This window comes from Dipodomys spectabilis, unplaced genomic scaffold (genome assembly GCF_019054845.1).
Source record: "Dipodomys spectabilis isolate Male_0828 unplaced genomic scaffold, ASM1905484v1 ptg000001l, whole genome shotgun sequence".
NCBI lineage: Eukaryota > Metazoa > Chordata > Mammalia > Rodentia > Heteromyidae > Dipodomys > Dipodomys spectabilis.
The window spans coordinates 24668511-24729458 of NW_024870678.1; the positions used below are offsets into that span (position 1 = coordinate 24668511).

The window sequence follows — 60948 nt, forward strand, 5'->3', positions numbered from 1 at the left end:
CAGGGGAAATGATAGAGTTTGGGTGTTGCTTGCAAAAAGCAAAGTTCTACCCAAGGCTGGAGAGATAGAGATATGTCCCAAGACGTCTGATTATATGCAACAATGTCAAAATCAAGTCTATTGGTTTGAAACATAAATTCCATGCCTCACACAGTCTTAGCTAACTGTGAGAGCTAAACCTACACTGGATGAGTTTAAAGTCAAGCTAAGACCAAACAATCATTGCCAGGGATGTTTTGGAAGGAGTTCCCAAGCTTAATGGGAAAGGAGATTGCAAGTATCTTTTCCCAATATTAGATTATATGATTTTGAATAAAATAAACCTGAGTAGTCTGGTTGCTGCCTCCTTCCTCATTTTAGATGACAATTCATTGATATTTATGAATAAAGCATTATCTTAAAATGAGAGAATAAAGAGTGAGTCTAATTGTGAACTACCATTATGTTAGACTGTGGATTTCTTAGGTGACTCGATGAGTGCTTTTTGTTGTTGTGGTTGGTCATGGGGCTTGAACTCAGGGTCTGGGTGCTGTTGATGAGCTTTTTCACTCAAGGTTGACACTCTACCATTTTGAGCCACAGTACCACTACCTGGTTTTCTGGTGGTTAATTGGAGATTAGAGTCTCACAGACTTTCCTGCCTGAGTTGGCTTTGAACCATAATCCTCAGATCTCAGTCTCCTGAGTAGCTAGGTTTACAGGCATGAGACACTGGCACCCAGCTTTTAAAAACTGAGTCTAGGAGTGTAGCTTAGTTGTAGAGTACTAATCTTAATATACAAAGCCTTGGATTTGATCCCTAGTTCCACAAAGTGAAATATCACCCCGTTTTTGGCCTTGGATTCCTTTTACATATGTTTTTATGGCTTTCTTTACCTTTATGGTTTTTCTCTTGTTTCATTTATGTCAATTATGCCTGATTCCAGGTTACTTTCATGACAGACTGATTTCTATTGCAGATATGAGCAAAAATGCATATATCATTTCACCAACAACCTTGCAGTTGGAAGTCCTGTGCTCTGTGTATACTGAAAACGTTAGAAGGGCCAGAAAGGGTCTGCCATTGGTGTCTTGTGTGAAAGATATTTTGCATAAAAACATGATTTCTGTTAGATCATTATGAGATGTTTAAAAACTGATAGCAAAGTTTATTCTTTACGAAAACAGGGGAAGCTGCATGTACAATGGCCATTTCCCCTCTTACACCCTGCTGATGTACATGTAGGGCTAACAGCTGGCCAGTGGATATTAATAGCCAGCCATTGTCCTTGCACTTGGCTGGGATCACAGTCTGAGACCATAATCAGTGCAGCTGAAGAAGTTCCTGAGCCACATAAATGAGGATCATTTTAGACGTATGACAGATCTCAAATGTCCAGCAAAGATACATAAATAACGTAGGCAGGAAAATAGTTTGCACAGTCTCCAAACTATTTATTCCATATTACCTTAGCAATAAAAAAAGCAATGTTTAAAGAAAAACAGAGTATAAAGGGCATTTTAGGAAAAGAAACTATAGGGCTCAATATAGGTATGTGAAAATGTATAAATGTTGTATGGTTTAAGTTCTTCAAATTATTTCTGAGACATCCTGAAAAAGGATCTGGTTATGAGAACAGAAGGGAATGGAAACTCTTACATTGAAAGGAAATGAAATTAATCTTGTACTGAAGGCCTATGACATATCATAAAATGATACCACATGATCTTTCATTTCTTTTTCCTCTCTTTCCTTCTTTCCATTCCCTTCTAGCCTCTTCTAGTTCCTTTTTCCTTTCTTTTGTTTGGTGTCCACAAAAATTCACAGTGATGTGTAAGGTCTTGTCAAGTCTGTAAGCTAAGAAGCCAGCATCCTTCATGTAGCTATTGCTGAACTCAGAGAGGGGGAACAACTTCTTTACAAATAACTTAAAACATAAGCTTGACTGGGCCCAACAGAGCTAGTGAAGCTCTGAGAAGTGTGGGGGAGTGTTGGTGGTAGGAGAGATTTCATGCTTCTATAAGTCAGGGGAGGTCATATAGGTGAAATGGCAGTGGAAACGGAAAGAAGTGGGTACAGGAGGGGCGGGTCTTCTTATGACAGACTGTGGAGGCCGAATCCATAGGATGTGGAAATGCAGTGGATAAAGTGGGCAAGAGTCAGGTGAAGCAAAAAGGACAGCAGTCTTTCATTATTTTTTATTGTTTTGTGAGAGTTGGGAAAGCACAAGTGGTGAAGGCATCCTTGGCTCTCAAGGTGACCTACTTCCTTGCTCCATTCAAAACTGTGAAATGAGGCACTACTTCCTTTCTACTCCCTTACTCATAGAAATACATCTCACCCATCTTCTCCTCGTTCATTACGGAATACTGTCTCCAAGTATCTGCAGTATGAATTCATTTGCACTCAGCAAACAAAAGATCTTTAGCAGAAAGATCCACCCTCTCTATGGGGTGGCAGATGGATTCTTAAGTTCTCAGTTTTTATTTCTATGACACACCAAAATGTTGCAGCCTGCATATCGAAAGTACTGCTGGGTAAGGATTTTTTTTAAAACATGGTTTTGTAATCTTAGCAAATAATCCCCAAGCACTCAGATACAGAAGTCAACACAAATGTTTCTGAAGGTTCTCTGAAGATTAGCAAGTAAGAGCTGGGATTTCTCATCAGTGTCCACCATTCTTATTTTCTGCATTTTTGTCTGGGGAAATTTAACATTATTTTTAGTTGTTGGATGTTAGTTCAGCCCCACTATTGAGTTCACAGAGCTTATTCCATGTCTGTCGATGAGGAAGCTAGATATAGTATAAAGAAGCTGGAAAGCATACTTCCACAAATAATTTATTATGTTGTATTCTGTTAGAGCCTATGAGGATAAAAAATGTAGAATTTGCTATGTTATTTGCTTTTAAAGAATAGTGCATTGTTATAATACCTGACTAATGTACTACATATTAAGATGTGAAAGTTCAAGGTGAAATAGAAGATTTTGTCATTAAAAGGCATTACCGGTGAGATATGTTTTTGTATGGCTCTTAGTTAAGTCAACAATCTTTTAAAAAGTCCTTCTTTTGACTATTTTAGTCTTCTCTGACCCCTGTATCTTCTGGAGAGCTGAGGGAGCTGGCACTCTCTCTAAAATACAATACCACAAAGTAAAATACAATCAACTTATCAACAGCCAATTCTTCATATTTATGGGTTTGACATATGCCAACTCAATCTATCACAGAGAGAAAATATTTTGAGAAATATATTTGCATTGAACATTTATGTTTCTTGTCATTATTCCTTAAAACATATTGACAATATTATATGCAATAATAGAAGTATAGCAACTATTTACATAGCATTTGCATTTCACTAAATAGTGTAATCTAGTGATTATTAAATGTATGTTGGAGGATATATGTAGCCTTGTAGAAATACTACATATCGTTTTATATTAAAAAAAACTTGAACATATGGATTTTAGATTCATGGGAGAGTTCTGGAAACAATTCTCCTTGAATTCAAAGGGACAATTTTGTGTGTATATTTGGTGAATTCTCAGGTCATTAGTTGATTAATTTTTGTTTTATATATTTGTTGTGTTATCCCTCCATCTCCCATTAGATTTTAAGATCTGAATTTGTGTTTGTGTTGCATATGCATGGGACTTGCAAGCAAACTATTGTTATTATTTTATTTTATTTATTTAATGTTTTTTCTGGTCCTGGAGCTTGAACTTGAGCTTGGATACTGGCCCTGAAGTTGTTTTGCTCAGGCTAGCACTCTACCATTTGAGCCATAGCTCCATGTTAGGCTTTTTATGGGGGGGGAGTAGTTTATTGGAGATGAGTGTCACAGAATTTCCTGCCCCGGATGGCTAAGAATTGCAGTCCTCAGAGCTCAGCCTCCTGAGTAGATAGGATTACAGGCATGAGCTACTAGTGCTCAGTCCAAACTATTATTAATAGGAAAAAATACAAAAATGAAAAGATATGATCCAGAGTCACTGGAGAACTTAGCATATACTTGAAGATAACATGGTCTTCTTGAGCTGAGAAAGCAAGGGAAAGACAGCTCATGAAACCAAATACTTGGAGGCATGTTATAGCAAATGTCTTCCACATTTCTGTTTGAATTTGTTCCCCAAAATGAGAAATGGACTTTGCATTATGGCTCCATAAATCATCCAATAAGGCTTCATTTTGCTGTCCACATATTATGCCAATCACTGATATGATGTTTTACAAAAGACAAAGGGTTTATTCATGAAACACCAGTTATGGAAAAGCAGGAACCCCAAAAGTCAAACATACTTATTGAAGATAAGGTTGTGAGTATTATGGATAAAAAAACAGTATGGGGGCTGGGAAGGTGGCTCAGTGGTAGAGCGCTTGCCTTGCATGCATGAGGACCTGGGTTCAATTCCTCAGCAACACATAAGCAAAAAGAAAAAAGCCGGAAGTGGCGCTGTGGCTCAAGTGGTAGAGTGCTAGCCTTGAGCTGAAGAGCTGAGGGACAGCATCCAGGCCCAGAGTTCAGGTCCCATGACTGGACCCCCCCCCCAAAAAAAAAAACAAAACAGTATGGTAATGTACAGGCACACTCAATGGATCTTCATAGGATGTATGGTCAGAAAATGGCTGTGTTGTTATGATCTGAGTCAAATGCCTATGCAGGCCCAAATGAAGAATTGGTGGTTTTAATGAATTTGAGATAGACAAAAGATCAGTCTCCAAGTTCCTGAAAGATGACAAAAACAATTGTGATCATATTGACCACACATCAGAGGTGTTATTGACAGCAAAACTGATAAGGCTCTACAGCTTAGCTACATGACCCCTCAAACTGGTGATAAAAGGAAGTAGGGGAAGAGAGTTTATTTAGGTTCCTCCTTGGGTTCAAGTATACACAGTTACACATATATGTACATGTACATATGTATAAATGTATAAACCAAATTTTATAAAGTAACTAATATTTAAGAAAATCATACTTAATTTTTGTATGAAATGCATTACATATAGAACAGATAGAATAAATATTTTCCATTCTGTACTGGTTTTCAAAAAACTGCTGATAGAGCTGGGCATCCTAGCTTCTCAGGAGGCTAAGACCTAGAAGATCATGGTTCCAAGCTAGCCTAAGAAGGAAAATCTGTGAGACTCCATCTCCACTCAACCAGCAAAAAATTGGACTGGAGGCATGGTTCAAGTGGTAAGGTATCTGTGGTGAGCAAGAAAACTGAAGAGCAGTGTGAGACCCTGAGTTCAAGTCCCTGTACACACACATGCACACACATGCACTGATAGAGACATTCTGAATGGATTTTACAACCCACCAACAGAAGTTGACCTCTAGCTTGGAAAACAATGCTAATAGCTATCTGTATACACAGAATTGTGTACAGTGAAGGAGAGAGTACAGAATGGTAGAGTCTAGAGAAGTCTTGGGAAAGATAATTCTTGGTCTATCTTTTGAAAGCAGGGTCCTTCTGAGATTACAGAGGTCCAAGTTAGAGCAGATTCTGAAGCAGGAAGCCATATATACACCCCAAAAGGCACATAAGTTGGAATAAGCAGCAAGTTCAGGGACCACAGAATTGTGAACTGACATTATAAAATTATAAAATGAGTGTAAAAATTGTAGAGGACTGAGAAGAGATTTTGAGGGCAAATATTTGAGAAAAATATAAACATTGATAATTGACAACTGCCTGATTGGAGAGCAGATTTATGGCATTTAATAACTGATATTTCTATTACTGGTCATTGGTTTTAATATTTCATTTTAGGTAAGTTTTTTTATTGTGAAAATACTGTACAGATGGGTTACAGTTACACGAGCAAGGTAATGAGTATATAACAAAATAATGATTCCTCAAAGAAAACCTGTAGGTACAAGAGAGGACAGAGGTCATATCTAGAAGACATTGGTACATAGAGACAAGATATGCTTACTTAAAGTGACATTAGTAGTCAGGTTTCATCAATTTTTTAGGTTAGGCTTACATACAGAACAGATGGGTACATTGCTACAGTGTCCTCATTCCTTCGAGTATCTACAGGTTCACCCCAGCCTCCTATTTTGTTCTTGAACTCAATGCATGGGCATTGTCCTTTTAGCTTTTTCCCTCAAGGCTAGCACTACAATATACCACTTGAGGCACAGCTCCCTGCTAGCCTTTTGGTGGTTAATTGAAGATAAGAGTCTCACAGACTTTCCTGCCCAGGCAGGTTTGGAACCACCATCCTCAGATCTCAGCCTCCTGTGTAGCTAGGATTACAAGTATGAGCCACTTGTGCTTAACTTTACAATGTTTAAGGAGTAAAATCAAGAATTTCTGACAACTGGAAGGGATTATAATGGAGATATTAGGGATGGCACGGTGGAGTTGTGGAGGAAGACGAGGAATTAATATGATTAACTTTGAGACACTCTAAGCTCTCGTTCTATCTAAAAGTGTACTTAATAGCTGGGTGCCGGTGGCTCATGCATGTAATCCTAGCTACTCAGGAGGCTGAGATCTGAGGATCATGGTTCAAAGCCAGCCCAGGCAGGAAAGTCCATGAGACTTTTAATCTCAGTAAACCACTAGAAAACCGGAAGTGGCGCTGTGGCTCAAGTGGCACTCACCTTGAGCTGAAGAGCTAGGGACAGCGCCCAAGCCCAGAGTTCAAGCCCCATTACCGACAAAAAAAAAAAAAACCAAAACAAAAAACAAAAACATAAAAGTATACTTAACATATGACTGCATACTCTAACCCTAACTCAATGTAGCTAATACAAGAGTTCAGAAAGGCACAAAATGTCAAAGGAAGAAAACAAAACATTCAAAGAATCCCTTTATTCTAAGCCCTGAAGATTTGCCAACCCTTTCTTCAAAGGCTAACATTGTTTTTTTTTTTTTTTTTTTTGGGGGGGGGGCGGTCGTGAGGCCTGCACTCTGGGCCTGGGCGCTGTCCCTCAGCTCTTCAGCTTAAGGCTAGTGCTCTACCACTTGAGTCACAGTGCCACTTCCGGCTTTTTTCTTTTTGCTTATGTGGTGCTGGGGAATTGAACCCAGGACCTCATGCATGCAAGGCAAGCGCTCTACCACTGAGCCACCTTCCCAGCCCCATGGCTAACATTGTTTACCTTTGAAGATCTCAATCTGCTACTGTGTTTTAATATTGCAAAGAACTAGGAGATAGAGCTGATGAAGGTTAGGGGAAAGAAATCTGAGGTACAGTTATAAATTTTTTAAAAGTGTATTTCTGAGTACACGAGTTGATAAGGGAATTGGCCTCCTTAGTTTTTCTAGAGCTCTTTTCTGGAAGCATCTAAGGGGAGAGATTGGCCTCACCAATCTCCATCTTTTGTTATTTCAGTAGTTTTTTTTTTCTCTCTCACACCTTCAGAAATGGTGAGAAAAAGGGAAGGAAAAGAGCCAGGATAGCAGGATTTCTGTGAAATTCCACACAGTGTGACAAAGATGAGGAATGGTGTCCTTCAACTTCTGCTAAAGTTTGGTTATAACATCTTGATTTTAGTGTATTGTCTTTGTAGCAATAAAACAGAACTGTAGCCTCTGCATCAAATTTGGTTAGGATTAAAAATAACTTATGTGGTTGGGGATGGAAGAAGTGCCACCATCTCCTTCCTCCTTTTCATTTTGTTGCAGTTTGAATGGAAAAGAGGTGGCTCACATAATTAACCAGAACTGTAATTGGCTGGATGTCTGTTTTAAGCCAATTGTGATGTGTGTGTGTGTGTGTGTGTGTGAAAGTGTGAAAGTGTCCAATTCTTAAGTCTCAGTTATATGAAGGTGGGAAGCAGCTGGTGTGAATGTCTATCTGCAGGGTATATGCACACTAACTTTGATCAATATGGCATGACAGCAAGGTGTTTATTGAAAAAAAAAACAGTTATCTCAATCAGTTTTGCACTCCAGTCTATAAGTTCTTCATCTTCACCACTTTAACAAAACAAACAAAAGAGGAGAAAAGGAAAAGCCGAACTAGTGTTAACAAAAGATTTTGAGATTTTCTTCATCCATCTCTAGTAAAGGTGAATTGGTAATGAATTAAGTAGAGTCTGAATGGACCACACTAACACTTTATCTCCCTCCACAACTCAACTGTCCTCCTTCTAAAACCACTATTTTATTAGCTGTCATAATTTCTTTCAGTTTTCAGAATTTCTTAATCCATCCCATTTGGAGTGACCACCCAGTTCTGCTTTACCTACCTTAAAAGCATCTGTACTTCTGGCCATGCCTGGAATCTTAACTACTCAGAAGGCTGAGATCTGAGGATCCTTGTTGAAAGCCAGCAGAGCAGTACCCTCTGATCTCCAGCAAAAAGCCAGAAATGGGGCTGTGGCTCAACTGATAAAGCACTAGAGCCTTGAACAAAGAGGCTCTGGACAGTACCCAGGCCAGAATTCAAGCCCCTGAAGTGGCACACACCACGCACAAAAGCATGTGTACTTTTACTTATTCTTGTATTTGTTATACATATAATGCATGTCTACTATATGCCATGTACTCTGCTAGGCACAGAGGACACAATGACAAATAAGGCAGGCATACTTTCTACTATCCAGTGGGGACCCAGACAAGATATAGCTGAATAGGTGATTCTGGTGAGGAAGCTATAAAACCTTCAAGAAAAGAAGCCTGGGGGGGGGGGGGAGGGGGGAAAGGGGAGGGAAGAAGAAGGATTGGGATTGGGGGGGAGGGGGGAGGCTGGGAAGGGATGTGAAGGGTAAACCAAAGGAGGAGGATGCAATGCTTGGCAAGAAATGTACGCATTATCCTTCCCATGTAATTGTAACCCCTCTGTACAGTATGTTCACAAATAAAATAAAATTAAATTAAAAAAAAAAAAAGAAAAGAAGCCTAACTTTGGGTTGTCAGAGAAGACTTCACAGTGTATTCATAGTTTGAGACATTAAGGTCCACAAAAATGTAGCCAGAAGAATACTTTCAATATATGTCATTCAATAGATTTTTATTGGACACTGACTATAAGCAGGCCTTTATGCTGGACTGCAGAGGCAGAAAGAGACATACCATATGGGGTTTGGACAGACATGAGAATATAGGTACAAAGTATCTATCTGTAAAACTATCAATAGAGTCTTCTAAAGAACAACTTTCCTGTGTTGAGGGTATTGAAAGGTTTATGAGTTTCCTCCTAAAAAGTCCCGCCAGCAATTGCTCTGGCGTATCCAGTGTTCTTCCAGCTGCCCAGAACCTGAGCTCAAGTGATTGTGAGGATGGCCTTCTTCCATCATTTGCCTGTGGGTCTCTACAGGTTTCATAATGCAGCCACAGAACCTTGATGGAACAGCTGGGTTAATTAAAGGTTACACTAAAGGAAGAGGACACTAAAACCATCAGCTGAGATAGTCTTCTATACATTCATTTGATGTTAGTTGTTCCCAGAAGTGCCTGAGACAGATAAAAATCTACATATGGAGGTTTCACTTGAGTATTGGAGATAGACCAGAAAATACGTAACATATATACTGTCAATGTAATGAGAGGCAGAGGAAGGGGGAAAAAATGTTGAGATTTCTGACAACTTTTCTGGAAGGTTTCTCTGTAGGATCACTCTGAGGAAAGTGGTACATATTTGTGCTGAGACTTGAGGAATGGGAAAGCGCTGGTTTGGGAAAAAAAGGCAAAATAGAATTACAGCAAGAGACCAGTGTGGACTGTGTAGAGTGGCGCTTGTTTGTAATTCTAGCTACTGGGAGATCAGCCTGGGCAAAAAGTTACTGAGCCGACAGTTCAATCAATAGCTGGGAGGTGATGTGCACCTATCTCACGGGAAGTCCGGGCGAAAACTTGGGACACTGCTGGAAAATAAAAACAAAAGGCATTGGAGGTGTGGCTCCAGTGGTAGTGTCTCTGCTGGCCAGACCAGACCACCCCTTCCACCAATACCACACCAACTAAACAACAGCCACAAACCAAGGCAAAAGGGGCTAGGTGGCTCACATTTCAGAGTGTAGCCCGAAGCTAAGTTCAGATCCCACTGATGTAACTGCATAAACGAGACCCAGGGGTCCTCGGCCCTCCCTCCCCTGCCCGCTTCCTCGGCCTGGTCCTAGCCCAGGGACTGGCTGGAAGGCAACCCTTGGTAAATGAGCTCGGCTTCCCATGCAGACGCTCTGCTGGTCACCGCCACTGTCCAGGAATGCAATTCTGCGTCTTTAAAGAACGACGGGCCACCGGATGGATTATTAATCCAGAATCCTTTGTTTTCTTTTCCTGTCGAGTCACCTGCTTTATGTTTCCAGAACATACCGTTCTGATCCTCAATTACACCGAGGTCACGAGGCCGCCGGACGGTTTCAGAGTCACCGGTGCCGTCGCTTAGAATCTCAGAGTCGGCGGCCCGCGGACCCCGGGGCTCCAGCGGCCCAGGGTGCTGGCTCCAGGATGACGTCACTCGGAGGCAGGGGGCGCCGCGCGGGGCGTGACCTCACCGGGGCGGGCCGGCCCGCCTGACGTCAGACGGTGGGCGTGGCCGGGGCCGAATCCCCAGTGTCGTCACGGGAGGGGGCGGGCCTAGAGCGTGTCAGCGCAGCCGAATCAAAACAAGCCCGAGACCCGCCTTTTCCCCCTCGGCTGCCGAGCGCCTCGCTCGCGCCCCGGGCCCGCGGCGCCCGCGCGGCTGCGAGCTTCGGGTGGCCGCGCGCCGGCTCCAGGACGCCGGGGAGGGCGCGGCGGCCGGCATGGCGCGGCGCGACGCGGGCCGCGCGGTTAGACGGGGCTCCTGAGGAGCGGGCGGCGGCCCCCGCGGCGCCCTCCCGGAGCCGCCGAGGCGCGGGGCGGGCGGCGACCCGGCGGAGGGGCGCCGCCTTCGCTGACGCCGGGCACCTGGGCGCGGGCGCGCGGGCGACATGCCCAACCCCAAAACCAGCAAGGGCGGCCGCAAAAACAAGCGCGCCAACAGCAGCGGAGACGAGCAGGAAAATGGAGCCGGGGCCCTGGCGGCGGCGGGCGCGGCGGGCTCGGCGGCCGGCGGGGGGGCCCTGGCGGCGGCGGCGGCGGCGGCCGGCGGGGCGGCGGCCCCGGGCGCCCCGGGCCCCGGGGGCGCGGCGGGCACCGGCGGAGCGGGGACGGGCGGCGCGAACGCCGGGGCCGCCGCGGGGGCCGCAGCCGCGGGCGACGCCAAGAACGGTAAGCCGGGGGCCGGCGGGGCGGACGTCAACTTCCTCCCCGACGGGGACGGCGCGTCGGCGGGGCCCTGGGCGGCGCGGGCGGCGCGTGGACAATGCGAGTCAGGAAGTGCCCACCCTGCCCGGCCGCCGCGGCCCCCCGGGCGCTGTCCGCGCCGGGCGGCGGGGGGTCGGGGCTGCGGGGACACTGGGTGCTCAGACTCCGAGGGGCGCCCGGCGTGCCCGGTGCGGCTGCCCGCGCGGCTCCGGCCAACCCGCGTGCGTGCCCGGGGCGGCAGGGAGGGAGCGTGGGAAGGAAGGAAGGAAGGAAGGGAGGGAGGGAGGGCTGCCCAAGTTGGGAAGCGAGATCCGATTGAAAACTTGAGGCGCCGATTCATTATTTTTGCCCCCCTCCCCTCTCCCGTGAAGGAGAGCCCCCCAGGGCCCGCACCTCCAGGCTGGCTGCGTGGATTGCCACCGGTGTGTGCGGCGAAGGCGTGGGTGGGTGGGGAGGGGGTGCTTTCTAATTCTCTGGCTCGCTTGAGGAAGGAAGAGAATCTGAAGTTGACTTCCGTTCCCAGCCCGGAGTGGAGAAAAAAAAATGAAAAAAGTCATCTGCTCCACACGTTTAGAAAGAAGCCTAATAACCGTAGGCAGTGCCCGAAGGTCCCTTTTGGAGAGAGACGGCGGGAATGTGGCCGAGCCGTGGCCGGGTCTCCCGTCCTTGCTGCTGAAACGTGGTTGGACAGGGCGCCGAGCACTCAGGTGGACAGTTCTTGGAGGTCCTCTGGACCAGGCAGTTTTTCAGGGGGAGAGTATGTAGGTGGATTTTAATGAAGGCACACCAGGAGAGTTCTCTCTGGCTTGTTAGAAGCCATACTCCACGTGGACCAGTCACTTTATGTAAACAGGGCACCTGCTCTTCCAAGAACCCCACAGTGCTTCCACCCTAGAAGATTGGATGTCACCTATGGGGAATGATTGGCCGTGTCTCTGCAGTTTTGAAGTAGGATTAAGTTACTTTCGGGAATCACCTTAACTCTCTTTGTGAGATGTTTGCTAATACTTCTGGCCAGGTTGTATTCTCCGCTTTATTTTGCATTCTTAGCTCTAACCTTCCTTTAGATGTTGATAGGGCAAGAGAGTAGGTACTCTGACTTACTGGATAAGATAGACTTCTTCTGGTCCAGCCATTTTAAAGAGATTGGACACCTTGGGAAAGGCAGTGGTCCTGGGCCTCAATTTCCTGTATGTAAGAGAAGAAAAAAAAATGACAATTACCCTCTCAGAAGTTTATTAAGAGGCTTCCTTCTCTTGCCAATTGCCAGGTTTTGTTTTTCTGGTTTCACTGTTACATTTCACAAATGCATATGAATTACTTAGACCATATTCTCCTTCACTGTCTCCCTTGGCTCTCTTCCCTCCTACTGGTACCTGCCACTCCCCCTATCTGAGCCTGTGTTACTTTACTGTCATTCTTTTTTTTTGAAATTTAATTTTATTGTCAAGGTGATGTACAGAGGGGTTACAGTTACATATGTAAGGTAGTGAGTACATTTCTTGTTGAACATTGCTGTCAGTCATTTTTAAAAATGATTTTTTAGCTAGGTGCTGGTAGATCATGCCTGTAATCCCAGCTACTCAGGAGGCTGAGATCTGAGGATCTCTATTTGAAGCCAGTCTGGGCAGGAAAGCCCATGAGACCCCAAATTAATCACCAGAAAACCAGAAGTGGCACTGTGGCTCCAAGTGGTGGAACGCCAGCCTTGAGCACATGAGTTCAGGGACAGCATCGCCCAGTCCCTGAGGTCAAGCCCCATGACTGACAAAAAAACAAACAAACCATTTCTTAGTGTATAGTCATTGCACAAAGATTTCACCATGGCATTGTATACAAGCATATATTATACTTTGGTAAGATTGATCTCCTCCACTGCTCACTTCCTTGCTCCTCATTATCTTAAAAGCTATGGGTAATAAATTTAGTAAAGTTCTTCTCAAATAATAAATGATCAATAAATAGTAATTATTTATTCATTTAAATGTTAGTCACTTATAGCATGACAGGTCCTGAATATTGGGGGACCCAGTGGTACTCTGGGCTGGGTGTCCTGTTCTCATGGAGTAAGCGAATTCCTATCCTGTCCTGGTGACTGTTCAGGCTCCCCAGGCTGGATTTTTGCCCTAGTAAAAGCTTAAGTTAGCTGTTCTCTCTCTTCCTCCTCCCCGTCTTTCTCTTACTCTATCCTTCCCTCCCTTCTTTCCTTCCTTCCTTCCCTCCCTCCTTCCTTCCCTCCTTCCTTCTTTCCTTCCCTCTTTTCCCCCCTCCCTTCCTTCCCTCCCTTCCTCCTTTCTTTTTTGTGGCTCCAGAAACACTGATTTACTTTAAAGTAGTGTGGGAAAGATTTTTTTTTAAGGCAAGTGGTACCTCCTAGCTGGAAAACAATACTCCTTTTACTCCTCTTTGAACTAACAAATGCAGTAGATTTAGCAATATTGTAAATGACTTTTTAAAGCTGTGTATCTCTGCTTGGAAGCTTCCTTTTCTTTCCCCTCCCCTCCCCTCCCCTTCCCTTCCCTTCCCTTCCTTTCTTTCCCCCTCCTTTCCCCCTCCCCCCTCTTCCCCCTCCCCTCCCCCTTTCCTCTTCCCCCTTCCTTTTCCCCTTCCCCCCTTCTTCCTCCCCTCTCCTCTTTTTTCTTTCTTCTCCCTCCCTCTTTCTTCTCTCTTTCTCTCCTCTCTCTCCCTCTCTCGCTTTTTCTTGTTACTTTGAAATAGGGTGTTACGTGGCTCAGGCTGGTTTGAAACTCATATGTAGTCTTAAGTTGACATTGAATCTCATAAAATCCTCCTGCCTCAGCCTTCCAAGTGCTGAGATTTCAGTCTGTGCTCCTATTCCCAGCAGGAGTTTATTTTATTACGTAAATGGGAAAAAAGAAGAAATGGGTTCAAACATTGCCATAATTGGGGTCATAAAGGATGCAAACTTAGAGCAGGGAGGTGAGTTTCATGATACCCATTTCTTGTCTCTAACTGGTGTGATGACTCAGTGAGTGATTTGATCTTAATTTCAAGAACCTATCAGTGTAGTCTGCAGGTCTGCTGAGGTCTGCTTTGTGCAGAGTGAATATGTGCAAATGTTTAAAATATGGTGTGTGGGTGTGGGAGAGGTGGCATTAGTGAGTTTTTATTTGGAAGGACCAATCGCTTTGTAAACTCACAATAAAGGCCTGATTATTTTTGAGTTTTGAATATTAAATCTAGCTTTTATAAGCATATTTTTATTTTAATATTTTTATTATCTTTAAGTAATTGCACAAAAGAGTTGCTATTCCACAAAGCAGTTTATGAATGCAATGCATTTTGATCAGTGCCACTCCTTTCATCATTCCAAATTATCCCTTCCCTTGGTTTTCTTAAATTTGTAGGATATGCATTGAATTTTATGACTGCATGCCCCCTACTATTCATTTGTCTTCCCCCCTCCTTTTGATCCTACCCTCTACCTCTTCTAAAATTTTTATTTTATTTTTATTGTAAAGGTGATGTACAGAAGGGTTACAGTTATTTAGGTAAGGTAATGAGAACATTTCTTATTGAACATTATTACCCCTTCCCTCATTTATCCAGCACTCTCCCTCCCCCTACTCCCCTCTCCAAGTTGTAAAGTTCATTTCTAACATAGTGTCTTGTGATTATTGCTGATGCATTGGTTCACTCCTGTTCTTTGTCTTACCATTTTGTTATTCCCCTTCCCTTCCCCAAATCAGATAAATATATATACAGGACATAGGGTACCAAAATAAAAAACAGCAACAACAGGGGATAAAACAAAGGAAAAAAGAAATAACTTCACATAGTACATTAAAAAAACAAAAAACAAAAAAGCCCTCTTGTTTCCATATCTTGGAGTTCATTTTCATTAGCATCATTTTTTTTTTTTTTTTTGCCAGTCATGGGGCCTGAACTCTGGGCCTGGGCGCTGTCCCTCAGCTCTTCAGCTCAAGGCTCTACCACTGGAGCCACAGCGCCACTTCTGGCTTTTTCTGTTTATGTGGTGCTGAGGAATCGAACCCAGGGCCTCATGCTTGCAAGGCATGCACTCTACCGCTGAGCTACCTTCCCAGTCCTTCCATTAGCATCATTTTATCTGGCCATATGTATATAACTATTGATTTGTGATTCTCTGCTAGGACTATCCTAGACATATAGTAATTATTACAAAAATTACCCTCTACCTTTTGGGTACCAATTTTCTGGTGGTTTTTTTTTTTTGTTGGACTGTGAATATTTTTAAAAACTTAACTCTGACACTAGATATTGTGGTTTTGAATATTTACAAATCAAAAACTATTAACTCTCTCTCCTTCTATCCCCCCCCTCTTTTTAAAGTCTTGTTATAAAGCCCAGGCTAGTCTTTTAACTTGTTTTCTTGTTGAACTTTTAAATGATTTGTTCTCACTGATTAGTTTTTTATCTATATAGTTAAGAATTCATAGAGTGACTTTATGTCTTATAACTGTTGAGCACCAAAGCATAATATTATATTTACTCTTAGTAGTTCATTCCAAGTATCAATAAAACAAGATTGCTAGCTAGGAAAGTTTGGGGAAGATGTTATGGATGTAGTTGAAGAATTCAACTGCTTGCTGTTGTAAAGTATAATAATACTAAATGTAAAGATATTGAACCCTCTAGTAAATTTATTACGTGTGTGTGTGTGTGTGTGTGTGTGTGTGTGTGTGTGTGTGTGTGTGTGTGTGTGTGTGTGTGTGTGTGTGTGTGTGTGTGTGTGTGTGTGTGTACCAGTTCTGGGGCTTGAACTCATTTCCTGGGTGCTGTCCCTGAGCTTTTTTTGATACCAGTCTTGGTGCTTGGAACTCAGGGCCTGGGCACTGTCCCTGAGCTGTTTTCAAGGCTACTTCTCTACCATTTGTGCCACAGCTCCACTTTTGGATTTTTTGGTGGTTCATTGGAGGTAAGAGTCTCGTGGACTTTCCTGCCAGGGCTTGCTTTAAACAGCAATCTTCAAAGCTCAGCCTCTGGAGTAGCTTTGTCCCTGAGCTTTTTTTTTTTTCTCAAGGCTACTCTACCACTTGTGCCACAGTGCCACTTCCAGTTTTTATTTTTGGTAGTTTACTGGAGATAAGAGTCTCTGGGACTTTCCTGCCTGAACTGGCTTCAAATGATAATCCTCAAATCTCAGCCTTCTGAGTAATCCTAACTAGGATTACAGGCATGAGCCACTGGTGCCTGGCTGGATACTTACTTTTAGATTTATTTTTGTATACATTCAAGTAAAATGCATGGAACTATGGGAAGTACCATCAGCCTACATAGTAAACATGCTGTAGCATTTTAATTGTAGGTGGACAAGATTTACCAATAACTATTTCTAGGATCTACTAAGGAAATAGATTACAGCTATGTAGTATTATCTTGAAATTCTGGTTCCATTAGAACTCTGTTTTTTTTGCTTTAGATCTAAAGGTGTATGAAACTTTGATTATGGTCTAGCTAGTTTTTAGTGAGCCTGGATCTCAAGTACTTTTATAAATTCTTGTTTGATGGCTGAGTATGGTTTATTGTACCACTCATCCCAGAGTGCCTACAGAACCCTGAATTGGTTTAGCCTTGAATCATCTAACAACTTTTGGTAGCAGGTGGAATTAGTGATTGTCCTTGCATTTGGTAGACCTAAGTGCATATTGGCTTCTCAGATTTTTTTCTCCAAATGATCTTGGACAAGTGATTTACCTTCTTGGTGTCTTAGTTTCTACCTATGTAAAAGAAATGATTGTATCTACCCACATATGAAGATGCCTATATCTAGTATATATAATAGAATGTATTAGAATGGTGTTAGACTTACAGCATGAGCTTAATGTTAGCTATTTGTCTTATTCCTGGAAATCTTTGAGACAGAATTACTTGTGGGATGTTTATTATGAAGTGCTCCTGATTTGTAGGAGGGAAAGAAAGCAGTATTGGATAGAGGGGAGAGTTGAACTATGTTACAGATGTTCCAGAAGAAAACTGGAGCTGGGATGGCCTTTCAGACATGTATGTTGAAACATGGGGCTGGTCCTTTAACGCCCTTGTCTGCCATTTGGATACGGGCTGCCCTCTGGAAGAGAGTTTATTACCTTGGATTGGAGGTGGTATCTTTTGCTGAAGAGCCTTTGTGAGAGTGATTCTTTTAGTATTCTGGTTCTTTGCTTATATTATCAGTACCAGTCACATAAAAGGCAGTAAAGAACAAATAATGTCTTTTAACGATTAAATAGGTTTTGTGGGCCAGACTAGTAGGTAACCATCCTATAACATCATTTTGATATAAAGATGTGTTCTGAATGCCGTACATATGTTTACAAGTAGGTATTTGTGGAGCACTACTTCTTGTAAACAGAATTTGTATTTTGTTTCATTCTCAGGCTGCCAAACATACTTTAAAAATAGACTGTCTTTTTAGATGTTTAATTCCTATGTTTATCAATTAACTACATTAGAAGGAAAATGAATAGTGTTTGCCTGCTGATTATTTCAGATCGTGAATTCATATCTTTCTCTTAAGGATTTAAAGTAGGTGGAGCAGTATTTTGATCTTGAAAAACATTTTCTCACCTCTCTAGAAGTCAGTTTTACCAGGTTCTTTCAAATATTGCTACTTTTGTACATTTGTCTTTTTTGAGACAAAGTCTCTCTGTTTAGTCCAGACTGGCTTCAAGCTTTTAATCCTCTTAGGTCTGCCTCTGGAATGCTGAGATTACAGGCATATGCCATCGTACTTGCAGGACATTGCCTTTAGAAATCTACTTTTGCAATGGGAATTGATAGAAAATATTATCTGCCAAAGATTCTTCCTGTATACTTGTGTATTATAAGAATTAATCATTGCTCTGATGATGCACTTTTTGTATGGTCTTTATTCTATACCTTGGTTTTAGGGAAAAAAAATCCAGTGTCAGCACCTGTAGGTCCAAGAATACACACCATTCTTTGGAGAACTGAAAACAGGAGCGTGGTGACCTGTATGCCTATAATCTCAGCAGTTGAGAGGCCAAGGCAGAAAGATTGAGAGTTCAAGAACGTATAGTGTGGATTACATAGAGAGACCCTATCTCAAGGCCAAAAACAAACACTAGGAGATAAAACTTCCTTGATCCTTGGTTTTCAATCAAGTTTAGGCTTTTATCTATGCAAAGCAAGTGCTCTACCACTGAGCCACCTTGCCAGCCCAGGCTTTTATCTATGTACAATTAATTTAAAGAACTTGAAGGAAACAGAGGGGAGACTTTTAAGAAGAGTAAAAAACACAAAAATTCCACATGCCTTGATTTATAATCACCAATTCTTTGGCATTCTTAAGAAATTTATATAATTATAAATGGTTGATTTGGGGATATAACTCAGTGTTCATAGAAGGCTTGCCTTGTGTGCATGATGTATGATGTATTGGGTTCATTCCTAAGTATGGTAAGTTACTTTCATCAGTAATAAAATGAGCATTGTGGAAAATCTTTTTTTTTTTTTTTTGGGTCCGGTTGTGGGGCCTGAACTCTGGGCCTGGGTGCTGTCCCTCAGCTCTTCAGCTCAAGGCTAGCACTCTACCACTTGAGCCACAGCACCACTTCCGGCTTTTTTCTTTTTGCTTATATGGTGCTGAGGAATCGAACCCAGGGCCTCAGGCATGCAAGGCAAGCGATCTACCACTGAGCCACCTTCCCAGCCCCTCATTGTGGAAAATCTTTAAAAAGCAAAGGCCAACTTCCTTTTTTATTTCTAGTCAAACACATAATCTCATCTTAAAGCTCACAAGTTGTTCCCATTTTACTATATATTCTTGTGGCCTTTAATTTTTTTTATATAGACTTAAAAGTACACAATTTTCATGAAAAGATTACACTTTTATTTTTATTTTTAGTTTTTGGTGCCAATTTTGGGACCTTGAACTCAGGCCTGGGCTCTGTCCCAAGGCTAGTGCTCTACACTTGAGCCACAGCTCCACTGCTGGCTTTTCTGGTACTTTATTGGAGATAGAAGTCTCACAGACTTTCCTGCCTGGCTGGCTTCGAACTGTCATCTTCAAATCTCAGCCTTTTGAGTAGCTAGGATTGCAGTGTGAGCCACCAGTGCCTGGCTAGATTACATATTTTATAATCTGATTTTTTAATTGTGAAAATACTGTACAGAGGGGTTACAATTACATGGTCAAGGTAATGAGTACATTTCTTTTTTTTTTTTTTTGCCGGTCATGGGGCCTGAACTCTGGGCCTGGGTGCTGTCCCTCACCTCTTCATCTCAAGGCTAGCACTCTACCACTGGAGCCACAGCGCCACTTCCGGCTTTTTCTGTTTATGTGGTGCTGAGGAATCGAACCCAGGGCCTCATGCTTGCAAGGCATGCAATGAGTACATTTTTATCAAGCATTGTTGGCCTCCTCCTTTGTTTCCCCTTCCCATCCCTTCCCATCTCCACCCCCACCCCTCCATAATCTGATTTTTATACTTAATATTTTATGGACATTTTAGTTCAGTAGTTAAGTATATAGGCACTTCACATTTTTCAAGATGTGGTGGGGATATTAGGATTTGAACTTGGCCTTGTGCTCTACCACTCAAACCAGATCTTTTAGCTTTAATAATTTTTAGATAGGACCTGAAGCTTTTGTTAGGCTTCAGACCTCAGTCCTCCTACTTCTGCCTCCTAAGTAGCTGGGATTGCAGGTGTGTATTACTGTGTTTAACCTATCATTATTTTAAATAGTTACATGTGTCAGTAGATGCCTGCACCTTGAATAATATATGATCCTTCCCACACATCTTAGAAAATTTTTCCAGTACTTCTCATCTTAGCCCATATTTGCTTTTATAACAAAATACCACAGATTGGTAATTTATAAGCAATAGAAATTTATTTCTTACAGTTCTGGAGCAGTCCCAGATCACTGTGTGGACAGATTTAGAGTTGTGTTAGGTCCTATTCTATGGATGACATTTTTTCACAATATCCTCACAGAAAAGGTAGAAAGGGTAAACTTGCTTTCTCAAGTGCTTTTACAAAGGGCATTCATTAATCTCATTCATGATGTTACCTTGTGACTTAATCGCCTCCCAGATCACAACTATTACTCTTGCATTGAGAATTAAATTTCATCATGAATTTTGGAGAGGATACACACTTTCAACCCATAATCTGACCTTAGGAGTATCAAAAAATATGCATATTTTATGAGTTTTCATACATGCAGTAAGATTGCACCAAAGAAAGTGCAAAACATTCTTCAAACTGACACTGAGAAACATTACGATGATGGTGAAAGGTCTGTTAATGTAGACAGTGACTCTGACATCTGAAAGGTTTTTATTCAAGCAGTGCTTTGACTATAATCTGCTTTCCTTCATCTTTTGTTTCTGATCATAGATGAATTAGCAAAAAAATTAAGAGCAAAAGATGAAAATGATTTTATCTTCTATACATAGAAATATACACAAGTAAATTAGTATCTGTACTACACAAGCGCAAACTGCAGAATAAAGAGCAGGCGCGAGTAGAGTGGTGAGAGTAGTTGAAGATGGAAAAGTGAATAAGCATGTGGAGCTGATGAGTAGCTGAAAGGAGGAAAGAAGCCTCATGAGTTCTTTGGGATCAGCTGGGGCTTAATGTTATTAAGAATCAAATGGAAGAGTTATCTTTTTGCAAGCAACATTTGGAGAGTTCATATTATGTTTCTCATTCACTAACTTGCTCATTCATTGTATTATTCATATACTACATATCATGTGCTTACTGTCTTCTGAAACTGGAAATAACAGTGTTCAATTATATTTGGGTGCACCAGAACCCCAAGAGCTTGGTGAAGCTGCAGCATTTAGCCACAGTAATGTACTGTGGGTGCTCAGTGGAAAAAGATTTGTTTCCTGGAGGGGAGGATGTTTGAGCTGGGTCCTGTAGAAAGAGAAACAGAGGAATGATGCTCCACACAGAAAGAGGTGGGAAAGGCCTTCATTTCTGGTTGCTATCCAGAGTTTGATATAGCTGTTCTAAAGTGCCGGTGGTGGGGCACAAAGTACAAACACGCAGTCTGACTGGGCAGTCAAACTGGATGTTTGGTAGCCAGTGGAGAATCACTACCATCCACCAAGGTTTGAAAGCTGGAATGTGATGAGCTGAATCTGCAAAATGGCAGTTACCAGCTTGTAAAGTTACTGCATATTTTAACAGAATGGGTATTTGGTGTTGCAGCTCATCAAGGGCTGGAGATCTGAGCTGCCGTGCACTCTCAATTGTGAACACATGCTGCTTTTCTGCTCAGCAGGATGATAGTATCACAGCACCCCAAAGCTGCTGTGTGGAAAGTCTTAATTGTGGGCCCAGAATCCCTGGGCTTTTCCAGCCCTAGGAGATTAGCTAATTGAGGTTACATTCAGAGAATAAATGCCCGGGGGAGAAGTTGAGACCATTTTCTCTTGAGGGAAGAGAGTCCTCTCTTGGTTTGTTTTGTCTCCCTTTGGTACAGTCTGTCTTGGTTCAGGTTGAACTAATTTGCCACTTTATTTTTATCATCTAACAAATTTTATTTTATTTTATTTTTTTTGTCGGTCGTGGGGCTTGAACTCTGGGCCTGGGCGTTGTCCCTCAGCTCTTCAGCTCAAGGCAAGCGCTCTTCCACTTGAGCTACAGCCCACTTCCGGTTTTCTGGTGGTTTATTGGAGATAGGAGTCTCACGGTCTCTCCTGCCTGGGCTGGCTTTGAACTGCGATCCTCAGATCTCAGCCTCGCTGAGTAGCTAGGATTACAGGCGTGAGCCACCAGCGCCCGGCTCATCTAACAAATTTTAAAACAATACACTCAAGCAATGAGAGATGTTATTGTTTTGTACAAAGTGACTATGTGTACATATATATTTCATTTATTTCAGAAAGCTTTCAGTTCTCAGTGCTTGGTGAAATACCAACTTGTATGTAATCAACAGGATGTTTTAGCTAGGTTGTCCTTGAGAGCTTTTTACAGACTAGCAAAAACTGAGTAGCATTTCTAATGCTTAAACGTTATATGTTCTAGTTGAGTTTATTAGGAGTAGAGAAAAAGTGCTTATACTAAATTATACTATAGAGATAATACTTGAAACTTGGTGCTGGTGGCTCACACCTGTTTAATCCTAGCTTCTCAGGAGGTCAAGATTGAGGATTGCCATTCAAAGCTAGCCTGGGCAGGAAAGTCTGTGAGACTCTTATTTCCAATAAACGAGAAGTGGAGCTGTGGTTCAAGTGGTAGAGTGCTAGCCTTGGCATGTCAAGGACATGGCCTAGGACCCTGGTGTGTGTGTACTAGTGTACACATGTGTGCACACATGCGCAGGGGCACGCATACACTACATGATCTCAGAGAAATATGAAAGACATTCAGAAAAAGTTTAAAGGAAGGCAAAAAAAGATTTAAAGAGGAAGTATTAAATGCTAATCATATAATTGTTTAGACTTTAAAAGATTTAATAGGAATGTTAAAAGCCTGGTTTTCTCATATATGTACATAATATAGTACGTTTCATAGATTTCACTTGTTTGGAAGGAAAACCTTTATCTGCTTTAGGTTTAATATTTGACGGCCTGCAAATTAAATTCATAAAAGATTAAAAAGAAAAAAGGCATTTATGTGCAGAAAAATGTGACTCAAAGGAGTGGTTAGAATTTGGGGCTTATATATCACAGAAAGAGGAAGGGAAAGGACACCTGGGGGAAACAAATGGTTCTTTTGGAATGATAAATGAGCTCTCAGGAAAACAGATGGAAATAAGATAGTTTTGTGATAATGTTGAGTGATGTGGTGGTGGTGGACTTCCTATTTCTGGTAATAAGAATCAGCCTTTCCTAATTCCTCTTAGCAAAGGGATTTATTGTAATTGAGGTCTTTTGAGGAATTCTGCTTTTTAATTTTTAAAATTTTTAGCTCATTTTAAATTGTTTTTTAATTATCTCTAGTAATTATACAAAGGAATTGCCATTTTATCTGCTTTTGTGCAGATAAAAGGTTTCATCAACTCAAAGACTTCAACTCAGAAGATTCCTTTCCCCCCTTCTAGAATTTGAACTCAGATCCTGGTTCTCCTTTGGTACTCTACTACTTGAGCTATGCCTCCAGTCCAATGTTTTGCTGGTTATAAAAAGAGCTTTTATATCACAGTGGAATATACTATTAATTGTTCAAATATATTACCACTCAAGTTGTACACCCCTTCCCTGAGGAACAGTTTCCAATAGTCAGGAAAAGATGGCCCACATATCGTAATTCAGATTTGTATTTATTTCATTTTATTAGAGATTCCATTAGAAGTAAGTGCTTGGTAGCATAACCTATATAAAGCTAATCAAGAAGATACATATAGGTCAAAGTTAGCAGGGTATCAAATTGTTCATGTATGTATAATCATGCTAACACATTAATGTATATTTTTTCCTTGAGGGTAAGGATAAGTTTGATTATAGTTTAGATCATGTCCCTTCAAGTTACAAAAACATCTCAGGAGAGTCTTTTTATGAGAGTCTTTTTATATGGAAATTGAGTTACAAGCTCTGTTTTATGTTTCTAAGTGAGTACCCTTGAATGTGATTAGTATTTCCATTTAGTATTTAGTAAAACTGTATTATAACATAGCTTACTAATAACACCATTACCTAACAGCTTAGCATTGGAGCAGGAATGGAAACTATGGGAATGTACAGAATCAAGTCCTTTCTATTTTTGATTGGCAGCAGGTGCTATCTGTAATCTGAGAGACTGAGCGTTGGATAGTTGGCAATGGAACAGATATGGAGAGCCCAGGGCAGCAATGCTAGAAGTTATGGAGGAATCCTGGTATTGAGAAATAAAAGTACTCCTTCAGTAGAGGCAGAAAGTGTGCATATCTCATAAACAGGGAGCCTAGGCTTCCAAACGGTTTCCATCTTCTCACGTTCTTACTCTGTAGTGCTTATGCGCTGTAGCTTCATGGTTCTTGTATTGACAGCATTCCACCATATTAGGTATTGAGTTTCAGTGAAAATGAAGTGTTGTAGTACTGAAGAAGATTAAGGTTCCTGGTGATGAATGTATTGGTGTCCTGGAATCCATAGACAAGAGAAGCAGCTATTCCCTGTGACAGGAACCACAAGATAGCACAGCTTACACTTGGAGCCAGGTATGATAGTGACACTTCAAGGGTACATTTGAAGATAAGGACACTAAATGTCACAGATGGCCGTCTTCCCTTCTTCCAGAAAAGGCATGCTTGAGTCTAGGGAAATGTCTGACCACCATGTCTCAGTTGAGTTTGAGTTGATGTTGGGTCCATCTTGACCTCTATACATATGCAAATGATACACAGGTTTTTGGGTGAGAGGACTTACAGTTCAGGATGAAAGCATCAAGAAAGCAAGAGACAGATGGAGTAGCTTTTAAAAGGCCTCATACACATAATTTTAGTACTTAAACTGAAATTAAATTTGTAAAACAACACCAAAAAAGGATTTTACTCAAATTCCTACATAAATATTGATTTGACTCTTATAAGGGCTTGATAGTCTTAGCATTTCAGAGATTATAAACTTTTTTCTTTTTTTGAAGGTTGTGGGGCTTGAACTCTGGGCTTGGGTGCTATCCCTGAGCTCTTCAGCTCATGAAGAGTGCTCTACCTCTTGAGCCACAGTGCCACTTCCGGTTTTCTGAGTGGTTTATTGGAGTCTCATGGACTTTTCTTCCTGGGCTGGCTTTGATCCATGATCCTCAGATCTCAGCCTCCTCAGTAGCTAGGATTATAGACGTGAGCAACTAGTGCCAGGCTGAGAGTGTGAACTTTTGAACTGACACTTGCTTTTTTTTTTTTAAGTAATGGAGTCTGAATTCAGGGACTTGCACTTGGTAGATGGATAGTCTACCATTTGCATCAGGCACCTAGTCCTTTTTTGCTTTAGTTATTTTTGAGATAAGGTCTTCTTGCCTGGGTAGGTACCTGAACTGATAGACCTATTTTAGGCTTTTAGTTATAGTTAGGATGGCAGTTATCCACAATGGTGCCCAGCTACCAATTGAAAGAGAGTCTTAACATTTTTGCTCTGGCTGGCCTCAAGCTATAATCCTTGTGATTTCAGCCTCCCAAGTAGGGTTATAGGTTTGAACTACCAGCAAGGCTGGTAAGCATTCCTTATTCTTAATGGATTAGATAGAGTTTAGATAGATAGCTAGGACATGATTATCTCAAAAATAACGTCCTAAAATAAGATCACTGGCTTGAGACATTCTGTTAATTAGTCTAGAAAGGGTTTGTCTGATTTATACTAACACCAGCAATTCGTAGGATGTTCATTTCTTTTCTTTGTTTTTTTTTTTTTTTTTTTTCCCTTCTTGAAATTTTCCTGATAAAGTTTATGAACTACTCTCTTGGAAACCAAGTTGGTTTCTTGGCAAGCTGCTTTGTATGTATATAGGTGACTGATCCTTGGACTATTTTCATTTTTATTGAAGTCTATATAAAGCTTAGACATGCCCTTTTCTTTTACAAGTCTTTCCTTGTTGCAACAGATTCTTGGACTTGCTTTTGTTGGTTGCTAATGCTGCGTTTCAGAAAACAAGCTTGTACAGTGGGGCCCGAGGCAAAGGCTTGTCCTTCTCCCCTGATCCCAGCAGAATGCCAGGTGATCACCAAAATCAGTATACCAGGGGTGGTGTGTATGTATGTGAGTGTGTGGGGGTGTTGTGGTGCCTGAATTCTGGGCCTGGGTGCTGTCCCTTAGCTCTTCAGCTCAGGGCTAGCACTCTACCACTTGAGCCACAGCACCACTTCCGGCTTTTTCTGCTTATGTGGTGCTGAGGAATCGAACCCAGGGCCTCATGCATGCAAGGCAAGCACTCTACCACTGAGCCACCTTCCCAGCCCACTTTATTATTTTGGAGGAAAGGAGGGGAACAGACGGGAGTAGAGAGTGAATTTGCTTAGATATCAGCAGGGCAGAAAAAATATATAGAAAACAAATGAGGTTAGGATTCAGTTTATTTCTGGGTAAAATAGATATGGAAATGAATTTAGTTACATTGTGGTGAGATTTTATTGATTTAAATGTAAAAACCATCTTGAGTTGTTAACCCATTCCATTGACCCAAACATGATGTCGGTAAGGCAGGAGGAACTCCGATTCTCAGTGCCTGTGCTTTCTCTGTTGTCTAATGTGAGGTTCTGTATACCATGTGGATAGTGGGTCTTGTCAGTCTTTCCAAGGAAAATGGCTTTTTGCACACTGAATGACATGTGAGCCTTTGCTTATATGTTTCCCCCCTCTTTTTTTGCTCTACATTTCTATTTGAATAGATTTATTTCATTGTCTGTTTCTATTTCGATGGAGAACAAAATTTGGGATCAGAAAACCTTCATGTTGTAGTTAGGCTTAAGTACTTGTTAAACTTAATTTAGCTTATCCTTAGTTTTTAAGCAAGTCTAAATATTAATATGAATATTGATTTTTAAATTTTTTTTATTTTTTGGGTCCGGTTGTGAGGCCTGAACTCTGGGCCTTGTCGCTGTCCCTCAGCTCTTCAGCTCAAGGCTAGTGCTCTACCACTTGAGCCACAGCGCCACTTCCGGCTTTTTTTTTTCTTTTTGCTTATGTGGTGCTGAGGAATCGAACCCAAGGCCTCAGGCATGCAAGGCAAGCGCTCTACCACTGAGCCACCTTCCCAGCCTTGAATATTGATTTTGAATAAGGTACTATTCTCAATTACAGAGCAGTGCCTTGTGATCTGGTTATACAAAGTTATGTTAATCACTGCTTTTGTGCTCTTTATTTTAATTTTTATTTATTTTTGAGATTCTAGGGTTTAGAGCATGCTAGGCATGTGCTCTACCATCTAGTGCTTTATCTCCAGACTAACTCTGTGCTATTTATTAGGGTATATGCTGAAGGGCGAAGATGGAAGAGGGTAGACTACTGACTAGCTGGATATATTACTAAAGGAACTTTTGTGTGTTGAGGAAGTGCCTGTAAAATCTGAGCTAATGATTGTCCTATTTTCAAAAAATATTCAGGAAAAGCTATAGAACCATTATTTCCATTCTGAAATGCAGTGCGAAGGCGTATTTGGGAACCTATGCTCTTTTGGATCCTGACATTGTTTATGTTAGACCAGGAAGGTAAGAATTTCAGACTTTATGGACATTATTGATGTATATTTCTTACTGATATTAGAGGATTGGAACTAGAACAAAAATACAAAGTAGATAAAATAGAAATAGACATACATATTTAGTTTGAATTTGAGACTGGGTAGGTTATAGGTTTAATAACAGGGAAAAAGTGGGTTTAGAATAGACTGAATGTATCAAGAAAACATTAAAAGCCCAGGTTGTTAAATATGATGCTTCACTGTTTATATGGATAGAGTGGTTTGCCTGAGTAGAAAGAAACCTTCAGTTTAAATCCTAATCTAAGCAGAAAGTGTGTTAACTGGACATAATCTTCATGTACTCAATTTGCTGCCTACTTTGTTGAGGTCTTTCACTCTAAAATAACATAAGAGAGATTAAGTGAATCAGGCTAAGGCAGGTATGCTTAAGCTATCTTATTAGCTCCTACACTAATAAATACAAGTGGACAAAATATTTTTGTAAGTACTTGTTCTTCTTTATGTGTAGGACTTAGGGTGTTATTTTTGTGAATAGTAGACTGAAAATGTCTCAAAAATTTGAGAAACTTAGTAAATCCTTTTTAGTTTTCACTTAAAAAAAAACTTAGCAGAGCTGGGTGCCAGTGTCTCACACCTGTAATCCTAGCTATTCAGGAGGCTGAGATCTGAGGATTGAGGTTCGAAGCCAGCCCTGGCAGAAGAGTCCCCATGAGACTCTTATATCCTGTTAACCACTCAAAAACCAGAAGTGGTACTATAGCTCAAGTGGTAGAGCACTAGTCTTGAGCACAAAAAGGCTCTGAGTTCAAGCCTTACAATGGACAAAAACAAACAAAAAAAACTTAGCAGTTAATCAAGAAACAATTATTAAACACCTGGTGAGTCTAGTGGTGATGTGGGGCACCAGCAGCTGCAGTGAGCCCTGGCGTCCAGTCCTTTCTCTTCTCACTTTTGCGGTGAAGTCACAGAGGAGCACCAGTAGAGGCTTTGGTATGACCTGGTGGGTGATAAGATGGAAAAGCCAGGCTGGGACCTCATTACATGCAGCAGGATTTTAGTCCAAGTTTTGAGTTTTCCCAATGTGTGTGTGTAGGATCATAGTCCAGTTTTTTTTCAGAATGCTATTTTGGAGCTCCCATCAAGCTTTTCTGCTGTGTATATTTTAAATTGTCACACTTATTTTAGAAAAGATGCAAAGGTTACAGTTTCCACTTTACTGTAAACATTTTCATCATGATATTCATAGGCAGAGCTGGAATTATAGCAATTTTTAATAACCATTATCTATGTAAAATGATAGACATTTTACATTAAAAATTTCTATTCAGTTTTTACTCAGACTTTGATCCTATGACAGGATATCATCTTGTTTGAAACTTTCTATTGATCATCTTACCATATTTTTCTCAAACAGGATTTATATCTACACTTAAATTTATATTAAGGAAAACTTTCTAAATGATAGAGTAAGGACATCCAAACATCTCTTCTGTAAATGCAATGAAATTTATCAAAAGCAACTTTTTTCAAACCCCAGGACCAGCACAAGAAACAAAAAAACCCCAGTGACCTGGTAGTCACGGAGGGTGAAGAATAGGTATGATGTTTTCCCCAGGGTCTAGAGTTGTCATTATTTGGCCTAAACAGATCAAAATAGTAAAGCCTCATGTATAAGGCGTATTTGTGACCTGCTCAGAGCTTACTTATTAAAAAGCCCTGGTTAGTTCAAAACAATCAGCAGTGTCTGTTTAGTACTACAGCTGTTACAGTCAACAGTAGTAGTTGGGGCAAACAAAAAGTGACTCAAGAAACTTAAAAAGGGAACCTTGGGAATTAGGTATCATTAAAAGACCTTGAAATCTCAAGGTATTTTAGAAAATATTTGGTAATAAATATTTTAGAAATTATCTGGTATTTTAGAAAGCCATGCCCATGGGCAGGGTAGGATATATGCTCAGGAATGTACATGATTAGGAAGTACCCTAAGAGACTCAATCATGTCTGGCTGGTCTCAAAGATCCACAGAGGCACAAAGTAAAGGCTAAGAACAGTTGTAATTACCATCACATTTAGAAGACATGCTTCAGTGTATACACAGCCTCTCTGCAAAGAGAAACTTAATATTTAAGTCATTTAAGGAAGTCTCCTGGACTTACCCTGACCAATAAGCTAAGTAGAGATGTAGGTGGCTGCACAGGACAAAAAAAAAAATTACAGATTTTACTGACATAATCTTAAGTAGCCACAATAAAAGCCAAAACCAGATCTTGGAAGGAAAGAGGATCTGATCTTCAGAGTTGCTACTTTTATATTAAAGCATCTAGTTGGCAACAACACAAACATATGAGACAAAGAAATAGGAAAGTATGGTTTACTTTCCCCCTCCCCCATTCCATACTGGATACAGAACAGTTATTTGAAATACTAGCTGAATTGGCTTTCATGGATTGGCACCTGGTCAGGGTTAGAATATTTTTCAGAGACTCAATGTATTTCTTTTCTTCTGTAGTATAGTAGCTTCCCATCAACTATAACAAATACCTGAGAACATCAACTGTGATGTTTTAGAGCAGTATGTGCACATCATATCCTCAAAATGTTTCTTTACAGTTATTTCTCACTGGAGCTTGTAGAAGATATTAAATAGTAGTGAGTTATGGGTTATATTCTCTGAGAGTTAGCTGCCTTGCCTGCTGGATGGTCAAAGGAAGAGGTAAAGTGATTAGTCTTTTTATTTGGAGTCATTGGGATTTCAGAGGTGGTAGGGATCTGAGCAACCCTACTATGGCCTTTAGTCTCCAGATACTATTGGGGCTCATCAAGAGAGAAGAAGCAGTTACAGCATCTGGGGATGATGTGCTGTAACTTACGTAGAAATAGGAAATCGCATATATAAAATAGAAGGTGTTTTGACTTTTGCTAAATTTTGGGTATTTTTGCTGGCAGAGGAGGATAAGCCTCATCAAAAATCAAGTTTATTTTCTTAGCAAGGAACATTACTTAAAATTGGAACATAGTGCTGAGTGATATGAAGTCTCTTTTTAGATTCTTTAAAACTGAGATGGTTTAACAGCTATCTAAATAGTTATGTGTAGATAATCATGCATACACATGTGCACTTGACATCTACTTAATCTGGAGTCCTATTCTTCCTTGACTGTAATGTAATCTGATTGCCAGAGCTGGCCCTGCCTTTCCCATAGTAATGCGTATGGTTGTTAGGGTGCTGTTTAATATTTAGTTATTTAGTATCTTCAAGCACTAAATCTCCATGCAAGAAAAAATGTAGTCTGCCAATTGATTTTTCTAGTGCAGTGTGATAATATTACATGGAAGTTGTACTACATAAATTAAGTCAGTCATGGGGCTTGAACTCTGGGCCTGGGCGCTGTCCCTGAACTCTTCAGCTCAAGGCTAGTGCTATACTACTTGAGCCACAGCACCACTTCTGGTTCTCTGGTGGTTTTATTGGAGATAAGAGTCTCATGGACTTTCCTGCTTGGGCTGGCTTTGAACTGTGATCCTCAGATTTCAACCTCTAGAATAGCTAGGATTACAGGCGTGAGCCACGAGCACCTGGCTTATTTTATATTTTCAAAGCTGTAAGGTTGCTGAGTTACAAAAATGCTTTTTTTCCTCAATGACTTTAATTTTCTTCTTTTTAAAAAATATATATTGTTTTTATAAAGGTAATGTAAAGAGTGGTTAGTTATATAAGTCAGGTAATGATTACATTTCTTTGTGAACAGTGTCATCCCTTCTCTTGCTTTCTCCCAGTTTTTCCCATAGAGACAAATATCTACTAACTTTTGGCAGGGTTACGTGAATTGTGCTTTTCTTTATGGTGATGTAGGATGTGAATTCAGAACCTTGTGCTTGCTAGCGAGATGCTTTTAACACTTGAGCCATGCTTTCAACCTTTTTTTCACTGATTATTTTTGAGAGCATGTGCCTGGATTGGGATCCTATCTGTATCAGGGGTGACAGATGCACACTCCCACACCCATCTTCTTCTTCTGTTGGAATCTTGTGGACTTTTCTGGTCTAGCTGGCCTAGAACTTTAGTCCTCTTGACCTCCTATGTGGTTAGAATGACAGGCATAAGCTATTGTATCCAATTATTGGCTTAAAAGAAGTCATGTGTAGGGGCTGGGAAGTTGGCTCAGTGGTAGAGCGCTTGCCTTGCATGCCTGAGGCCCTGGGTTCAATTCCTCAGCACCACATAAGCAAAAAGAAAAAAAAGCCGGAAGTGGTGCTGTGGCTCAAGTGGTAGAGTGCTAGCCTTGAGCTGAAGAGCTGAGGGACAGTGCCCAGGCCCAGAGTTCAGGCCCCACGACCGGACCCCCCCCCCAAAAAAAAAAAAAAGAATTCTTTTCTTTTGGTCTGGGCTAGCCTTGAACTCTTGTCAATTTCAGCCTTCCATGAACCTAGGATTACAGGTGTGAGTCACCAGAAGGAGCCCAGCTTGTGTGAATTCTAGTTGATAGAACATCTTAAAAGATTTTGGTGACATTTGTGTTACCATTTTGACATTGACTTCTATAATTTAGAAGTCTTACAGTTTTCAAAATATCAAGTAAATAATACGAGTGCTGATAACCACTGAGAAAATCAGTAACTTTGGAAGAAAAATTAGCTGTGATAAGATACTATGACACATCCCACTGTTAATTCATGAGATCAAACTGAGAAGTACTACAGATAAAACTGATACAATTAAAAAATACCAGCCGATGACAGTGGCTCATGGCTGTAATCCCAACTATTCAAGAGACTGAGATCTGAGAATGGCAGTTCAAAGCCAACCTGGGCAAGAAACTACTCAGAAAAAGCCGATTGTAGTGTTGTGGCTCAGGGATAGAGAGCTAGCCTTGACCACAAAGAGGCTTAGGGACAGTGCTCAGGCCCTGAGTGTAAGCCCCAGGATTGGGGGGAGGGGAAAATCCCACAAAGCACAAATATAACAGTGACTAGAGATTTATATGTTTTGAAGATGTATCCTACTCCCTGACTATGGGATTATCAGTCATAAATTACAACAGTTCTTCAGGACCACATTTCATGAGTAAAATGAAGTTATGCATTATGAAGCTGTTTCCTCAGGCTTGGGAAACAGGGCTTATGTTGGAAAAGACACATGACAAGGTACTTGTTACTTGTGTAATACTGAGAAAAGCATCTTAAAGAAGAAAATTTAAAAGTCACTTTTCCTTGTAATTCTTTAAAACTAATAAGCAAACTGATGCTTGCCATCCTACTTTATTTGTGTGGTGAAGGAACATGTTAAGCAAAATCCACATGAGAAATTAAGCCTAACAGAAGAGTAAGTTGTGAGAACAAGCAAGGTAGTGGCAGCATATGGTCACCAAGAGCTGTGGAGAGAGATGATATGGATTGACTTTCTTTGATGAATCAAGTACCTGTGTAGTCCTGGGGGAATGTGGAAGGGATCTGAGGCTGGGAGCCTCTCCCAAGTGAGAGAGAGGGTGTGTGTTTGGTAGAAGGGGACCGTGGGAAGGGGTTAGTGCTTGTCTTAGTTTGTTCATTTCCTTGATATAACTTTGTTCTGAACTCATTTAAAGTCCTTTGACTTTTATATCAAGTGAAGTAAAGTGATAGTGGCTTTTAATAATAGTTGCTTATAGTTAAATCTACTCTAACAGCTTATTTATTTCTTATAGCATCCCTTTGAGATAGACATTATTATTTTCACCAGTTCATATGTAAAACAAAAGAAGGGCATAGGGAGGTTTAATGATTTGCCCAAGGTCTGGAAGCTAAGTTGCAAAGCTGACTCATTCAAGCAGGCTGGCTCCCACACTCTGGAGCTAGAGGACAATTGTTAGGAACTTCGTGCTCAGAGAAGGACTACTTTGCCAAGGAGCTATTCAGAAACCCTGAAGTGTGCATTTGGTACGTGGGTACAGAAGGCAGGCAGCATAGCTGATGTTCAGTGTGAGGAAGTGAGGGCGATGGAGAAAGCCTGGCCTGAGTCTTTAAGATCTGGTTTGCGCTCTCTGCCTGACCCATTGTCTAGGCTGCATGTGTCCAGGGGTTATCTCTGCCTTCCCTTCTCCATCCTCCAGCATTACAGTCACCCCAAATACCATGCACGTGTGGGTCATTCTCTCCTCAACAAAAACATTTTTTAGGCACCTAATAAGATTTAGTTGTGCGTTTATGCGATGAGTAAAACCAAAGCTTTGTCTGGATAGCCTGTATGACTTCAGAAGACCCTTCTTACCCTTCTGCCCAGCCCAGCTTTCCACCTGCCTTGGGGTACTTGCAATTATTTTGAGAGGTGAAAAAACTTGATTTCGCAGTTAAGAACCTGAAAATGGCAGCATGTGGTTTATGAGACCCTTCAAGAACTGTGGATGAGTTTTTCAAGAGTTTTGGGCTTAGTGTGGAATAGTGTGACTCCTGCCAGACCCTTGCCTTTTAATAGGCAAGGCATGTGGAGAGTTGAAGTGGGGGCAGGGTACAGGATGCAGTGCCGAGGCTGAAGAGATAAAAGACATTTGCCAAGTGACCTTGGCCTTATTACCCTGTTGCATAAACTTGAAACTCCTAGAGATTTTTGCCCAGAATGATATAAACCTTGTTTATTTTCACTTGAGCAGGAACAAATGCAAGTTGGGTATGGACTGCTTGATAATAAACTTGTAAAAACAGATCTAAGAGGGTTTATACATGTTTTTATGCAATGCTATGTGAAAGAATACTTTCCATGTTGCTTTTTAGGTTATTATCCCTGTTTAGACTGATGTTCCAGGAGACATTTTGTGATACATACCTTCACTGAATGTAAGATGTCCTTTTCACCTCCCACTACAGTTTAGACGTATTAGGTCAGTCTGTATTCATACCTTTGTGGGACTGTTATTCTTAAGCATTAGGGATTTGATTAATTTTAGCTTTTGAGAAGCTGTCAGATATTCTTGTAACATCTAATTTGTTACAGGTCTGATTTTTGAATGCTGCCATTTGTTGTTTACTAATACTTTCTTACATATTTCGGTTAATTGTAAGTTTTAGGAAATTTTAAAAAAATGGAAAAAAGGCAAGACATTTACTTAATTTCTAAGAAATTCTGTACATTCAGAACATTTGAAAAGGTAGGAAATATAATAGGTCAATTTGCATTTAATTGGGGAGCCAAATGCACCTGTTTAAAGTTTTAGTAGACATAGCAGAGAAGAGTGAACACTTTTTTTTATGAAACTTCATAGTTTAAAAGGTTTCCACATACACTGACCAGCCAGTCAGCAGCAGACCTGGCAGGGGGAGGCTGCGGGAAGGAACTGTCAGAAGTCCCAGTGCTGTTCCCAAGGCTCACCCTCTGTATTCCTAATCATGGTATTCCTGACTCACCTGCCTCCCTGGCAGCCTCACCCTTAACTGGAGGTTTGTCATCGGGGAGGTGTCTGTTGCCCACATTATTCAGTATTAAATAAGGTCTTGGCTTCCCATTTGTTTTTGAGACCTAATCACAAAACAACATAAAAAAGACAGTGTTTCACATCTGTAATCCTGGCTACTCAGGAGGCTGAGATCTGAGGATCATGGTTCAAAGCCAGCCTGGGCAGAAAAGTTTCTGTGAGACACTACTCAAAAATCAGAAGTGGTGCTGTGGCTCAAAGTGGTAGAGTGCTAGCTAGCCTTGAGTAAAAGAGCTCAGGGACGGTGCCCAGGCGCTGAGTTCAAGCCCCCAAAACCCTCTCCCTCCCCCTCCCCCCCCAAAAAAGCTGATATATAAACAAGCAGAGCTGGTAAGTTAGAATAGGGCTTGTTATTAGTCAGCTTTTCAATGAAATGTCTGAGACAGGCTACTAATGAAGAAAAAGTGGCAAAGTGGTTTGTTTAGCTCACAGGTGTGGAAGTTCAAGGGTATGATGTGGGCACCGTGCCTTCATAAGCTCAGTTGAAGAGATAGCCTTCTTGGCGGTGTCATGTTGTGTAAGATGGCAATGGCAGGAGCACACGTAGAAGCAAGTGATTGTGTCCACAGTCAAATTGTTACCCTACACTTAAGGCATTTCTGGCAAACTTTTTTCCATGAAAGATTGCAGATAAAATTGAGAGAGCAATGCAGGGTTATGCTTTTGTAAGAGCTCTTCTATGTAACCAGTACTCCTCTTCCAACACAGAACCTTCATATCCAAGGACTTCCCATTAGACCCCACTTCTTTTATACCATTCCCACTACCACATATGAACTTTTCCAGGGCACTCAATCATGTCCACACCGTAGCAGGCCCTTTCAGTGTAGAATAGAAAGCAGGTGGGAATGGTTGTAATGGTTTTAGACAATGACTAGGGTGCGTTTCCTATGTTCCATGCATGTACTTCTTTTAGATTTCTTGGCACAATCTTCCCAGCTCCAAAGATCTTGTAAATCCATTAAAGGATGCTTGCTGCTTTTAAAAAAGATATAAATAGAATTTTTTAGTCTATTTTAGTCTGTGTATGTGTATGTATGTGTATGTATGTATGTATGTATGTATGTATGTATAACTACTTCCAGATAATAAAATAATTAAAAAGTGTCAAGGACAGTCATCCTTTAAATTAATGCTTAGTTAATGCATCTCGGTTATTGTTACTACATTTCAGACTTGTTCTCTTCAAGGTCATTCCTCTGAAGAATTGCAGATTAAAAAAAAACCCTGAACTTTGTTTAATTTGCTAATTAACATTTTAAAGGACACTAAAAGTCACAGTTCAGGTGACTGCAGTTAATTTTGTCAGCATTTCAAACCACTCTTCCACTTTTCTCTGTTTCAATTTGTTCAAATCACTTTCTAGAATTATAGCTCTTTTCCTTCCTCTGTTCTTGTCATGTGGGACTTTTATATGTCAGTTTCTTTAATACAGCTTTATTTGCCCTCCATCCCATTTGTACAAGGCTTGTGCCAAGCCATGCTAGGAACACAAAGATAATTAAGAAGCAACCTCTATAGTCATCACTTGGCAGGAGCACAATGATGACCTCTGCTTAAGATTCAGACTGTCCCTACTTTGGGAAGTCAGGAGGAAGGGGAGAGAGAGCCCTCATGTAGTTGGTGCCTCAATGTGGGCTTGGAAGGAGCAAATTTAATAATGCTTGGCTTTGTGTATATGGTATGTTGTTTGTGCTGATACTAGAGCTTGATTGAGCTCAGGACCTGGTTTCTCTCCTTTAGCTTTCTTTTTTGTTGTCATTGTTGGTGGTGGTCATAGGGCTTAAACTCAAGGCCTGGGTGCTGTCCCTGATCTCTTTTTGCTCAAGGCTAGCACTCTACAACCACAGCACCACTTTCAGTTTTCTGGTGGTTAATTGGAGATATGAGTATCACAGGGGTTTTTCTGCCTGGGTAGCTTTGAACTGATATTCTCAGATCTTAGCCCCCTGAGTAGGTAGGATTATAGGTGTGAGCCATCTAGGCCCGGCTTTCCTTTAGATTTCTTATTCAAGAATGGTACTCTACCACTTGAACTACAGCTCCACTTCCACATTTTTGTTGGTTAGTTGGGGATATAGCGTCTCATGGACTTTCCTGCCCAAGCTGGCTTTGAACCTTGATCTTCTGATCTCAGCTTCCTGAGTGGGTTTTCCCTCCCAGCATGATAACAACCATGTAAGGTATGTTCTACTACCTACATTTTATACATAAAAACTTGATATGAAGCCTGGTGCCAGTGGCTCATGCCTGTAATCCTAGCTATTCAGGAGGCTGAGATCTGAGGGTCGAGGTTCAATGCCAGCCCAGGCAGGAAAGTCTGTGAGACTCTTATCTCCAATAAACCACTAGGGGGAAAAAACAACAATTGGAAGTGGCACTGTGGCTCAAGTGGTAGAGTGGTCACCTCAAGCTGAAGAGCTGAGGGACAGTGTCCAGGCCCAGAGTTCAAGCCCCATGACCAACAAAAAACAAAACAAAACTTGACATGAATGGAAGTGATTATCCCAGGGAATATAGTTCATAAATGATACTGGAACCGATATGTAGGCAGTCCTGTTGCAATTAATACTGTAAATTTCTGTCTTGGACAAAACGAAGGATCAAGGACAAATGAAGATCAAGGGTTATGGACTTCTGCAGGTAGATCAGGAAGCCACAGTGATTGGATACACAGAGGCACACAAATTGGTTTAGTGATATTTTACCAAGGTTCTGGAAGCCCATACTAAAAGAGATAATTTTAACTCACAGTAGTCATGGCTAATATTTTCACAGGCTTTAAAAAGTCCCACCATCTGTGGTGATGCATTTGGTGGGATGTTGTAATGATTATTTGGTAGGCAGCAGTGAAGTCATGAACATTCTTGAATAGGCAAGCTATACTGGTTGTTCCCTTTCTTCAAGCTGTCCTGCGATTGTAGCATTTCTTTCCCCCATTTTTGAGCCTGCATAGGTCTCAGCTTTTGCTGTCTTCTGTCCTTTGCCCATTTTGTTTTCTTCATTTCAAGGTTACACTTCTGGAAATAGTTTTCTGGGCAGTCATCCGTCCATTTTCTACCTTTTCATCTTGCTACTTGTTCCTTACTGTTGGCCTCCCAACTTCTCTCCTCATCCTGCTGCCAGAACTGTCCTCATGAGGAGACAGTGCCTCTCCACTGCGCATTCTGCATGGGCTTTTCAGGCCTATTTTATCTAATAGTACTCAACTCCTCTTAGGAGGTATCTGGCAATGTCTGGAGACAGGTATAAAAGATGAGGGAGGCAGAACTACTGGCACCTATAGTAGAAGGCAGGGATGCAGCTTTTAAAGGTCTTATGAAACATAGGATAGCTCCCACAGTGGGAATTACTAGCTCTCAAAATGTTGATATTGAGGAGGTTGAGAAATCTTTTACCTGGTACTGTGGGGACATTATAGGTTTCCATTCTTAGAACTTTTCCCTGATTGACTTCACAAAGTTCTCTCTTGACTTGCCAGTGAATTCTTAGTTGCTCCCTTTGCAATCTCTATGAAGGACTTTCGTACTCCAGTTGTGATGCCAACTCTTGCTGCTCAGGATTCTTTTCCCAGTCTCTCATTTCTTATTTCTGCTCCTGCCCATGGTCCCCTTGGGTATCTCTTGGATTCCAGTGATGTATCTTGTGTGTCAGGGTGTCTGATTCTACATCTTTACTTTTGAGCTTCTGTCATGTTCATGTCTTTCTCCATATTGGTGTTACATGAGCACTTCCCTCCTCAGTAGGTCCAAGCAAGGGCAGCCGAAAGCTGTCTTTGTTTTTGTTTGTTTGTTTTGGTACCTGTTCTGGGGCTTGAACTCAGGGCCTAAGTGCTGTTCCTTAGCTTTGTTTCTCGAGACTAGTGCTTTTACCACTTGAGCTCTACTTCGACTTTGGTTTTTGTTTTTGTTTTTTTTTTGGTAGTTAGAGGTAAGATTCTTGTGGACTTTCTTGCCCAACTGGCTTTGAACCTCAAACGTCAGATCTCAGCCTGTTGAGTAGATAGGATTACTGATGTGAGCCACCGGGCATCAGCTCAAAAGTTGTCTTTTGTCCATACCTGCCCCTCCTGTATCAGTCCTGATGTATTTCATGCTCTGACAGTCATCAAAACAGCCCTGAGGCTGTGAGTCCTCCCTTGATGCCTCACATACTGCAGATGTCATCTGTGTTTCTGCACATAGCACATGGAACCCAGTAATTCCTAGTGAGGAGCAGTATTCAGAGGAGCCCCTTGAAAGTGTTATGGACTTTGGGTTGTCCTGGGAAAGTAGGGCTGGGCGGGGGGGGGGGGTAGGTAGTATAGGTGGGGATTGCACATATTAAGTGTTCAGAGTCTAGTGATGCTAACTTCTTGTAATGCACTGGCCAGTTGCACTACATGAAGAGTAAAGGAGTGAAAACTGTAATTTTTAGTTTCTACCTACAGAAGTGAAAAGAGATGCTGGTCCAGGAGATGCTTATTTGGGGAGTGGTAGGCGAAAGAGGGACGGTAGTGCACAGAAGTGTGGGGAGGAACTGAAGGGGAGTGATGAACTGGATTGGAAATTGTGGCCATGCAGGGAATGCCAGCTGGGGACACCTGTCGGTTGCTTGTTCTTTGTGCTGGCCTTCTCTTCCTGGGCCGGTGGTATTGAGTCTCCTTTCTCATCATAGCTCGAGTCTTCTCCATTCTCCTTGTACTGCCAGGCTCCTTGTTTCTTAGTTTGGACCTACTTTTGGCCAGTTTTCCATCTCTGGTTTAGAACTTCGGCACCTTCTACAAATGAAAGTATCTTAAGCTGTATTGTGAAGATCAGCTAATGAGAACAATAACATTAGTAAACCCTGTATGCCAAGTCCAGTGCTAAATTCTTTATAAGCACTTACTTAAACCTCACCAAAATCTCTATAAGGTAGACACTATAATTACAACTATAGTTGAGAAGTTCAAAATGAAATAACAGAACCAGTATGGTTTGCACAGCTAGTCTTCTAATGAAACCTGAACTTAAACTTATTTTCCCCCCTCATTAAAAAAATAGATTTTATTTTTTAGAATACTAGTAGGTTTTGCTTGACAAAATTTAAAGTTCCCATGTGCTGTCTACCCACACACATTCAAAATTTCCCCCACTGTCAACATTTTTTAGTGTGTATGTGTGTACATGTATTAGAATCAATGGGTCTATATACTGATATGTTATTACTAATTCTGTAATTAAAACTAAAGTTCATTACTGCTAATTGTACATTTTGTGGATTTTGACAAATATGCTTACCATTATTATATCACACAGATCAGCTTCATGGCCCTAAAAATTCTCTATACTCTACTTGTTTGTCCCTCTCTCTTTCTTCCTGGTAACCTGCTCTGTTTTCTTGTCTCTATCATGTGCTTTTTTTTTTTTTTTTTTTGTTGTTGTTGTTGTTGGTTTAACTCTAGGCCTAGGCACTGTCCCTGGGCTCTTCAGCTCAAGGCTGGCACTCTACCACTTTGAGCCACAGCCCCACATCCAGTTTTCTGGTGGTTAATTGGAGATAAGAGTCTCACAGATTTTCTTGCCTGGGCTTTCTTTGAACCGTGATCCTCAGATCTCCTTTTGAGTAGCTTAGGATTACAGGTGTGAGCCACTGGTGCCCGGCATCATCACATGCTTTTTGATACTTAAAACTAAAAATATAAAAAAAGTTCAAAGTCAAATGTTAGTTATCCTTGAGCAGTTAGAGGAATTCAGTGGAGGTGAGTCTTCATTTATCATGTTAACTTCTGAAGCATCATGATCTGCTTTGTGCCTCATGTTTTCTTTATTTCTGGGCACTTACCTGGCTGTTTGGCACTTGTATGTAGACATGTGCTTGAGATAGTATAGAATTGTCATTATTCTTGCTTTCTATCCTAGAAATTTGAGAGAAATTTATTTTTTCTTCACAACTCAGCAATGGAATTCTATGTAGATCAACAATTAATTTGACCAGATATCTCTGTCATTAGGTCATCAGACCACTCTGGAAGAGAATTAGTGCTGAGGCTGGTCTGTTTTCTAGTTTTTGTCTAGTATTCAAGACAGCTTAAAGCTGGTGATAAAGTGCCTCCAGAGCTCTTTTGGAGAGGCCACCAGAACTGATTGGTTAAATAGCTTCATATTAAATCTTGATTCCCTGGAGGAATCAAGAAACTCTGGGTGCCTCTCATTGCACCCACATCTTAGGAAAACCTCACCCCATGCGGTCTCAAGTACTGACACACAACTGCAATGTGAAGGATTCAGATATGTTTTTCATCAAATAACAAATATCAGAAAACATGTCTCCGTGGCACCGCAACATCTTTCTAAATTTGTCTGGTGTTTGCTCCAGTTGTGGTGTACCTTTGGCATGAGTGGACTAAAGCAGATGGCAGAATTGCTTTCTGGATTGGTATCCACTGGAGTTGTGGAGTCCTGTACTGAATCTCTCTGTTTCTTTTTGTGTCTCTCCCAGAAGCCCCCTGTGCCACGCCCCTGATCTGCAGCTTTGGGAGGCCTGTGGACCTGGAGAAGGACGACTACCAGAAGGTGGTGTGCAACAACGAGCACTGTCCTTACAGCACCTGGATGCACCTGCAGTGTTTCTATGAGTGGGAGAGCAGCATCCTGGCCCAGTTCAACTGCATCGGCCGCGCCCGCAGCTGGAATGAGAAGCAGTGCCGCCAGAACATGTGGACCAAGAAGGGCTACGACCTGGCTTTCCGCTTCTGCTCCTGCCGCTGTGGGCAGGGCCACTTAAAGAAAGACACAGACTGGTACCAGGTGAAGCGGATGCAGGATGAGAAAAAGAAGAAGTCTGGGTTGGAGAAGAACACAGGGAGGCCTCCAGGGGAGGCTGGAGAGGAGGCAAAAAAGTGCAGACCCCCGAACAAGCCCCAGAAAGGCCTGAACCATGACCTCCCCCGTCGGCATTCCATGGACCGGCAGAACTCCCAGGAGAAAGCAGTCAGTGCTGCAGCCTATGGTGCCCGTTCCCCTTGTGGCTCCCCTGGCCAGTCACCCCCAACTGGCTACTCCATCCTTTCTCCTGCCCACTTCAGTGGTCCTCGTTCCTCCAGATACCTTGGAGAATTCTTAAAAAATGCCATCCATCTTGAGCCTCACAAAAGGGCCATGGCTGGGGGCCATGTGTTCAGAAATGCCCACTTTGATTATAGTCCAGCTGGGTTATCTGTTCACAGGGGAGGACATTTTGACACTCCTGTACAGTTTCTGCGGCGGCTGGACCTCTCTGAGCTCCTCACTCATATCCCCAGGCATAAGCTGAACACTTTCCACGTGCGGATGGAAGATGATGCTCAAGTAGGCCAGGGAGAGGATCTGCGGAAGTTCATCCTCACGGCCCTCAGTGCCAGCCACCGAAACGTTGTAAACTGTGCTCTGTGCCACCGGACACTGCCTGTCTTTGAACAGTTCCCACTGGTGGATGGAACTCTGTTCTTAAGCCCCTCGAGACATGATGAGATCGAATATGATGTTCCTTGTCACCTTCAAGGTAGAGGTGTTGGTTCACCTTGCCTACTTTCTGTTTGTTAAAACCCCAAAGCAAATAAGATGGAATTGCTCTGTTTGGGTTTAGTTTAACTGATGTTATACTTTTGTTCTAGTCATGTGGTAGGTAATGTGAGTATTTCAGCTTCACCCAGGGAGGAAGTGGTGGTGGTTTTGGTACACTGCAGTCACTGTACCAAGTGCAGTTAGCCTCCTGGGTAATTTTATGTTTTCGTTCTACTTTGATTTGAAGAAAGAAGTACTGGTCTATAGTTCTTCATAATTGGGAAGACATTTGGAGAAGAAATTACATTATTCTCCTTGCTATAAAATAGTTCCTTTTGAATCCCAATTTAATAACCTGGAAAGCTTTGATCTATGTATACCCAGCAATGAGGGAAAGTGGGGAAAGAAGGGACAATGTGTTTTCAGATTAGTTGAGCTAATTTTGAAATTATGAAAGATGAAATTATACGGGTAACATCAAAAGGAAAATGGAGGATTAATAAAAACTCAGGAGTTAAAATTGATAGTTTATGTAAAGATTCTAATTCTGGATAAGAATTCCACTGAACAGAAAAGGGGCTTAGATGTATGTATTAGCCAGAATACAGATGGATAGAGAATATGAAACAGTTAGTTTTGTGATTCTAAGAAAATTACTCTACTGAAAAGTCTCTTTTCTTACCAGCTTGCTAGTGTCCATCATTCATTATTCTTCTTTGTCTTTGGGATGACCTTAGAAAATTCAGAGTCCAGGAAGCAATAAAACAACCTGTCCTTCCCTCTGTACAGTATTTTTACAATAAAGATATATTATTAAAATGAAAAAAAAAACAAAAAAAACAACCTGTCCTACAAAAAAAACAAAAAGCCAAAAACCCCTAAACAATTCAGAAGTTATCTTGGCTTAGAGCATTGGGGAAACTTGAGCACGTTTCAGTTGTAAGTCTAATGATAGGGTTAGTACAAGTGTGAACTATGTCTATTCTTATGAAACTACTGAATTTCCACAAAGATGAAATGCATCATGTATAATATATTCATGACTTTAAATGTATGCTAAGAAAAATAATCCTGGCACAGGTGGCTTACACCTGTAATTCTAGCTACTCTAGCTACTCAGGAGCCCAAAATCTGAGTACTGAGGTTCAAACTCGGCCTGGACAGGAAAGTCCATGAGACTCTTCTTTCCAGTTAATCAACAGAAAACTGGAAGTGGCACTGTGGCTCAAAGTGGTAGCATGCTCGCCTTGAGCAAAATAACTCAGAGACAGTGCCCAGGCCTTGAGTTCAAGCTCTATGACCGACCCCCCAAATAAAACTCTAGGTCTCCAACCCCAGGGATAAACAATGATTTTTCATTTTTTTTGAAGTTTGATATTTTATTTCTATTTCTTACCATCTTAAGTACTTATACAAAGGAGGTATCATTTAACAAAGCAGTTTATGAATACAGTGCATCTCAGTCAGTGTCATCCCGACCTCATTCTCACCCCACTTTGACTCACCCTTCCCCTTCTTTTAAGGTATATACAATGAGTTTTGACTGCTTTCTCCCTGTCACTCCCTGTTATCTTTATTCTCCAATTTCAGATGTTATCTGTGGACTTGTTTTCAACATGAGATGACTACATATCCTCCTTTCTGTATATTACAATGATTAGTTAAATCCTTAATGTTTTTAGTGTTGAAACAAGACATATGGGTATATTTCCTATTATAGAGACAGTAAATTCAAAGATAACTGGAATTTCTTGCCAGGTGCCAGTGGCTCATGCTTGTAATCTTAGCTACTCAAAAGACTGTCATCTAGAGGATCACACTTGTGGCAGAAGAGGCCACTTTATTCAGAAGAGTCTACAAGACTTTGCTGTTCTCCAACTTTTTATTCCTCTCCTTATTTCCTTCCTCCTTGAAGGTTTAATTTATCTCTCCTTTTTCTCTTTCTTTCCTTCTCTTTCTCTTGGGTATGTTTTGAGATAGGAGTTTTACTGAGTTTTAGCTGAGTCCAGCCTGGAACTTGCTTGGTAGCCCAGGTTGGCCTTGAATTTATAGTGGTCCTTTCTCTTGCTCCCAAGTGCTGAAATTACAGGTGTTGCACTGCCATGCTCAGCTAATTTTTCTCTATATCTCTGGTATTCTACAATCCCACCAAAATACTGTCCTTTCCTTCTACCTTCCCTCTACTCACCATGCTCTATACTGTCTTAGTGTCTTCACTCCAGAATCTTAGGATCTTGACTTTGGAGAAATTTTCTTTTATATTTCTTTGATAATTTTCTCCTTTTATTTATACTTTTAAAAAACAACTCATATTAATAAAATATCCAATCTCTTAGATGATGATGATGATGTTGATGATGAATATGATTACTATTATTTTAGTTTTGGTACCTCTCCTGGGGCTTGAACTCAGGCTTGGGCAGTCCCTAAGTTTGTTTGCTTGTTTCCCTCAAAGGCTATTGTTTTACTACTTGAGCCACAGCTCTACTTCAGACTGTTGTAGTACTTAATTGGAGATAAGATCTCACAGATTTTTCTGCCTGGGCTGGGTTTGAACCTCCTTCAGATATGAGTAGCTAGGGTTATAGGCATAAGCCACCAGCGCCTGGCTGATTTTTTTTTTTTTTTTCATGGAAGGGGGAATCCTTTTCTTTTTCCCTTCCAAGTGTGTTGTCTGTGTCTATATTATGCTTTCTGGAAGATTTCATTGGCTTCTGTTTTTGTATTTTTAAATTTCAAGAACTCTTAAATAACACCCTTATTATTGGAGATAATGTCTGTTGTCTTTCAGAGCTGAAGCTGAAGGGAATAGGTTTTTTATGTTGTTTCTTGGTTTTTTTTGAGAGTGCTACCTAACTCCTTAGGTCAGTTAGTCTTTGTTACAAAGCTGATTACTCTGAAAGTTAGCAATTAGGGATTTCTTACAGTTCTTTGTCTTGGTGGTTAGCACGGCCTCTCAGATGCATCTCACTGTTTACAGACTAGGTAGCATTGGGCCTCAGGCGGGATGAGTCATCTGTGGTCTTTGTAGTGTTTCATCTTCCAGCAGGCTATTTTGGGCTTTTAAAGATTTTTTATTAATTGATACAGAATGATCATACATCTCTTAAGGGGTACAATGTAATGTTTTGACATATACATACACTGTATAATGAACAGATCAGGATATTTAGGGTATCAGTTATCTCACAGTCTTATTATTTCTTTTGTAGCTTTTTTTCCCCCCCAGGGCTGAGGACCGAACCCAGGGCCTTGCGCACTCCTGGCGGCGCCCTTCTGCTGGGCTAAACCCCCAGCCCCTCTTATTATTTCTTGAGGCAAGAACATTCAAATCTTCTTTTCTAGTTATTTTGAAAAATATAATACAATATTGTTAGCTATAGTTATTTAATGTACAAGAGCATACAAGAACTTGTTCATCCTATCTGATATTTTTACCTCACCCCTCTACCCTTCCCAGCCTTAGCTAACCAAATTCTTCTCTACACAGCTGTGAGATGTATAGAGGTTTTTGTATAACAAGAACTCCACAGCTGAGTGACGTTCTGCGATACTTGTCTTACTGTGCCTTGCTTATCTCACTTCACATAATGTACTCCGGTTCCATCATGTTGCCACAAATGACAGAACTTCATCATTTTATGTCTGAATAGTGTTTTATTGTAAACGTACCATGTTTTCTTAAATCTATCTGTTGATGGACACTTAGGTTGAATCCATGTTTTGGCTACTGTGAATAACTCAGTGAAAATGAGAGTGCAGATATCTCTTTGACATATTGATTTCATTTCATTTAGCTGCATATCCAGTAATGTGATTGCTGGATTGTAAGCTAATTCTGATTTTAATGCTTTATACGAAGTATCAACTGTTAGGTATATTACCTAATATTGTATATTACCTAATACTGTTTTCCATAAGGACTATTATAATTAATATCTTCCCAACAGTATGAGGCTTGTTTATATATATCATGAAGGTTAGGCAAGGTAGGGAGACACACACTGGTTAATGAATAGAGGGTTCCAGGTACCTCATTGAAGGTTGAGTTTGTGGGGGTTATTTTTCCCTATTCTTTATCGTGTTTGCTGGTAGTGTTACAGGGAAATGGGTGAAAACACTATTTAAAAACTTGACCATTCTTTGTGAAGACAAATTGATGATACATAGACTAGTGTATGTGAGAGTTGCAGTTTCCTATTTATGATGGACAAATTCTTTTGATGCAATCCATTTATCAGTCGATCAAACTTAAGGATTTTGTATAGGTGTTGAGTAATACCAGTTTTTACTTCTGTCATAAGTATATTATCTCAGGACATAAGATGCTTTTATAAAATGTAGCTAATTTTGCCACACCAAAGGCTGCATATAGCACCACATGTAGAATTAGTAGCATGTAAGTATTAATTGAAACATTGTAAAATTTTCAAGGAAAAAAGGGCTGTATAGACTTGTTAGTCTTAGGTGGCAATGGGAAGGCAGATATTAAGAGGTTGTCTGGGTTTGAAAAGCAGAGTCTGGCCACAAACAGGTATTTTTTTTTGTTAATGGATTGTGCAGTGGGAGCAAAGGAATGGTGGTTAAAAGAAAAAAGATAGGTCATGATAGGAGGTACGGAGGGAACCATTTGGTTAGAGATGTTCTTCATTGGGAAATGCGTAGACAAGGTAGGAAGAGGATCGTGGGATCCTTTCAGGCTATAGTTAAGAGCTTTGCAAGGTGTTTTATGAATAGAAATTTAAAGTATTGAACATTACCTTTTACATTTTTTTTTTTTGAGGTACTGGTGTTTCAACTTGGCTTCATACTTGCTAAGCAGGCAGTGTACTTCCTGGGGCTTGAACTCAGGGTATGAGTGCTATCTCTGAGATTTTGTGTTCAAGGCTAGCATTCTACCACTTGAGCCACAGCTCCAGTTCTTGCTTTTTGTGGTTGATTGGAGATAAGAGTCTTATGGATTTTCTTGTGTGAGTTGGCTACAAAACTGCAATCCTCAGATCTCACCCTCCTGAATAGCTAGGATTACAAGCATGAACATCTGGTGTCTGGCAAGACAGTGGTTTTTATTGTTGCATCTCAGATAGGTCTCCGTGATCAACAGCTAGCTTATATAAATCATTTCTTTCTTTTGTATCCTCTAAACTATTCATCTCCAATAGAAAAACCACATTCCAGGCCACAGGATTCCACAGTTTACAGTTGATTATATGTTGCTGAAATACTTGCTGTTATCACAGTAAACCTTGTAGATTATTATTCCCTTGCCTTTTCCTTTGACACCCCTCTCTACAGCCTTTAGCCCCTATTTTCTACTCAAAAAATGTTTTGTTTGGTTGTAATGATTTATTAAGATTGGTCTAATTGGAACAGTCTCTCTGGGCTTTCCACTCAGTATCACATGTGATAATCTCTTAGGAATCAGCTTTTGTTTGAACTCACAAACAAAACTGTGTCCTAGGATTTAGAAATACATTATTCTCTTAGGACAGTGTATAATTCTAATTAAAAGCAAATCCAGAGCCTTAGTCTGGGCCAAGCCTTCCTAGGTATTTACCTGTAAGTAAAGAACACAGATAGACTTAAGTATGTCTGGACTTTGCTACTTAGTGTCTATGTGAACCTTGAACAAATTGCTCAAACTCTCTGAACTTCACTCAGTTCCTCTTGTCCAAAGTAGCAAGAAAGGCCTGTTTTGTACTGTTGCAACTAGAGGGAAATGAAATGACTCAGTGCTTACAGCACAGTTCAAACCCTTGGTAAACACATGGTAAACGTTACTTATTGTCTTCATCATCATGGCAATTATCAACATCTGACTTCTGTGTCTGGCCTTGTCTTCCCAGCCTGCAGCATCCTGTGCAATACTGGATGTAGTGAACTTTAATGTGTAGACCTGGGAGGGAAACTGAAATGAGGTATTTTTCAGTAGCATATGAATGCTTGAACTGACTTCTTGACAGGCCCCTAGGCCACTCAGAGTAGATACAGCATGTGAGACCTTACTTTCAGTGTCCTAGAACAAAGATGGGTAGTTTTGCAAAAACCTCCTGTTACTCTCTATTTTTTGGCATAGAGGCTCCCAAGGTTAATGTTTATTTGAATATTAGGATATTGATACATCAATTTATCTGGTATACATTTAGGTGTACTCACCTCATTCCAGACATTATGATGGCCACTAAGTTTACAAGGATGAATAAAACATAGGTCCTGCATTAAGGAGAGTGAGAATCATGTGAACAAATACAATGAAAGGATTCCTTTAAAAGATGATTATGTGTCTTTCCACAGAATGGTGAAAACCTGCCATCTGACTTACTAGGCAGTAAGCAGCCTATTCTAAGTAAGCAACCACTGTTGAGTGTGTGTTCTGGCAACTGTTTTCAAGGCAGAGAGCTGTGGCTTCTACACATAGTGCAGGCAGACTCTAGGCATTCTAACTCCTGTTATTTGAACACTTAATCATTCCATATAAATTATGGGGACACCTTTCCTTTATAAGTATTGAGATCTTTATAAATAACAAAGGGATGAAGTTGTGACTTTTGAGAGCCAAATAAATGAAAAGACATCAAACTTAAACCACTTAGAAGTAATTCTGGTTCCTAAATTAGACATGGCAATAGTTGCACAGTTTTGGGGACAAGGACACTTAATGATGATTTTTACTGCGGCGTAGTTGTAGGCCATCAATTACAAGGCAGACTCAACTTTCTGATAATGAATCTTGTGGGTGAGCACTCATGATGACACGTGTGGCTGGATCACGCTGTGCCGCACATAGACGTTTGATCAAAGTCCTGTGTTTAATTACAGGCTAGTTTTTGAGCACATGGGGGTTTGTTAGTTGAGTTTGGATGGACAAATGATGTAAACCTGGCAACATATTTTAAACTAAAATGAAGCAAATTTTAAACTAAATTGAATATATTTTAATAAGTGTGAACTTAAATTACCTATTCTGTTGACAATAGTTTTGCATTATTCTAAAAGCACAGCTTGAGAATGTGTGGTAAATACCATTTTTAAATATATTTTTTATTATAAAGATACTGCACAGGGGCTGGGAAGGTGGCTCAGTGGTGGAGCGCTTGCCTTGCATTCCTGTGGTCCTGGGTTCGATTCCTCAGCACCACATAAGCAAAAAAAAAAAAAATCTAAAGATACTGCACAGAGGGGTTACAGTTACATGAGTAAGGTAATGAGTACATTTCTATTGAGCAGTTACCCCCTTCTTTGTTTTCCCCCTACCATCCCTTCCTTCCCTACTTCCCCAACTCCTTCCCCCTTCCCCTTTCCCGCCCTGAAGTTGTAAAGTTCATTTTCAACACAGTGTCTTGTATATCTTATTGCTACAGTGGGTCAGCCTCTATCCTTATTTCAGCATTTTGTTACTTCCCTTCCCTTTCCCAAATTAGAAAAATGTATATACAAGATGCAGGGTACCAGAATCAAATACAATGAAAACAGGGGTTATACCATAGGGGAAGAACATAAAAAATAAACAAAAAAATCACATAGTACGATAAGTACATTAAAAAAACAGCAAGAAAGATAAAACCTCTTGTGTCCCTATCTTGGGGTTCATTTTGCTTAGCATCATCTTACATGGTCATATGTACATAGCTTTTGACTTTTTCTGCTTGTCCTAAATATTACCATTTATTTTTATTTTATATTCATCCAAATGATCAAATGTTTGCTAATAATTGGTAAATGAGGCATTTTTAAATCCCCTTTGGAGTCAAAATGTGATTTCTATGATGGTCATTCTCAGTTTTGTGTCTTCTGTGTACAGGGAGACTCATGCATCTGTACGCAGTGTGTGTGGATTGCCTGGAAGGGGTTCACAAGATCATCTGCATCAAGTGTAAGTCTCGGTGGGATGGCAGCTGGCACCAGCTGGGCACCATGTACACCTATGATATCCTGGCTGCCTCTCCCTGCTGTCAGGTTTGTATCAGCTCCACTGATGGAACACTGTTGGATACTGTAGTTCTGTCCACGGGTGAATGCAGAGGTGTTAGAGCCTACATTGTGGTTGCTTTAGGGAGGTTTGAGGACTTGGAAGGGATGCTTCTGCAAGAAGAAGTTCAGTTGGAAACTTCCCCCAGAGTTTGTGATGGCTACAGACTCTTTCACAGCAGGAATAGCCAACTGACTACATTGTGACAGAATACTATGTAGCCCTTAAAAGGAGTGCAGTTAAATCATTTTGTGTGCAGTTCTTTTCTGTTAAGTAAAAAAAAGTTATAATATGGCTATTCTAGGCTTCCATTTGTGACTAAGCATGAAAAATGTTCTGCTAATACTTCAGGCAGTTGGTCAAATAATGTGGAAAGGGTGTGGGGATGCTGAGTTATTCCTTTTTATTTATGCTTGTTGGTATCTTGTACTAATAACTGATACCAAATCATAACAAAGGGTAATGATTTGAAAAGGAGAAAGTTTCACTTTCTAGGATTTTCTCTTTCCTTTCTGTGGGATAGCATAGTTACCCAGGAATTGTATACTTAGTTATGAGAAGGATATATAGTCTTTAAAAGACTACTAAGAAGAAGCATTTTCTGATGCTAAGAGAGCATCTGAAATTCAGAAGTTGTCAAAAGAAGGCAGAAGTAGTAGCATATGAAAGCATTAAATAAGATCATAGACATGTAGGCGATAAAAACTCTTGGAAATGTCTTAGTTTTTATTTTGTCTTAGTTGGCGGTGGGGAGGAATCTGTTATTCTTTGGTATTTGTGGGTAGGGGAGAAATTTCTCATTGCTTTTCATTATGCAAGCCTGGTTTTATTACAAACATTGGATACATGCTTTATTAGTTATTTAGTTATTTTTGTTGTTGTTGTTGGTCATGGGGCTTGAACTCTGGGCCTGGGCGCTTTTGCTGAGCTTTTCAGCTCAAGTAGAGTGCTCTACCACTTGAGCCACAGGACCGCTTCTGGTTTTCTGAGTGGTTTTATTGGAGATAAGTCTCATGGACTTTCCTGCCAGGCTGGTTTTGAACCACAATCCTCAGATCTCAGCCTCCTGAGTAGCTAGGAGTGAGTCACCAACACCAGGCTATTCAGTTATATTTTTAGCAGTCTAGTTTGTGTGTGTGTGTGTGTGTGTGTGTGTGTGTGTGTGTGTGTGTGTGTGTGCGCGCGCATGCACGCATGTGCATGTGTGTACATGTGCATGCATATGTCTCCTGGGGCTTTGAACTCATGGGCTGAGCACTTTCATTTTGCTTAAGGCTAGAGCTTTACCACTTGAGCCACAGCTCTACTTGTGAGTTTTGTTGTTCTTGTGGTGGTGGTGATGGTGGTATTTGTTTTGAGTAGTTTATTAGAGATAAGAGTCCCACAGACTTTCCTTCTCCAAATGGCTTCGAACTGTGGTCCAGAAATCTTGGCCTCTTGAATAGCTGGGATTACAGGTGTGAGCCTCTTGCACCCAGCTGTGCATCCCGTGTTCTAAGGAAGAAATTTTCCTTCAAGCAATGTAAGCCCAAACTCATGTTTTCTGGCCTCTGAGCTAAATGAAGAACCATGTTTGATTTCTGTTTATTACTATTTTTATTCAGCTGATAATCACTGTGAAAATATAGGTGTTAGACATCACCATACAAATTATACACAACTAAGGAGTCCAGGAAAATCTTTCAATAAATCTGAATTAAAAATAAGCAGTAAATTGGTTTTCAGAAAGGAATAATTGGGGGGCTGGGAAGGTGGCTCAGTGGTAGAGCGCTTGCCTTGCATGCCTGAGGCCCTGGGTTCGATTCCTCAGCACCACATAAGCAAAAAGAAAAAAGCCGGAAGTGGTACTGTGGCTCAAGTGGTAGAGCGTTAGCCTTGAGCTGAAGAGCTGAGGGACAGCGCCCAGGCCCAGAGTTCAGGCCCCACGACTGGACCCCCCCCCCCAAAAAAAAGAAAGAAAGAAAGAAAGAAAGGAATAATAGGCTAAAGAAGGAAGTTCGGTCAGAACCTCACTTTTAAATTGTCCAGAGGATGTAGTGGTTAAAATGGAATTGTTCTCAGGTTACAGTGTAGGATAGGCTTCTGTTTTCTGCTTCCCAATTCTAACTGTGTGGTCTTGGGCATGGTACTTTATTACTATGTGCTCCAGTTTCATCATCTAAATTCAGATACTACTAGCTATCCTCACAGGAGAGTTTTGAGGACAAATTGAGATTATCTTTTGTTAGTACAATTTTAGAAGGAATATAGCTTCAAAGACCATTTTATTTAAAACTCCTGGTTGTGGAAGTGGCTCTGTAGCTCAAGTGGTAGAGCGCTCGCCTTGAGCTGAAGAGCTGAGGGACAGCGCCCAGGCCCAGAGTTCAAGCCCCATGACCGACAAAAAAACAAACAAACTCCTGGTTGTTCAGTCATAAACTGCTTCTGGTATCAAGAGACCTGTGTATGAATGAAGATACAGAGTACTGGTGGGTACCAGAAGCCCCAGGATAAGCAAACACTTCTGCCTGGATTGCCAGTTTTACTTGAATATTTTAGGGCAATTTTATTTTTACACCAAAACAGAATATCATCATTTGGAATGAAATAAAAGGGTATCTGAACTTTTGAAATAAACTCAGAATGTTGCAGGAAGTTACAGGCAAGTTTGAATGGGGTGTGTATGTGTGTGTGGGGGGGCGGTTACCAGCTTCAACCACTCTGTTAAAATCCAGGTCTCAGATGGTTCCTGTTGTTAAGGGAACTTTGGTGGAGAGTTTTGGCAGATCTTTTCGTTCGTAGGAAAGGACTAGCAGCACCTTACAGACAGAAAGAAAACTGGAGTCAGTAATTTCCAGACTAATGGCAATGAATTTTCATTGTGTCTTAGGCTTTGTTTTAGCCCGTTTTGTAGGAGAGGAGATGGGTTTCCAAACTCCCTCAGTTCCTAGCATGTTGTTCGTTGGGGTACCTTTGACAGGTGTGTGAAGCTGAAGGTATTGTGGCTGACAGCATCTGTTTCTCCCAGGCCCGCCTGAACTGCAAGCACTGTGGCAAACCCGTGATCGACGTGAGGATCGGGATGCAGTACTTCTCCGAATACAGCAATGTCCAGCAGTGTCCACACTGTGGGAACCTGGACTACCATTTCGTGAAGCCATTCTCCTCCTTCAAAGTTCTTGAAGCTTATTGATGAAAGCTTTGCTTTAGTAATAGCTATTTTATTGATATTATTACTTTGTTACAGATCTTTTATAGGGAAACATTCTGTGACATTCATTTCTTTTTCTAAGTTAAAGCAGAGTTTACTTTGTATATCTGTGCCACTAAAATGGGGTTTACCCCTTGCCTGTCTTGATTCCCAAATGTTAGTCTTTGGTCAGGATTGGAACTAAGAAGGGTAGGTAGGGGGCATTTGGGTAAGAGTTCACTCTCACTGAGAGTCTCTGTTGCATCTTTAAGGTAGTTGGGAGGATGGGATGAATTTAGGAGAGGGATTTTGTGGCTATTATGGAATAGCATAGTGGGATTTGGGAGGGAGCTCTTACTAAAATGTTAACTTTCTAAAGACCTACTTTCTAGATCGTCTGTGAGCATTGGGAATAATATATGACAAGTGAATGTAAGTCTGAGCCTTGAGAGCTAATAGTGTGTCGTGCTATCTTGGCTTAGTGTTCTGCAGCACATGTTGACATGCAGTTTGCTCTCACTGACAGGTGACTGGAAAGTGGACCTGAGTGCTGTTTCTTTCACTGTTTTAATGATCAATTCCAATACTGAAAATTAGATCTAAATTATAAGACATAAAAACTTTTGGGGTTGCAGATATTTTTAGATAAGCTGACCTATAATGCAGACTATGTAAAAGGAGTTCAGAAATGGTACACTGTGAGTTGGTCAAAGTAGCTGTTAAGGAGAATCCACACATTCTCCTTAAAGTGATTTGGGCAGTGATAATTTCACTGTTGAAGTACCATTTGGTATCAGATCCTTTTCATGGGTACATCTCACAATCCCAAAACTTTACTGTGAGCTTCAGAAACAGCCTTGCCATACATACTTTCCCCATGGTAATTTAGCCACATTTACCACGTTTAACTCTTGAGTTTCCAAAAAAGTTGGCCTGAAGAAGGAAAGGGAAATTTGTTTGAGAAAATAGGAAACTTTTTAAAAAGTTTGTTTCATATTGGAAAATTACTGGTTGAAATGCAAAAAGTATATGTCATTCTGAGAATCCTCACGATACCTTAACTGCTGATGGAAAGGTGGTCATGAGTATAGAGCTTGATTAGTCAGATTATTATTTCAAAATACTGTCTCTGTTCATTAGAGCTTGGTGACTTAAGTACACTGATTCCCTATCCTCTTGTAGAATTGGAATTGCACTATGATTTCTCATAAATATGATAACTACCAGTATATTTATATATGCTAAAAGAATCCTAAAATAGTCTGATGAATAGGCAGATTTGGGGTTTTTGTGAATATTTTATATTACTCATTTTGCTTATACCACCACCCCATTGTTTCTTTCAAAACAATTATTGCAAGTGAATTTCAGTTAATAGTGGGAAGAAATGCTCACAATGTCTATGAGAAGCAGAAAATCATCACTGGTCAGACAGTACTCGATACAACTACAAGATACAGCCCTTGAACTGTAATTGTGAGTTAACTATTTCCCTACTGATTCTCTTATACACTAAGTATAAGATTGGTAAGTTTCTCTTTAGAGAACTATTTGAATTTTATTTCTGATTTTAAAATGGTAAAATATTTTTAATGCTATTCTTTAAACCACCTATATTTTTCTAGTGAAACCTGCTTTTTTGTTGTTCAGAGCTTAAAGTTGACCTATCATTACATTCAGTAAGTTTATTAAAAAAATTCCTGTGGGTTAACTGTATGTTGTATTCTATGTTTTCTCCTCAAATTGTTTTCTGTCCTCTGAACAGTAACTATGATGGGCTTTCAGTATAATTGGATAAAACTTTTGGATGTTGTTTTGATGATAAAGTGGGGACTCTATAGAAACAGATCTATAGTTATATATAAAAAGAGAGAAAACTGAGTACCATACTCAGTATCCTGTGCCTTTAAGACATTACGTTTTTGTCTGAAAGGGGAAATTTGGCTGATTTGAGAATAAAATACAATTGAGTATGCAACATTCTAAGGATAAATCTTATTTTAGAAATCTGCTGACCTTAATGCTTTCAAGCTTGTCCTGAGCACCTTGATCAGAACTGGAATATGTCAAGAAAGATCATTCTTTTTATTGTAGTTAGGATATTAAAGGGTGTTAATCACCCAAGAACCAATTTTTCTCTGATGAATAATGTTCAATAACATACCACAGTCTTAGAGTGACTAATAGTTTCAAAGTATTCTTTCATGTGCTCTAATATTTTTATCATTTTTAAGAGCTCCATACCTTGAACAAATAAAAGTATGTGCTTTAGTTTAGAGAAGAGACCATTTCTGATTATTTTTCCTACAGGCCATCTCAGCTGTACTTTTTTCTGGTTATATCTGCAGCAGTTGATATACTGGGTTTTTACTTCAAAAGATACACATCGTGCCATGAAATGGAGAGGTCACTGAATTGTCCCATTATACAAGGAGCTCCTCAAATGCCCTTTATATTTACAGTTATTTTTGTAGAAGTCTATTTTCTAAATAAAAGGGATTTTGATATCTCTTTGGGGAAAATTAACTCATCAAGAAAGAATACGATTAGGTGTTCAAACACAAAAAAGACTAATGCATAACGTAAGCCGATCAAAACTAACTTGCTGAAATCTTTCACTTAGTCCTTCCAGACCAATGCTTACTATACAATCTGCTCTGCTGTGCCCAGGTTGCTAACTCAGTTTACTTTCTTATTTAGTTTCTGGTGGCAGCTGTTGATAATTTTAGTTGGAGGTTGAGGAAGAGAGTTGGCTTCTCAATAGGATGCTGCCCAACTCAGTTTATCTCTATGTCTTGTTGACTTCATTATTCTTTCAGGTGATTGAAAGAAGATATAACAAGTGGACATTGTTAAAACCAGCTGAAGAATATATCGCTGTTTGTAAAGATTTGTCAAGATGTCTTTGATTGCACTTTTGTTGAGGGATGACAGTGTAAATAGCTGAAGAATGTTGATAAAATCAAAGCATTTGGTTATGGAATCGTGTGGTGTTAGAAGGTTCCTGTTTGTGAAATGTATGTATTAAAAATAATAAAAATTCAAATTAATATTGTACTCTTGCTGTGTCACTTTTGGGACTTATTTTTATTCTTGCCAGTCCTGGGGCTTGAACTCAGGGTCTAGGCACTGTCTCTGAGCCTCTCTGTGCTCAAGGCTAGTGTTCTATCACTTGAGCCGCAGCACCATTTCCAGCCTTTTCTGCTTAAGTGGTACTTAGGAATCGAACCTAGGGCTTCATGCATGCTAGGCAAGCACTCTACCACTAAGCCACATTCCCAGCCCACTTTTGGGGGTTTTTGAGAAGTAGGAATATCTGCCAAGAAAAGGTAGAGATACTCTGAGGTGTTATAAACACTATTGAGAAAATAATTTTAGGGGCTGGGAAGGTGGCTTAGTGGTAGAGCGCTTGCCTTGCCATGCATGAGACCCTGGGTTCGATTCCTCAGTACCACATATGCAAAAAGAAAAAAGCTGGAAGTAGTGCTGTGGCTCAAGTGGTAGAGGGCTTAGCCTTGAGGTGAAGAGCTGAGGGACAGCGCCCAGGCCCAGAGTTAAGGTCCCACGACCGGACCCCCCCCCCCCCAAAAAAAAAATAATTTTAAAGTCAACATACAGCTGATTAAAATTACAAACTCTGCTGGGCGCTGATGGCTCACGCCTGCAATCCTAGCCACTCAGGAAGCTGAGATGTGAGGATCGTGGTTCAAAGCCAGCTTGGGCAGGAAAGTCCGTGAGACTCTTATCTCCAATAAACCACTAGAAAACCGGAAGTGGCGCTGTGGCTCAAGCGGTAGAGCACTCGCGCCTTAAGCTGAAGGACTCAGGGACAGTGCTCATGCCCAGAGTTCAAGCCCCATGATCAACAAAAAAAAACCTACAAACTATTTGGCACTGCTTGAAAGTTGTGTCTGATGTATAAACTTTTCCACTTCTCTTTTGACAAAATAAAAGCATTCTGTATAACAGCCATCTTGTTTCTACTGGATACCTGGTCCAAAATTGGTGTTTTGTTTTTTTTTTTTTTTTGCCAATCATGAGGCTAGAACTTGGCCTGAGTGCTGTCCCTGAACTCTTTTTTATTTTTTATTTTTATTTTTTTTTATTGTGAAAATACTGTACAGAGGGGTTACAATTACATGGACAAGATAATGAGTACATTTATCAAGCATTGTAGCCTCCTCCTTTGTTTCCCCTTCTCATCCCTTCCCATCCTCCACTGCCCCCCACCCAGTCCTCCCTGCCCGCCCCCCCCAAATTGTAAAGTTCGTTTTTGACATAGTGACTTGTACATCTCATTGTTGCAATGGGTCCACCTGTATCCCTATTTAAACGATTTGTTTTTCCCCTTCCCCTCCACAAATTATACCCACATCAAATACAGTGAAAGCAGGGGTTATACTGTGGGGGAGGGACATACAAAGCAACAAAGAAATAATCTTATAAATGTGTTAGAAACAATTACATGAAAGAAAAAAAAAACATTTGAATACATATCTTAGGGTTCATTTCCCTAACATCCCCTTATCTGACCTTTTCAGACATATACTAGATATTGCAAATAAGGGAAACCATGTGTCCCTGAACTCTTTTGCTCCAGGCTAGCACTCTACCTCTTTGAGCCACAGCTGCACTTCTGTTTTTTGAGTGGTTATTTGGCGATGAGTCTTAACGGCGATTATTTTTCTTGGGCTGGCTTCAAACCATGATCCTCAGATCTCAGCCTTCTGAGTAGCTAGGATTACAGGTGTGAGCCACTGGTGCCTGGCTTTTTTTTCCCCAGAGAATATGGAAGGTGTGACATTGATCAACATGCATTGTACTCATAAAAATCAAATAGAAGGCACCCTTTTTATCTGTCCCAAAACAAGCCACCCATAGCTACACAGCCAAGTATTTGTTACCTTGATTTCCCCCAAATACTGTGATCATAAATGAAATTCACATCAAAGCTTTATATTGGCATGATGATTGTGTGACATTCAGTCCATCAGCGAAAGAAAAGCTTAAATTGCTCTACTTGGCTCAAAGAATGGTAATATGACAGTTCATACAAAAGAAGGCAGAGGCTTTTAATGCTTCATAAAAGATGCTGCAACTTGTGAGGAGTCTCCTTACCAGCTTCCCTTAAAGGCTCCTGGTTTGTTACTGTTCTTTTGTATAAACTTTTAAAGTTTTACAGTTTGATCTGGTTTTAATTTTGGTGGTAGACAATCATATTCCAGAAAATTTATCTGTTGTGTGTAGTCTTGTTAACTTGCATAATGAAAATTTTATGCAGTGGGAAAACATTCATAATTAAACTTGTTACATCCTTATGCAATGTTCTGAAAGCTATTGTTCATCTTTCAGATATGTCTGACCCATTAATCTCATGATTATTAATCAACAGATTCAAATCCACAAAAGTATTTTAGAGTGTAAGGACAAGATGTGACAGAAAGTGAAGAGCCTTTCTGCCAGCAGGTTGAAAGCTTGTGTTGCTACCTATTTAATATTGATACTGAGGCATAAGTTTTACTTTCAAAGACATAAGAAGTTAGTATATTGTGATTTCTCTAATGTAATTTGTCAGCAAAATTTTATCACAATTTTTAGAAAAGACATTCACTGCAGTAGGAGAAAAACCTGTTATATTTTGATTGGTGAGAAGTGAGTTTAGTGGAAGAAAATTCTTATTCTTAATGGTTTGTACTTTAAATCTTACATTGTTTTGAATAGAATTTGACAAATTCCATAGTAATTGGGTTGCTAATTATGTAGGTCAATTGGAAAGAGTTAAATTTTGGAAGAGAAAAGTAAGCGTGCCTTGAGTTTCATTCTTTTTCTGTTTTCTTAGTTCTCCACTCTTAGGGGGTCTAGTGAATTTGAAGTCTCTTTGAATATAGTTGAGTGCTGTGTAGGTAGTATATTTGACATTATAATACATTATTACTATTTTTTTTTTCTGTCGCTCGTGGGGCCTGAACTCTGGGCCTGGGCGCTGTCCCTCAGCTCTTCAGCTCAAGGCTAATGCTCTACCACTTGAGCCATAATGCCACTTCTGGCTTTTTCTGTTTATGTGGTGTTGGGGAATTGAACCCAGGGCTTCATGCCCGCAAGGCAAGCACTCTTCCACTGAGCCATCTTCCCAGCCCCTCATAATACATTTTTAAGGTACACATGTAGTGTAAACTTGTAGCATTTTAGTAATAAGTGATACATAAGCTTGACCTTGGCTTTGCCATCAAAGCATCTGGAACAGCTACAACAAAAAAGCCCTTTGTCATTCTGATCTGCTGTTCAGTAGAATGGTACTGTTTGTATTAACCAGTGCTCTAAAGAAGTTGGATACTATCACCTAATTTCTTGGTGATGTGTCAAGTGCTTATTATCTGCTTGATTTAAATTTTTGTAATATTAAAAAAACTACATTTAGACCTGTCTAGTTGTATTCCTAATAAACCCAGTTATTGTAGAAGTGGAAAAATCATAGCCATAACAGTGATAGAATTTGAAGATAAGACTTTAGAATAAGACCTATGCTTTGCATTACACACCAAGGTAGTTCTGACATTGGATTGACTATTATACTCACTTTAGAAGTAAACAGGCCTAGAGAACTTAAATCTAAATAAGTTCACAAAGATAGAAATTCTGGGGTTCTTCTCGTAGTAGTCAAAATAAGATTTAGTTAACCATGGTTTTAAGGATGGAATGTCTATGAGCCTTCTCCAGTTTTGTTTTTTGTTAGCATTTGCATGCATTTGTTGCTTATTAGATTTGGACTTTAGTTGCCTGAAAAGATCCTTGCTACCTCCTGCTCATTAGGAAACTTTTTAGCATGAACTGTTTTTCCCCCCTCCCCTTTTGGTGGTTCTTGGAGTTTAATTCAGGACCTTGTGTTTGTAAGGCCAGCACTATACCTCTTAGGCTCTTTCTTCCTACATTATTTTTTGTCAGGTATTTTTTTGTTTGTTTGTTTTTGTCCATCATGTGGCTTGAACTCTGGATCTTGGGCACTGTCCCTGAGCTCTTCAGCTCAAGGCAAGTGCTCTACCACATGAGCCACAGCACTACTTCTGGTTTTGTGGTGGTTAATTGGAGGTAAAGACTTTCCTGCCGGAGCTGGCTTTGAACCACGATCCTCAGATCTCAGCCTCCTGAGAAGCTAGGATTACAGGCATTAGCCACAAGTACCTGGCTCCTACATTGTTTTTATTTATTTATTTATTATTATTTTATTTTATTTTATTTTTGGTCCGGTTGTGGGGCCTGAACTCTGGGCCTGGGCGCTGCCCCTCAACTCTTCAGCTCAAGGCTAGCGCTCTACCACTTGAGTCACAGTGCCACTTTCGGCTTTTTTTCTTTTTTGCTTATGTGGTGCTGAGGAATCGAACCCAGGGCCTCATGCATGCAAGGCAAGCGCTCTACCACTGAGCCACCTTCCCAGCCCTTCTACATTATTTTTAAAATACAAATCTCATACACCTGATCTTTGGATTCACCTTATTGTTCCCATATCTCTAGGATGACAGGCATGTACCAACACTTCCGATTGTGATTGAGATGGGGGTCTGGTATTTATGCTTAGACTGGCATTGTAATCCTC

At 40.6% G+C, this 60948-nt stretch overlaps 1 protein-coding gene and 1 long non-coding RNA gene across 2 annotated transcripts; one reads left to right on the forward strand and one right to left on the reverse strand.

The window, feature by feature from the left end:
- The first annotated feature begins 10779 nt into the window (after positions 1-10779).
- Heca (hdc homolog, cell cycle regulator) lies at positions 10780-56414 on the forward strand. Its single transcript, XM_042699484.1, has 5 exons — positions 10780-11144; positions 41177-42217; positions 50021-50175; positions 53196-53376; positions 56177-56414. Exons 1-4 carry the CDS (start codon positions 10865-10867, stop codon positions 53358-53360), a joined length of 1641 nt encoding a protein of 546 aa, XP_042555418.1. The 5' UTR covers positions 10780-10864; the 3' UTR covers positions 53361-53376; positions 56177-56414.
- Positions 55495-56734, reverse strand: LOC122125534. Its single transcript, XR_006150780.1, has 2 exons — positions 56645-56734; positions 55495-56437 (listed from the first exon to the last, which is right to left on the reverse strand). It is a non-coding gene; the product is annotated as an uncharacterized LOC122125534 (long non-coding RNA).
- Positions 56735-60948: the final 4214 nt, after the last annotated feature.

Coding starts and splice junctions, on each gene's coding strand:
- Heca (XM_042699484.1), top strand. CDS start 10,865: ATGCCCAACCCCAAAACCAGCAAGGGCGGCCGCAAAAACAAGCGCGCC. Junction 11,145..41,176: donor CGCGGGCGACGCCAAGAACG/GTAAGCCGGGGG, acceptor TGTCTCTCCCAG/AAGCCCCCTGTGCCACGCCC. Junction 50,176..53,195: donor CTGCCTCTCCCTGCTGTCAG/GTTTGTATCAGC, acceptor TGTTTCTCCCAG/GCCCGCCTGAACTGCAAGCA.